The sequence below is a fragment of the Lathyrus oleraceus genome, chromosome 4, assembly GCF_024323335.1.
Source record: "Lathyrus oleraceus cultivar Zhongwan6 chromosome 4, CAAS_Psat_ZW6_1.0, whole genome shotgun sequence".
In the NCBI taxonomy this organism is placed as follows: Eukaryota; Viridiplantae; Streptophyta; class Magnoliopsida; order Fabales; family Fabaceae; genus Lathyrus; species Lathyrus oleraceus.
Genome location: NC_066582.1, coordinates 55,190,214 through 55,262,302, shown reverse-complemented (window position 1 = coordinate 55,262,302; position 72,089 = coordinate 55,190,214). Strand labels below are relative to the sequence as shown.

General features: G+C 39.6%; 1 protein-coding gene and 1 long non-coding RNA gene across 6 annotated transcripts; one reads left to right on the top strand and one right to left on the bottom strand.

The window, feature by feature from the left end:
• Window positions 1–40,486: 40,486 nt before the first annotated feature.
• Window positions 40,487–59,203, bottom strand: LOC127073277 (uncharacterized). 3 transcript variants are annotated; one of them, XM_051014425.1, is made up of 3 exons: window positions 58,423–59,203; window positions 44,745–44,810; window positions 40,487–42,329 (listed from the first exon to the last, which is right to left on the bottom strand). In XM_051014425.1, the coding sequence occupies exon 3, from the start codon at window positions 42,282–42,284 to the stop codon at window positions 40,584–40,586; it is 1,701 nt and encodes a 566-aa protein (XP_050870382.1). In that variant the 5' UTR covers window positions 42,285–42,329; window positions 44,745–44,810; window positions 58,423–59,203; the 3' UTR covers window positions 40,487–40,583. The 3 variants fall into 3 exon arrangements, 2 of the variants coding, with proteins under 2 accessions (XP_050870382.1, XP_050870383.1); XM_051014426.1 differs by lacking the exon at window positions 44,745–44,810; XR_007785705.1 differs by lacking the exons at window positions 40,487–42,329; window positions 44,745–44,810 and adding an exon at window positions 53,526–54,109.
• Window positions 57,702–60,579, top strand: LOC127073278 (uncharacterized). 3 transcript variants are annotated; one of them, XR_007785709.1, is made up of 4 exons: window positions 57,702–58,470; window positions 59,461–59,550; window positions 59,666–59,947; window positions 60,046–60,579. It is a non-coding gene; the product is annotated as an uncharacterized LOC127073278 (long non-coding RNA). The 3 variants fall into 3 exon arrangements; XR_007785708.1 differs by having other exon boundaries at window positions 59,666–60,107; window positions 60,200–60,579; XR_007785707.1 differs by having other exon boundaries at window positions 59,666–60,579.
• Window positions 60,580–72,089: the final 11,510 nt, after the last annotated feature.

The window sequence follows — 72,089 nt, the reverse complement described above, 5'->3', positions numbered from 1 at the left end:
AAAATATCATTGTTTTAAACGATCAAATTTTTTATAATTTGTTTTTAAACAAAGTGAACATTCACAATGACGAAAGGATACTTAGGAGATCCCCAGTGCTCTCCCAAGGGTGGTATAACTGGGTAAGATTTTTGTCCATATTCCTGGCATGACTGTATCTCCTCCCTCCGGAACCTTTTTTGGTTTATCCTACCAAGTGGATTGCTTGTTGAGAGTCACCTCTCTTCCCTTCAGCAGAGTAGCAATCTTTCTTCCTCAGCAGCTTGGATCTCTTTGGGCAAGAGAGGTATTTGGTGGTTGATCCCGATAAATCCTTTATCTCTTCGGATAGATTCCCCAGTAGAGTTGTTGGTGTGATGGACCTTGTCTGTGATAACTCTCATCCCTAACTAGAATGATTAATGATTCATCCCCTGCAGAGTTCTTTGCTTCCTGGTATCTCTGATCCTCAGCAGATTGGATACTCCCCAGTGAACTTGGCTTTCTCTCTTGAGATGTAGTACCGGGTGGTTGATTCCTGGACCTGGTTGTGTTAGATATGTCTGTCTGTCAGCATACATCATACATAAACCACGCATATTCATGCATAATTATAACATTCAGATATTCATGTTGCATTCTTTGCCATATATCGTTGTTTGCTGTCTCCTGTTATTTGGTGATATATTTCCCTAAGCAGATGTGTGTGTCTGATCTCTCCATATAGAGTCAGCTCCATAGGCAGAAAGCGTCTATCCTTTCTTCCATATTCCCCACCGGGTTATATCCTCGTGGATGTTGATTGTTTTTGTTCCTTCCCAACATATATACTGGGATGGTTTTCCCTATTGAGTTATATCCTCACAGGGACAAGTCTTGATTTGGTGTGCCTATCTAGTTTGATCCTAAATCGGTCTCTTGAGACTCTTTTCCTGTTTCCCCGTGGTAAATGAATAATTGCTCAATAATTAGTAATTATTATCTCCGGCGGATTCTGTGTTTGTCTACCCTCATACCGGTAGTTGTAAACCCTATTTCTTCCCTTTTTGCAGAGTAACTATTTTTGCTCATCTTTAATTGGTGACAGTTATCTTCATCCAATATTCGGTGATGATATCCCCTCATCTTCTTGGATAATTGCCCTGATTACGCAATTTATCCCCAGCGGGTCATCTCTCGTCTACCTTGTTGTTGTTGGTAACGATTGTTTCTCCCCTGAATTGGTCATCATTATATACCTAGTTTCGGTATCCCGATGCCTTTTCTTTTCGGTCGATTTATCCTTTATTAACCCAGTAACCGGTTATGGATAATCGTCCATGCGAGTATATTATCTATGTTCTGACGATAATAGATAGTATATCTCATGCACTCTCGGGTCTGAAGCCTTTTGTTCTTCCCCAGTCGAGTAAGATATGTATCCCCTTTGTGGAGTCGAATATCCATCCTGTAATCGAGTTCGCTTTTAGCCCTCTTTTGGATGATGAGTGTTTTGGGAATATTCCCCAATTCACGCCTTGGTTGGTCACCTATTATATGCCCAGTAACCGGTATCCCTGGTGTTCATTCCTCTCTGCTCTCTATTACGACTTTTTGTCCCCTGTGGAGTCAGAGTTCCTGAGTTGAAGTATACCGTTTTGGTTTTCCTCAGACGTTTTGAAGTTTTGATATCTCTCACCCTTATACCGGTCTTAGATATTCATCTCTTCCTGAGCATGTTGTATCTCTCACCCTCATACATGGTGTCATACGGTGAACTGACTTTATGTTTTTTAATCGCAATGTCGCGGTTAGCAAGAGTCGCCACCGACTTTTCTTTTATCCCATAAGGAAAGGTGGAAAAGAACAGGAAAGACCTTAATTTAGATTCTTAGGTTCGGGAGGTACGTTATACAAAGGGAAGGTGTTAGCACCCTTTGTATCCATGGTTATCCATGGGCTCTTAATTGCTCAATCATTTATGTTTTCTAGTTTGAAAAGTGTTTGTGAAATGTGTGAAAGACGTTTTGAAAAGGAGAATTTAACTTTGTAATGATTCTTGCATGAATGTATACAAAGTGGTTATCTCATTTAGATTTGAAAGTTATTTAGAAAAATATAACTCAGCAATGCTCCTAGTACGGATGTATGGTAGGTGGTGATTTTCCAAAAAAGAATGTTTGAAAGGTGTAAGGTGGGAAAAATATTTTAGGTTATGAATGAGCAATTAAGGATTGTACCTGTCCGAGGTCTTTCCGGGCATTTCCTATCCTTATGAGGGTAAAACTGTCCTTACTATTGAGAAGTAAGTAGTTTTATCCTTGGGATGTAGGAGGGTCGTCGAAGGGTCATCGATTGGTCATTGAAGGCAACAGTTGTGAGGATACCTTAGCATCGAAGGGACTATCATCATTTAACCGTAGGCTACACCGAAGGGTCATCGAGGGACGAGATCGTAATTTCGAAGGCAACATCCGAGGGACCATGATTTATTTTATGATGATTTAACCGAAGGGTCTTTGCTAAGTGCATCCCCACATTCGCGAGACATGACCGTAATACCGTAATCGCGGGGTAACAAAGAGAGGTCCGATATCATTTATTTAAAGTCCATATTTTAACGTTCATTAGGTAATTATGATGAACCTCCACATTAAAATCAACGCATTAAAATCAATACATTAAAAATTAATACATTAAAATTAATTAGGCAATCAATATGAATCTTCACATTAAAGTGAAGTAATTTGGAATCCATCTCCACGAAGGTCTCCCACACATAAAGTGGAGTACCTAGCCGGCCACTTCCTCGAGAATATGCAAGCTTTAACACAATTTAAACACACGGGTGAGAATACCAAGTTAAAGTGCAATTGAAAATTGCACTACAGAATGAACACAATAGTCATAAGGCCAAATAATGCATGATTACAATAAGACAAACATAAAACGAAACATAAGAACAGCTACTGGTACGTTCACCTCTGCTTCGCCTAGCGAAGGCTTAGCGAATATTCGCTACAGGCTCGCTTAGCGATGTGCTAGCGAGCGACCACGGATTTTGAATTTGGCAACCGTACCGTCTCCGGAACCTTGAATTTTATGACATTGAATTACAGGCACAGCATGGATGGCATTCATGCTGTTCAGGCATACTTAACTTTGCATGTGAAATCAGATTACATATCAAAATTTAATCATGATGCATTATGTATGTAATGATTATCAATTGGAAGCATATAACAGTGATAATACGCAAACCTGTTTGCAATTGCTATGTTGAACGGGACTGATCACTCTAGGTATCGGATTGAGCTGGGCGGTGGTAGCTTCGAGGCGGGTGAGCGGCCTTCAGGGTTTCCGTCTTCCGAATTCTCTGGATCAGCAGGGTTTCTGTGTCAGGGTTTCCGTCCTTTTTCATCCGTCTTGGTCTGTCTCCGTGTCCTTTTTTCGTGGCTGAGGAGCTGGTATTTATAGTAGTAGTGGTGGTGACCTAATGGGCTTAAACTGAGGTCCAAAACTTCAGATTTTCGCAAGCTTCGCTAGGCGAAGGAATTGCTTGCCTAGCGAGCAAGCCATTCTGGGCTTTTTCTGGATCTGATGCTTCGCTGGGCGAGTTTCATGATGAAGTATTCGCTAGGCGAAGGAATTGCTCGCCTAGCGAGCAAGCTATTTTGGGTCCCTTTTGGATTGGGCCTGTTGTGAGCTGGGCTTTTGTTCACTTGATGTCAGTGCCTTGCAGAATAAGTCGGAATGCCTTGAAAGATGCCTTGTAATATCAACGGGCAAATTTTGGGGTATGACAGCTGCCCCTGTTCAATATTCTTGAACCGAGAGAGTAGAATGGTAGGTGTCGTTCGTGGTCTGGAGGTGAAAGATTATTGAACACTAGAATGCCCCAAAATTTGTGCTTGTCAATCAGGAGCTAGTCCTGATGGAGATGGGCTTAGAGATGCCATCCAGGAAGTTTGATGACGAGCTTCCGATTGTGTCGTACGTTAGACGATACCTGGAGACATGGGTGTCATACCGGGTCATACGCTAGACCGTATAATGAATCATCCATCCTGCTGTTGACTTTGCTGGGGAGTCAGAGTATGCTATATACCGCTGGGGATAAGGGATCAGAATGGATCATACGCTAGATCATATCTGAATACCAGAGTGAGTTGTTCGTTAGGCGGATGACTTTGATGGGGATGAAAGATCAGAATGGATCGTACGCCAGATCGTCTCTGAGTTGCAGAATAAGCCGTCCGTTAGGCTGAATCTGATGATGAAAGGGAGGTAGTCGTACGCTAGACTACAATTCAGAAATGTACCTGTCACTAGGTAGCATCTGAGGAGATGAAGGTCTAACTTGGTCGTACATTAAACCATATCTGAGCAGAATGAGCCGTCCGTTAGGCTGAATCTGCTTAAAAGGGAGTAGTCGTATACTAGACTACCATTCAGAAATGTACCTGTCCTAAGGTAGCATCTGAGTAACAGAATGAGCCATCCGTTAGGCTGAATCTGCTTTAAAGGGAGTAGTCGTATACTAGACCACCATTCAGAAATGTACCTGTCCGAAGGTAGCATCTGAGGAGATGAAGGTTTAACTTGGTCGTACATTAAACCATATCTGAGCAGAATGAGCCGTCCGTTAGGCTGAATCTGCTGAAAAGGGAGTAGTCGTATACTAGACTACCATTCAGAAATGTACCTGTCCGAGGGTAGCATCTGAGGAGATGAAGGTTTAACTTGGTCGTACATTAAACCATACTTGAGTTGTTGAAGATCAGAATGGATCGTACGTTAGATCGTATCTAAGCTGAAGATCCAAATGGGTCGTACGTTAGATCGTATTGGAGTTGCAGAATGAGCCGTACGTTAGGCTGTATCTGAGGATTTGAGTATCCAAACGGGTCGTACGTTAGACCGTATTGGAGTTGCAGAATGAACCGTACGTTAGGTTGTATCTGAAGAAGAAAGTAGTCGTACGCTAGACTACACCCCGGAATATACCGTACGCTAGGCAGCATCTGAGGATTTGAAGGTCCAAATGGGTTGTACGTTAGACCGTATTGGAGTTGTTGAGAGTCAGAATGGATCGTACGTTAGACCGTATCTGAGCTGAAAGAGTCATATGTCGGGCTGAATCAGAATGAACCGTACGTTAGGCTGTATCTAATAATATTTGTTGTATTTGCAGCGAATATCTGAGGTGGGCTTAGAGATGCCACCATTGGGAGAATGTCGGAACGTTCGTCAGATGAATTATATCTGAGAGCTGTATTCGAACCTTGAATGTGATCAGGAGGATAATTAGCCTGAAAAATAAAGTTAGTTTCATGCAATGTCATGATGCATGAGATGCTTTATGCTTGCGAACCTGGTATGCATGTGTATGCATGTATATGTTATGAAATGATGTAATGTATATGATGCGAAATGAAGTAAATGTGAGCATTGTATGCAGGTATGTAATATGAAATGATGTAATGAATGCACTATGCGTCTGAACATTCCTCCAGGGAACTCTATTGGGGAAATAAATCTCAGTCTGCTGGTCGGAGACATTGGTATTGATGACCCTGTCTCGGCTGGGGGATACTTGATTTCTGTCTGATGGTGGAAACACTCAATAGAGCCTGGCTGGGGATGGAAGAGATGACCTTTCGGTATGGTGGTGCCGGCCTCTTCTGGGGAATAATTGGCGTTGCCGGGGAATCGAATTAGCAACGGACTCATTGGAAAGCGTGGTTAGACCTTCTCCTTGATCCTGAAGTCTCGTAGTAATTGCTATTTCTATTTTAGACATGTATTTTTGATAAACATTGATCATATTCAACCACATATATCAATTCAAATCAAATCATTGGACGTTTATGCGAACAAAACAGAAAAGTAAAAATGAAATAAAATTGCATTGATTTTTTGAAAGAGGGCCTATGAACAGGCAATTTGTGTGCAGGGAGACAGAAATCCTAGTAAGAGGAAATTGTCAAGACAACAAAGAGGAAGCTATGCAGAGAAAGTCCTATTGATTTTAATTCCACTACTGTCGTCATGTCTTCAAGCGTCTCATCTCCTGCTGTCGGATAGAAGTGATTGGCTTATTCAGTCCCTTGAACTTGGTTGAAGCTGACAGAGAACAGGACATAGTCATACGCTTTAATCCCTAGTTTTTGCCTGGACCGCCTTTTCAGGTTTTCAGTCCACCGGGATACCCTTTTTTGCCCAAGCCGCCTTTTCAGGTTTTCGACTTGCCGGGTATACGTCTTTATATGTTTATCCCTAATTTTTGCCCGAACCCTTTTGGTTCGCCGGGATGCCCTTACTTTTGCCTAGGCACGTCGACCTAGCGGGTCTCTTTTATGCGTAGTATTTTTTAACTATGTCCGTGTTCACAGGATGCGGGAAGTCTTCGCCATCCATTGTAGCAAGTATCATGGCTCCACCGGAGAATACCTTCTTAACCACAAATGGCCCTTCGTATGTGGGAGTCCACTTGCCTCTGGGGTCCCCTTGTGATAGAATGATACGCTTGATCACCAAGTCGCCAATTTGATACACCTGTCTCTTGACTCTTTTGTTAAATGCCTGGGTCATGCGCTTCTGATATATCTGCCCGTGACAAACAGCCGCAAGTCTCTTCTCATCAATCAAATTTATCTGATCGAGCCGAGTCTGAATCCATTCATCCTCGTTTAAGCCCGCCTCTTTCATGATTCTTAGAGAGGGAATCTGAACTTCCACCGGTAAGACGGCTTCCATTCCGTAGACTAAAGAGAAAGGAGTTGCCCCCGTCGAAGTGCGCACTGAAGTGCGATAACCATGGAGAGCAAATGGTAACATCTCATGCCAGTCTTTGTACGTTACTGTCATCTTTTGTATGATCTTCTTGATATTCTTATTAGCAGCCTCCACGGCGCCGTTCATCTTTGGCCGGTACAGAGAAGAGTTATGGTGTTTTATTTTGAACTGCGTGCAGAGTTCAGTAATCATCTTGTTGTTCAAATTAGTACCATTGTCAGTGATAATTCTTTCAGGGATGCCGTATCGACAAATAAGACTACTCTTGATGAACCGGGCCACCACATTCTTGGTGACAGAAGCGAATGAGGCTGCCTCTACCCACTTTGTAAAGTAATCAATAGCGACGAGAATGAAGCGATGTCCATTAGAAGCCGTAGGTTTAATCTCTCCAATCATATCGATGCCCCACATTGCAAAGGGCCAAGGTGCTGTCAACGCGTTCAATGGAGCAGGAGGCACATGTACTTTATCCGCATAGATCTGACACTTGTGACAGGTTCTGGAGTGATGGTGGCAATCAGCTTCCATGGTAGACCAATAATACCCTGATCTCAGAATCTTCTTGGCCATTGTATGTCCACTAGAATGAGTCCCAAAAATACCGTCATGCATGTCTTCCATAATCCTTTCTGCTTCCTTTCTATCCACACAGCGAAGCAGAGTCGAATCATGATTACGTTTGTATAATACTCCATTACTCAGAAAGAATTTAGCGGAGAACTTCCTCAGGAATTTTTTGTCATTGATGGATGCCCCTTCAGGGTATTCCTGAGCCTCTAAATATCTTTTTACGTCGTGGAACCAAGGTTTCTCCTGTACCCTCTCAGCGTTAAGTTCATAACAGTGTGCTGGTTCATCTAATCGTTCAATAGTGATCCTAGGGGCCTCACCGTCCCATCTGACTCTGAACATAGATGACATGGTAGCTAATGCGTCTGCCAACTGATTCTCTTCCTGTGGAATATGTTCAAATGTAATCTCTTCAAAGTATGGGATTAATGTCATCACCCGCTCTCGATAAGGGATGAGATTTGGATGTTTAGTATCCCATTCTCCTTTGATCTGACTGATTACCAAGGCTGAATCTCCGTACACACTCAAAAACTTGATTCGCCGATCTATAGCAGCTTTGAGTCCCAAAATACATGCTTCATACTCGGCCATATTATTGGTACAATGAAAACATAGTCTAGCAGTGAAAGGTGTATGGTAACCTCCGGGCGAAATGATTACAACGCCAACACCATGGCCTAACGCATTAGAAGATCCGTCAAAAACCATAGTCCATCGGGATCCCAGTTCGGGTCCTTCATCCGGTTCAAGTTTTTCATCATCAGTAACAAGCATGACATCCTCATCCGGAAACTCAAAGTTCATAGATTGATAATCGTCCACCGCTTGATGAGCCAAATAATCAGCGAGCACGCTTCCTTTGATTGCTTTCTGGGTAGTATACTGGATATCATACTCTGTTAAGATCATCTGCCATCTCGCTATTCTTCCGGAGAGGGCAGGCTTCTCGAACATGTATTTGATGGGATCCATCCTAGAAATCAACAAAGTGGTATGATTCAACATATACTGTCTTAGTCGGCGAGCAGCCCAGGCCAAAGCACAGCAAGTTCTCTCGAGCAGTGAGTATCTTGTTTCACAGTCGGTAAACTTTTTGCTCAGGTAGTATATGGCATGCTCTTTTCGACCAGACTCGTCATGTTGCCCCAATACGCACCCCATTGAATTTTCTAACACGGTCAAATACATGATTAGAGGTCTTCCTTCAACTGGTGGTATCAGAATCGGAGGTTCCTGGAGATAGTTCTTGATTTTGTCAAAAGCTTCTTGGCATTCGTCATTCCATATCATCTCTTGATTTTTCCTCAGTAATTTGAAGATGGGTTTGCAGGTAGCGGTCAAGTGGGAGATAAATCGGGCAATGTAGTTCAAGCGTCCCAAGAAACCTCTGACCTCTTTCTCCGTATGGGGAAATGGCATTTCTTGAATAGCTCTCACTTTAGCCGGGTCAACCTCAATTCCTTTACCGCTGACAATAAAGCCCAGGAGTTTACCGGATCTTACTCCAAAAGTGCATTTGTTCGGGTTCAATCTCAACTTGTATTTCTTCAACCTCTCGAACAGTTTGTATAAATGATCGAGATGTTCTTCTTCAGTATGAGATCTAGCTATCATGTCATCCACATATACTTCTATCTCATGATGGATCATATCATGAAACAAAACCACCATAGCGCGCTGGTATGTTGCCCCAGCGTTCTTTAGACCGAATGGCATTACTTTGTAACAGAAAGTGCCCCATTGCGTCACAAACGTAGTTTTCTCCATGTCTTCAGGTGCCATCTTAATCTGATTATAACCCGAGAATCCATCCATGAAGGAGAATACTTTGTGTTGAGCGGTGTTATCTACCAGAACATCGATGTGCGGGAGTGGAAGTCATCTTTGGGACTCGCTTTATTCAAATCTCTGTAATCTACGCACATTCGCACCTTACCATCTTTCTTCAGTACCGGTACCACATTAGCAACCCATTGAGGATAAGAAGTAACGGCTAGAAAACCGGCATTGAACTGTTTCATAACCTCGGCTTTGATTTTCTCAGACATTTCAGGACGCATGCGGCGAACCTTCTGCTTAACAGGACGACAATCTTCTTTCATTGGCAGACGATGTACTACTATGTCAGTATCCAATCCTGGCATGTCTTCATAAGACCAAGCGAAAACCTCTACATAATCACGTAACATCCGAATCAATCTTTCTTTGACACTGTTTTCCAAGCCTGCTCCTATTTTGACTTCTTTTCTGTCCACTTCAGTACCTAGATTTACGATTTCGAGTGACTCTTCATGCGGCTGTATAGTCCTTTCCTCTTGCAGTAATAGTCTAGCAAGCTCTCCAGGGACTTCACAATCTTCCTCACTTCCATCTTTGGCTTGGTAGATTGGATTTTCAAAGTCATAATGAACAGTAGCGGATTTATTATCAATAGGATCCAGAGTGGATACGAATCTGCAATTTGTTACGTGAGTGTGTGTAAGAAAGCATAGCTTGTTTGAAAGACGACAGGAAAAATAAAGAGCGCAATATTTGAATGCAAAAGAGTCCATTGATTTATTGAATATGAATATGCTTATGAAATGACAAAACCCTTAACAAATTAGCTATTGTGCCCCGGGTATAGACACAATGCTTTAAGAAGTTTAATTGAAAAATTAAAGATTTGCAATACTAAATGGACAATAACAATTACTCCTGACTAAAGGAGATCGGGATAGTGTCTTCAGCCTTCCAATTATTGAGTCCGTCGCCAATTGTTGGGTAGATCCAGCTATCCAGGTCGTAATCACTGTCACCATCTTCTACAGCATTGATTTGATCTTTGACCATCTTTTCAGAGTTGAATCCCAGACCAGATTTATCAGACTTGTAGGGTATGTTGATCAGTTGACCCCAGCCAGTACAGCCACCATCTTCAACTACAGCTTGAGCATCTTTCAGAGAAATCATAGCAGGAGGAGCGTGAACAACCTTGGGCACACGGGAAGTTGGCTTAAGAACAGGATCGGGCGGAGAAACCACTTCGAATGACTGAGACGGAGTTTCGAAGAATTCACCATCCATCTCAACGTATCTGAAGGTATGCACACTACTGACAATGTATTCTTCTTCCCCACACACAGTGACGATCTTACCCTCTATTGGATACCTCAGCTTTTGATGGAGAGACGAAGCTACAGCACCTGCCTCATGAATCCAAGGGCGTCCCAGTAAGCAGGAGTAGGCAGGACGAATGTTCATTACATAAAAGGTAGTGTTGAAGACTTGAGGTCCTATCTTGATAGGGAGAACAACTTCACCGTGGACAACACTCTTTGCACCATCGTAAGCACGCACCACAATGTCACTAGGCTTCAGTTCAATGCTCTTGCAGTCAAGTTTATCGAGCACGGCTTTCGGTAACACATTCAAAGAAGAGCCATTATCGATCAACACGTGAGACAGGGTGATCCCTTTACACTCAATGGAGATATGCAGGGCTTTATTGTGGTTCTTTCCCGCTGGTGTCAGGTCAGCATTGGAAAAACCTAGGCCACCGTCGACAGTCAGGTTAGCAACATAGTTTTCGAATTGATCGACGGATGTTTCCTGAGGTACATGAGCAGTCTTCAAGAATTTTATCAAGGCATGGGCATGAGATTCAGAAGATAACAACAAGGATAACATCGAGATTTTGGAAGGAGTATGCCCTAACTGTTCTACCACATCGAAATCACTCTTGCGGATGATTTTCAGCACTTCTTCCATTTCTCGTTTGGCAACGTCTTCAGTAGTAGCTTCAATTGGTATATCTGACTGAGAAGGGTTGACTGGTTCCTTTCCTTAGTTTTCGGGAACTGGAGGTGAGATTTCTGGAGAGAAGATCCTTCCGCTTCGAGTAACTTTACTAGTCCCAACAATGTCATTAGGATTAGCAGAATTACCAACTTGCTTTACGCCATGGATATAAACATCACCTCCATAATTCCACGGAATGGCTTTGCTTGAAGAATACGGTACTGGGCCAGGTGCAGTAATGATCAGGGGGGCTACCTTGGGCTCAGCAGTAATCTTCACAGGTACTCTGGGAGCAGTAATCTTCACTGGAACTTTGGACCTTGCAATCACAGATACTTCTTCAATAGGGTTTTCCGCCTTAGAAACCCTTTCAAAGAGAATTGTACGATCGTCCATCAGCCGTTGAATACCATTCTTCAATTTCAAACAGTCCTCGGGCCAGAGTATACAGAGATTGCAATCTTCAGTACAACCTGGAAATAAACCAGCTTGCAATAAATTCCTCTTTATGATCGGGAGAGGAGATGTTAAGTCCGCTACAGTAGTGATGAGAGAATCGTCATCGAGAGCGTTAACAGCCCTGTCATGATTAGGCATAGGAGCAGTGATGACATTAGGAGTCTCCGGAGGCTCGAACTCAATTTCCCCAGCGTCGATCATGTCCTGAATTTTATTCTTTAACAGCCAACAATCGTTTGTATCGTGCCCGGGGCTATCGGAGTGATATGCACACCTGGCGTTGGGATTATAACGAGGCGAAGCAGTGTTGACATTTGCAGGAGGACCTCTGAGAGTGATTAAGTTTACCTTTAGCATACTTTGCAGCGCTTGTGCTAAAGTCATATTGAGCTTGGTAAACTGCCTTCTTGGTCTGTCTTGTCTTTGCTGGAAGTTTTGAGCTGGCGGGGCTGCGATCGTCACTGCTCCAATGGCATGGTCACCATTTTTCTTATTATGATTCTTTTGACCATACACAGCATTCGATTCATTCTTCCCATGGTAGGACTTTTTGCTGCTTGTAGAGGTAGCTGCCGGTATCTTTCCACTTCGAAGGCCGCTCTCCACCCGTTCACCTGTCAGTATAAGTTCAGTGAAACCTGATGAAGAACTCCCCAGTAGGTGGCTGTAGAATGGGCCAGTCAGGGTACCCATGAACAGGTCTACTAATTCTCGGTCAGTCATAGGGGGTTTGACCCTGCCGGCCAAATCTCTCCATTTCTGAGCATACTCTTTGAAGCTTTCTTTAGATCCCATAGCCATATTCTGCAACTGTAGCCGAGTAGGCGCTAGCTCAGAATTATACTGGTACTGTTTATAAAAAGTTGTTGCCAAATCAGTCCAGGTGCGGATGTCAGAGCTCTCGAGCTGATAATACCATTCCAACTGAGTGCCAGACAGACTTTCTTGGAAGAAATGGATCCACAGTTTCTTATCAGTGGTATGCGGCTGAATCTTTCTCACATAATCCCTTAAATGCATCTGAGGACAGGACGCACCATCGTACTTAGTGAAAGTGGGGATTTTGAATTTGCGGGGAATGGTCACATCGGAGACCAGACCTAAACTTTCGAAATCTAGACCAGGCGCCTTCTGACCCTCCATGGCTAGCATACGTTCTTCCAGCAATTTGTACTTATCATCTCTTGGAGAGTACTGTTCATTTTCATAGTTCTCATCGTCATCCTCAGGGTTGGAGAAATCGGCATTCTCTTCCTCTGAGTCATTCTCCGCCCCCTCTTCTGGACCATTCGGGATTCCAAATTTGATTCCCGTAGCCTGTCCTTTACGCCTTCTTCCCGGGTTAATGAAACTCACAGCTTTCTTGTCTTTCTTCTTTTCAACCAAAAGAGCCTTCAGTTCCTCCTGCCCCTTGGATAAGCTTAGCATCATCTCCTTGAACTGAGCATTCTGAGTCTGGAGATCTTTGACAGTTTGTTCGAGATCCATTTTTCTGTTTAAGAGGCAGACCGTGAGAATATGGTCCTTTAGAATACCTGTTATGCAATGTTATGTTATGCGATGCAATGTATGAAATGTTTTCAAGGACTTTTGGAATTTAACTTTGCGTAAATCACCAACAAGGGAGAAATATTTATTGCTAAATTTTTCTTGATCAATGTTCATTACAAAAGGAATAATACAATGAAAGCTCAAGTCTCCCAGGGGCGACTTCTTTTTGGGCGAAGATATGCATTGAGTCTTCGTTCCTCATTAAGTTGGCTGGTGAGCTCTAGCACTTTCTTCCTTTCTGCATTGAACTGAGCTTCAAAAGTATCTCTCTCCTCTCTCAACTGGGTCCAGGATCTTTTCAATTCCTCAACATCAGTAGGCATATCTGGATAAGGAATGATCTGGGAAATACTTCCTTCGACCTCTGATTCAACAATCAATGGTCCGACTGCAAGATATGGCATGACAAGTTCACGAGCTCTGGCGCGTACCCATCTGAGATAAGGCTCCATAGGAATAGAATTTTTCTTTCCTAAAGTGCTTCTCTTCACCATGCCCCAAGCTCATACAAACCTTTGGCGGAGACTTTGAGAATCATCGTCATAGTCAAACACTGTACCTTGAATAATTATTTCATGTGGACTATCTCTTCGAGCATACCCAAACTGACGTAGGGCTAAGGCAGGATTATAAGTAATACCTCCTCTTATTCCCATGAGTGGTACATTAGGGAACTCTCCACATCGGTCGATGATGATAACATTTTCTCTGAGGTTAGAACACCACCGGATGTCTGAATGAGAGAGTGCCATTATCCTTTGAGACCATTTCAGATTTTGATCATTCTTCAAGACTGGTGGAGGGAGGTGCGAAATAAACCACCTAGCCAACAAAGGTACGCAGCACATGAGAGTCCCTTGCCTCTTCATAGTACGAGTGTGAAGGGAATGCAAGACATCTCCAAGCAAGGTAGGCACAGGGTTATGAGTGAGGAATATCTTAATAGCATTCACGTCTATGAACTGGTCTGGATTAGGGAATAGCACCAAACCGTAGATCAGTAATGCTAGGACATCTTCAAAAGCATGGACATTCATAACTTTTAGGCATTCTTGGGCCTTACCTATCAGAAATTTGGCAAGTAAGCCCTTCACTCCACTCCTTGTTACCCAATTAGTTTCAATGTCAGACTTTGTCATGTGTAAAGCTGCGGCAACTTCTTCAGACTTCGGAATCTTTTCCAGACCACTGAAAGGTATTTGATTAAGGATAGGTATCCCAAGCAGCTGGGAGAATTCTTCTAATGTGGGTACCAACTGATAATCTGGGAAGGTGAAGCAATGATGTTTAGGATCGAAGAACTGGAATAGGACTCTCATCATATCTTCTTTGAAACCAGTGGTAACTAAGTTGAGAAGATGACCATGTTTCTTGTTGAACTGAGCATGATCGGGGAGTTCTGACACCAAATCCTTGAGTTGAGGAGAGATTGCTACAAGATTGATCCGGATAGTCTTCCTGGAAGCCATAACCTGTTTAACAGAGCAAAGCTAAATTCCTAAGTCCTTGAAATGGTTAGTACAATGATGTTATGATGTTATGATGTTATGATGTTATGCAAATCACACAACAATCATTCCTAGGTTTTAAGGCTTGCATGAGTTCCATAGGTAAATACCCTCCCCACTGAAGTTTGGTTGGTTCAACCTGTCCTAGAATAGTAACCGGGTTCTAGAAGGATCTCAGATCATCGACCTTTCCTTAAGTCCACTTCAGTGCAACACCAAGTGGTTGACCGAAGCTTCCCTAAAGTCCAATCTCAAAGAGTGTAGCATCGAGTATCAACCAACCTCAGTCGGAACCGAAGCCAGTTATCTCACTACTTTCTAATGGCTAGGATGAGTCAATTAGGGTTCTAAAGGTCTGGTTAATGCTTTGATGACACCACGCGAATGCCAAATTTTTCCTCAAGTGAACATGAGGAACATCAGGACATCCAAAGTGTCACATTAACCGTAGCTATCATTTTAACCATTCCAGTATACGCCGGATAGTCGCGACGATCTATTGCTACTTACCTAAGGTACACTAGATCCGGGTGTAGGATCTTTCACTCAACAATACCCTTAAAAGAAGGAATAATTAGGAAAACATAAATGATTTTTTTTTTTTTTAAGATGGACCTCTCTTTGTTAGTCCCCAGCAGAGTCGCCAGTTCTGTCATACGGTGAACTGACTTTATGTTTTTTAATCGCAATGTCGCGGTTAGCAAGAGTCGCCACCGACTTTTCTTTTATCCCATAAGGAAAGGTGGAAAAGAACAGGAAAGACCTTAATTTAGATTCTTAGGTTCGGGAGGTACGTTATACAAAGGGAAGGTGTTAGCACCCTTTGTATCCATGGTTATCCATGGGCTCTTAATTGCTCAATCATTTATGTTTTCTAGTTTGAAAAGTGTTTGTGAAATGTGTGAAAGACGTTTTGAAAAGGAGAATTTAACTTTGTAATGATTCTTGCATGAATGTATACAAAGTGGTTATCTCATTTAGATTTGAAAGTTATTTAGAAAAATATAACTCAGCAATGCTCCTAGTACGGATGTATGCTAGGTGGTGATTTTCCAAAAAAAGAATGTTTGAAAGGTGTAAGGTGGGAAAAATATTTTAGGTTATGAATGAGCAATTAAGGATTGTACCTGTCCGAGGTCTTTCCGGGCATTTCCTATCCTTATGAGGGTAAAACTGTCCTTACTATTGAGAAGTAAGTAGTTTTATCCTTGGGATGTAGGAGGGTCGTCGAAGGGTCATCGATTGGTCATTGAAGGCAACAGTTGTGAGGATACCTTAGCATCGAAGGGACTATCATCATTTAACCGTAGGCTACACCGAAGGGTCATCGAGGGACGAGATCGTAATTTCGAAGGCAACATCCGAGGGACCATGATTTATTTTATGATGATTTAACCGAAGGGTCTTTGCTAAGTGCATCCCCACATTCGCGGGACATGACCGTAATACCGTAATCGCGGGGTAACAAAGAGAGGTCCGATATCATTTATTTAAAGTCCATATTTTAACGTTCATTAGGTAATTATGATGAACCTCCACATTAAAATCAACGCATTAAAATCAATACATTAAAAATTAATACATTAAAATTAATTAGGCAATCAATATGAATCTTCACATTAAAGTGAAGTAATTTGGAATCCATCTCCACGAAGGTCTCCCACACATAAAGTGGAGTACCTAGCCGGCCACTTCCTCGAGAATATGCAAGCTTTAACACAATTTAAACACACGGGTGAGAATACCAAGTTAAAGTGCAATTGAAAATTGCACTACAGAATGAACACAATAGTCATAAGGCCAAATAATGCATGATTACAATAAGACAAACATAAAACGAAACATAAGAACAGCTACTGGTACGTTCGCCTCTGCTTCGCCTAGCGAAGGCTTAGCGAATATTCGCTACAGGCTCGCTTAGCGATGTGCTAGCGAGCGGCCACGGATTTTGAATTTGGCAACCGTACCGTCTCCGGAACCTTGAATTTTATGACATTGAATTACAGGCACAGCATGGATGGCATTCATGCTGTTCAGGCATACTTAACTTTGCATGTGAAATCAGATTACATATCAAAATTTAATCATGATGCATTATGTATGTAACGATTATCAATTGGAAGCATATAACAGTGATAATACACAAACCTGTTTGCAATTGCTATGTTGAACGGGACTGATCACTCTAGGTATCGGATTGAGCTGGGCGGTGGTAGCTTCGAGGCGGGTGAGCGGCCTTCAGGGTTTCCGTCTTCCGAATTCTCTGGATCAGCAGGGTTTCTGTGTCAGGGTTTCCGTCCTTTTCCGTCCGTCTTGGTCTGTCTCCGTGTCCTTTTTTCGTGGCTGAGGAGCTGGTATTTATAGTAGTAGTGGTGGTGACCTAATGGGCTTAAACTGAGGTCCAAAACTTCAGATTTTCGCAAGCTTCGCTAGGCGAAGGAATTGCTTGCCTAGCGAGCAAGCCATTCTGGGCTTTTTCTGGATCTGATGCTTCGCTGGGCGAGTGTCATAATGAAGTATTCGCTAGGCGAAGGAATTGCTCGCCTAGCGAGCAAGCTATTTTGGGCCCCTTTTGGATTGGGCCTGTTGTGAGCTGGGCTTTTGTTCACTTGATGTCAGTGCCTTGCAGAACAAGTCGGAATGCCTTGAAAGATGCCTTGTAATATCAACGGGCAAATTTTGGGGTATGACACATGGCGTTCAGATCACATGTCTCTTTGAGCTTATTACCCAGTAACCAGTAATACCCCATCTCGCTGCTTCCCCAGGAAATCTTTTTAGACATCCCCAGCGAAGTCCCTTAGTGGATTGTTTTCATCCGGATTTTATCCGAAGTATCCGTTGTGGATAGTTTTTGCTGTATTGGCATATTCCCCAATACATGCATCTTCGAGTCAGCTCGAGTCTTTCCGTTGGATTTATTCCCTTTGGAATTCTGTTCCCCAAGCTTCGAGTCGTGACCTGCTCGTGCATTTTTATCCCTTTTCTATCCCCAGGAGAGTCCCCAGGGTCTTGGTCCCATGGAGTGAATTGCTCATATGGATTATCAGTGGCTTCTGATTTCTTTTCTTTTGTGGACACATATCTCCACAGAGTGCTACCATTTTTCATACCTACATTTGCATTATGAGGTCTCTTAGGGACCAAAATTCGTCTCTTTGTTATTATTTAATCCCATTCTACCTCGTCGAGACGAAGATTTTAACCTTCACTTCTCCGGCTAGAATGACCTTAAATAGGGGCATCTGAAAGACCCCAATTTTGACCCTAAGATCCCTCATGGCATCATAACATTGCATTTGCATTGCCTCAAGGATCTTTAGCATCTTGGTTCCCTTTGCCTTTGGGTGGGACTCCTTGTGATTGGTTTGAGATCACCAAGCATGCTTGAATTATACATCATTGTTTCTCTTACTTTTGTTTACTAACCAAAAGCACAAAAATGTGTCACTAACATCTTTTGTTTGAAGCTTGAGTATCATCCAAGACACTTTGTGGATTCTATTTAGATGATCAGTCAACACAAGGGAATGACTTGAGATACTTCCAACAGGTTCAAATGGGGTCTATTCGTCAGTCAAAACGTTAATCTTGAAGGAGCAAAAGTTTGTTCATGAGCTGTCATGCTCGCTAGGCGAGCAGAATGGGTCGCCTAGCGAGTCCCAAGAAAAGCCACCAGAATCACCTACGCTTAGAGGAATTTCTTGAACTGTCATGCTCATTAGGCGAAGCCCACATGTTTAAAAAAAAAGAACAAAAAAAAAGTAAATAAATAAATAAAATATAACAGAAATTTTTTGGACTTGGGCCTCTCTCATTTGAGCCCACAGGTCCACAAAAATCAGGTTATAAATTCAGAGTTTCAGTGAAACAAAAGGGAATTCTATTCCTATTACCCTGGCAAGGAAAAAGATAGTGAGAGAAGAGCTAACAGAGTTCAGAGCAACCTCCAGAGACTGAAGGGAACTCATCGGCAAAGAGCCAATTCCATCTCATATAAACCCTAAGAGTGCTTTGCAAACCCAACCGGGAAATTCAATTTCATTCGATCTCTCCAGTCAGGGATAGCTTGCTTGGTGTTCCACTTTATTTGTGGGGTATCACCTGGAGGTCTATTCCAATTACCTGTACTGACTCGCTTTCTTTGACGGTGTTTAGCTTGGAAGAGTCTTTGGGTTTCTTATCTCTTTAATTGCTGTTACTTCGGATCTTTATCTATACGGTAGATCTCTCGATCCCTTTACTTTTCCCGCATGTTACCGATTTCTTAGGTTTCGTATAGCCTCTCGTGGCATGTCATTTAAGGTAGCGTGGTTCCTTCATCTAGGACTACCTTTTTGCATGAGCATCCCTAAACACCCCAAACTCATTGATTTTTCTTCTCCTAAGAACACGTTATCTCCTTCTACTACAGGCGAGTAAGTCTCCAAAGGTCGAGCATCCGGTAGATTGCGTAGTAACGTCGTTCACCCCAAAACACAACCCTTACCCCGTAGTTGGTCGAACTACGTTTTGCCCTGATTTTCATCCCAGATGAGATACGTAGGCATAAAACACGATGTCTTAGCGAGCACACTCCTCTTTAACCCATAGGTAGCCGAGCTACGAAGACTCTGATTCTCAGATTCAGATGAGATACGTATGCAGTGGATGCGACGTCCGTGCGAGTCATTTTCTTTTGACCCTTCTTTTAGTAAGTAGTACATTAGATAAACATACACGCTTTTCTCATCCCTTCAATCATGTTTGCACAAATAAATTTTCAAAAAAAAAAAACAACAACCTTTGCAACAAATGTGAAAAGGGCTCCCTAGGAGTACCTAGGATGCTTTGGGTGCCTAACACCTTCCCATTGCATAACCAACCCCCTTACCCAGATCTCTGACATTTTTACTAGTTTTTGATTCGATAAAACTTTTAGGTTTTTGTTCGCTTTCTAACCATTCCTTTGGATAAATAGAAGTGCGGTGGCGACTCAACTTGTATGATTTACCTTGGATTTAGTCAATATCTCTAATGGTAACGAATACCCCACTACAGTGATAACGCCTAAGTATGTGTTTGGATCGTTGGTGAGATCTAGGCTCCTTAGCTTGTGCGATAGCACCATTGTTATCATAATAGAGACCAATGGGATCCACAATGCTAAGAACTATGCCAAGTTCACTAATGAACTTTTTGATCCAAACAACTTCCTTTGCTGCACTTGAGGCAGCAATATACTCGGCCTCGGTTGTAAAATCAACAATTGTATCTTGCTTTGAACTTTTCCAGCTCACAGTGCTTCCGTTTAAGCAAAACATATAACCAGATTGCGATCTAAAGTCATCCTTATCTGTCTGGAAGCTAGCATCGGTGTATCCAATTACAGCAAACTCTTCCTGATCTCCATATATCAAGAATGAGTCCTTAGTCCTTCTCAAATACTTAAGGATATTCTTGACAGCTACCCAATGAGCATCACCAGGATCAGATTGGTACCTACTCATTGCACTTAAAGCATACGAGACATCTGGTCGAGTACATAACATGGCATACATGATAGATCCTATTGCAGATGCATATGGAATCTTATTCATGCGATCCCTTTCTTCTTTAGTTGAAGGGGATTGTGTTTTTGATAGACACGGGCCATGTTGCATAGGTATGAATCCTTTCTTGGAATCATGCATATTAAAGCGTCTCAGCACTTTATCTATGTACGTACTCTGACTTAGGCCATGCAGTTTTTGTGATCTATCTCTATAGATTTTGATTCCTAATATATAGGCTGCTTCACCTAGGTCCTTCATAGAAAAGAATTTCCCCAACCAAGACTTTACTTGTTGCAGGGTAGGGACATCGTTTCTAATGAGTAATATGTCATATACATATAATACCAGGAAAATGATTATGCTCCCACTAACCTTCTTGTAGACATAAGGCTCATCTTCGTTCTTGATGAATCCATAATGTTTTACCGTTTCATCAAAACAAAGATTCCAGCTTCTGGAAGCTTGCTTCAATCCATAGATTGATCTTTGTAACTTACATATCTTTTGGGCTTCTTCTGGTATGTCAAATCCTTCAGGCTGTGTTATGTACACATCCTCAAGAAGATTCCCATTAAGGAAAGCAGTTTTGACATCCATCTGCCATATTTCTTAATCATGATATGCAGCGATAGCAAGTAAAATCTGAACAGATTTAAGCATTGCAACTGGTGAAAAGGTTTCATCATAGTCAACCCCATGAATTTATTTATATCCTTTTGTAACCAGTATTTCCTTATAGGTATGTACCTTACCATCCATGTCAGTTTTATTTTTGAAGACCCACTTGCATCCTATAGGGTTAACTCCTACAGGAGGCTCTACCAAGGTCCAAACTTGGTTTGTGTACATGGAATCCATTTCAGATTTCATGGCTTCTAGCCACTTCTCAGACTCGGGACCAGTTATGGCCTCTTGGTATGTCAGAGGCTCATCTTGATCCATGAGTAATACATCACCTTGATCAGTTATGAGATATCCATATCTCTCAGGTTGGTGACGTATCCTACTTGACCTACGCTGGTCTTGTTCTACTTGAGCAGGTTGCTCTTCCACAACTACTTGTGTTTCCTGCTCTAATTCCTCCATAGGTGTGTCGATGCTTTGTGATTCTTGAATTTCTTCAAGCTCTACTTTCCTCCCACTGATTCCTTTGGAAATAAAATCCTTTTCTAGGAAAACTCCACTTCGAGCGACAAACACTTTGCCCTCAGAAGGATTGTAGAAGTAATACCCTATTGTTTCTTTAGGATACCCCACAAATAAGCATTTGTCAGATTTGGGCTCAAGTTTAGTTGAAATTTGTCGTTTCACATAAGCTTCGCAACCCCAAATCTTCATGTAAGACATATGTGGTTTCTTACCACTCCATATCTCATATGGTGTCTTCTCAACCTTTTTGGATGGAACACGGTTAAGTGTGTAAGCTGTTGTCAATAGTGCATGTCCCCAAAAGGAGTTTGGAAGATCGGCGTGACTCATCATGGATCGGACCATGTCTAACAGGGTTCGATTTCTTCTCTCAGATACACCATTCCATTGGGGTGTTCCAGGAGGAGTAAGTTGGGATAGGATCCCACACTCTTTCAGATGGTCATCAAACTCTAGGCTTAAATACTCACCACCTCGATCTGATCGAAGAGTTTTAATATTCTTTCCTAGTTGGTTTTGTACTTCATTCTTGAATTCCTTGAACTTTTCAAAGGACTCTGATTTGTGTTTCATTAAATACACATAACCATATCTACTGAAATCATCAGTAAAGGTGATGAAGTATTGAAAACCTCCTCTGGCTGGTATGTTCAGTGGTCCACATACATCAGTATGTATGAGGGTCAAAAGATCATTAGCTCTTTCACCTTTTCCTGTGAATGAAGACTTTGTCATCTTTCCAATTAAACAAGATCTGCATGTCTCATATGATTCATAATCAAAAGAGTCCAAGAGTCCATCTTTATGGAGTTTAGAAATGTGTTTCTCATTTATGTGGCATAATCAACAATGCCAAAGGTATGTTGGATTTAACTCATTAGGTTTCATCCTTTTAGTATTAATGTTATAAATAGGCATTTCAAGATCAACGACATATAGTCCATTGTTCATTTGTGCAGTAGCATAAAATATATCATTCAAATAAATTGAGCAACAATTGTTCTTTATTATAAATGAAAAACCAAACTTGTCCAAACAAGAAACAGAAATAATATTCCTGCTAATTGCAGGTACATAATAACAGTTCTCTAACTGAATTATTAAACCACTAGGTAAAGTCAATACATAAGTTCCTACGGCTAAAGCAGCAACCTTTGCTCCATTGCCAACTCGTAGGTCAACCTTACCTTTTGCCAAATCTCTACTCCTTTTAGTCCCTGCACATTGGTACAAATGTGAGAACCGCATCCAGTATCTAATACCCATGATGCAGAAGTAGATAAATTAATTTCAATAACAAAAACACCTGAAGTTGAAGTCTCTACTCCATTCTTCTTATCTTCCAGGTACTTTGGGCAGTTTCTCTTCCAGTGTCCGGTCTTACCGCAATGGAAACAAGTGCCTTATTTTGCTATGCCTCCACTAGGCTTCAAAGCAGCAACAATGGATTTGGGTTTGGCAACTTCCTTGCCTTTCCCTTTATCACCCTGCTTGGTGGGCCTTTTGTTCTGTCTCTTTCCATTTTCGATCATTAGAATGGACTTCCCTTTTGACTTCAGATTCTGCTTAACAGTTCTTAACATGGCTAGCAGTTCAGGAAGAGATTTGTCCATATCATTCATATTGAAATTTAGGACAAATTGACTGAATCTATCTGGCAACGATTGCAAGATCAAATCAGTCGCAAGTTCCTTTCCGAGGGGAAAACCCAACCTCTCAAGGTTTTCCACATACCCAATCATCTTGAGCACATGGGGAACTACAGGGGCTCCCTTAGCTAACTTGCCTTGAAAAAGGGCTTTTGAATCTTCAAACCTTTCATGCCTTGCTTGCTCTTGATAGAGCATCTTCAGGTGTTCGATCATATCGAACACTGCCATGTTCTCATGTTGCTTTTGCAACTCTGAGTTCATGGTAGCTAGCATGAGACAAGCAGTTTCATTGGCATCATCGACATGCTTCTTATAAGCATCTATTTCTGCCTTAGGTGCAGAACTAGGAGGTTCCTCTTCAGGAACAGGTTTCTCCAAGACATACAACTTTCTATCATGTTTGAGGATAATCCACAGATTTCGATGCCAATCCAGAAAATTTGTCCCAAACAATTTTTCCTTGTCAAGGATTGATCGCAAAAGGTTGTTAGAGCTGTTTGTTGTCATGGTAATCTACATGAAAATAATGAAAATATAAGTATCAATAACATATTTAATTAGGCCTTTAATTAAATATGCTCCCACTATTTTACTCAAAACAAATGACCCTCACCATTTGATTCGGAAAATCCCGTTGGAAGATTTTCTAGTGGGTCGAGATCCATATTTCACTTTGTTTTAAGTCCGCGTAGGCGGATTACACAAAACTAGGTTATTTAGGTAGGAACTCCTTCCAATTGTATCTAATACAACTCTTGAATATTTTAGTTGGGTGAATAACTCCTTATTCCAATCAATCACGTGGATCATTTCCAACTCTTGCTTCTAAACATATATAATCTTATTATAATTTGTTTAGTTAAGTTTGACCCATTGTTTTAACAATTGGATATTACAATTATCCCATCGCACCTTACTAATATAGAACATGCACCTCGCGTAGGCGAAACCTACATTATCCGATACTAGTCTTGATGAGTGTTAAAACTTGGAAAGCATAAACTTAATATTTAATTTAAGGGAATTTGCAATTATTCTGATCTCACCGGCTTATTTATCATATAAATCATCTCTCACATGCATCAACATATATTCACATCCATCAACATACATACATAATGAAACAGTTATGGCCCCTATCGCAATTGTTCTCCCAAGCCAATGAGAGAACCTAACCTAACCTAATAACGATCTAAGCTTCTCTAAGCAAGATCTTCAAGGTTGTCCTCCTTTGATATTGAATTCTTCTCTTTCTTCATAACATTACATTACATAAAAGAAACTCGTTTTACACACGAGGGAGTGAGATGAGAAAAGAAGTTACATTAAGAGATTAAAAGAGAGGCACGACACGCAGGTCGTATTTTAAAACCCAAAACAAAATAAAGGAAAACTAAGGCCATAACCGATCACCACAAGACAATAATAATAAACACATTATTATTATTAATTTTAATTCTTTTAATTAATTAAAACCAAATTAAATTTCGGCGACCGATCACACTACGCAGAGTTAGCCGGGGGTCCGCTGCCCGGTCAGCGGACGGTGGTTCCGCTGACCGTTCAGCGGACGGGGGTCAAGGGGGCAGCGCCCTTTGCGGGGTTGTAGGGGCAGCGTCCCTGGCCGAAATTTTTAATGAACAATTCATTTGAAATCGACGTCGTTTTTCGCATCAACACTTGATACTTTAAAGCACAACTCTTGCGCAGTCATAACCCTAATCTCATAACTCTTTGACAACACAACCCTTGTGTCGTCATTAACCCTAATGCATAACTCTTTGACAACACAACCCTTGTGCCGTCATTAACCCTAATGCACCAATTTCAGACCGTCAAACACATCTCGATTGTTGATTCAATATGATTGATCAATACGTCATTGCTTCACCATACTAATGTCGGATCAAGAAGCAAACGACCATTGATCGCTCAAAGGAAAACAATCATTAAGTGTTTGAATGAACGAAACAGAAACAGTATATCATATATACCGTATTTTACATCAGGATTACTTATATCATATATATAACTTGATCGATCTCAATTTAATTACTCGTTTATTCTTTGATTCGTTCTGTCTTTTAATCGTATTAATACAGAAAATACACAAAATAAACAGCTATCAGATGCATGATTTCGTAACTGGCTCTGATACCATTGAAGGAGAAGGGCGATCCAAAACGCAGCGAAATTTAAAATTTCTCCTTTAATGATCCTTACGAATGGGCATGATCAGTGATAGAATCGTTACCTCTTGTGGCAATTGTAACCTTTGATGCAGATCTACGGAGCGATCACAAACGTTGAACGATGACAACGCCTCTACTCAGTCCACACGAACGGATTCCTTCAATCTCAGTGCTAGCTGTCGCATCCGCGAAAAACAACCGGCGGGCTAAAACAAAACAACACAGAGCCGCCACCGTGCGTTATTTATCCCAAAAGAGGGAAAGGAAACGCTCAGAGTAAACCTGGAAAAAGCATGGTCTCGCGACCAAAGAGAAAGGGTACGGGAGTCGGTTATGCGAAGGGAAGGTATTAGCACCCCTACGCATCTGTCGTACTCGACGGGATCCACGCTCTAAAAGAAAGAAAAGGTTGCTAAAACAAACACCACACACACACACCGAAAACAACACAGGTGGGGGATAAGAGGAATGGGCTCGCTAGGATATCGCATCCTATGCCTACGTATCTCGTCTGGAACGAGAATCAGAGCTGCCGTAGTTCGGCTCACGCACGCCAAACAAGACACAACGCACACAGGAAACCGACTGCCAATCGCTGGACTTATGTCAGACTCCACACAAAAATGGCAAACATGGAACCCGAACGCCAATCGCTGGACTTACATCAGCTTCCGAACCAAACAAACCCACACTGGAACCCGAATGCCAATCACTGGACTTATATCAGCTTCCAAGCACACAACAACCAAACAAGTTAATAGGGAGTCGGGAACTCGAACCTATAACTGTCAAGCACACACACAAAAAGAAAACAAAGTGCCCGGAGAGACCTCGCACGGTCTCCTGCCTACGTACCTCATCTGGTATGAGGATCAGGGCGACGTAGTTCCCCTCAACAGGGAAAGAAATTCTAACCAGATACAAAGGGAGACATACTACTAGGGAGTTGTACTCGAGCCTAGATGTTATCATGCATCATTGCCCTATGTTATGGTTTCTATCTACTTGCACAACAGCAAGCTAATCCTAACCAGGAAAAAGCAAAGCACGCCAGCATAAACAAAACAAATCAAACATTCACAATTAGCACACACTATATACAGACAGATGTGGCTCAATCAAGGGTTAGACTGCCAAAGCAAGTCAACTGTATCAGGGTGGTGTTAGCTCTTAACCCTGACATTAAGAGTCAAGGTGAAGCTGATGAAAGGTGAGTGAAGATTAGACTTCACATCTCTTATCCCTGGCCAGGGAGAGCTTCAGACAAAGGAGCGTGGGTTCAGAAAGGAGGAACCCTTCTACACTCATGACTCTGACTCAACTGTACAACTGTACAAGATCTTGGGTTAATGTCCCAATGCATCTACACAGTGGTGTGAGCAGAGGGACGACTCAACAAGAATAGCAGGGGATGGATTGCACATCCCTTGGGTTCTGCCAATTGCCTTAATCAAGGTCTTTTCCTGCTTGAGGACAAAGCTAAACAATCACAAACATCGCCTCTTAAGGAGGACTTCAAACAGTTGCCTGGCCAAGTAACAGGCCAGGTCTTCCAGACTACATGGAGTTAGAGTGTTCTACCTCTATTGGTTAAACAACCAAGCAACAGTAAGCAAGTTCTCAAGGAACTATTAGCAACTAATGTACCTGAAATCAATCAAGTACAATCAGTATACCAATCACAAAATCAAAACAGACATTATAAGAACCAACAGTCAATGTACAATCAACAATGCAATGTGCAAAGCACAATCAACTCAAGTGAGCCAAGCATCCTACAAAACACACAAGTTAGTTCACAACAATTAACCAAATCAAACTCAATTAACTTGCATTATTCTCCTTTAAAGCATTTGCGTCTCAACCTGAAAAGCCAAACTCAAATATGAGAAACAAGACCACTAGGACAAGCCTAGGGTCAAAAGGAGATGAAAAATCCAAAACAGCAAGTGAAAATTATCCAAAATCACAATCAATCAATTTAGAAACAAATCCAATTGGTCCCATGCTCATATCATTCACCATTATCATTTCATGAAAGAAAAGGCACAAAACATGCAATTTGCAACCTCAAAGGACCAAACAGAATGATCACCATCAAAACATTATCAAAACATTTCAATAAATTCCACAAAAATTCAAGTCTAAACAGAACACATATCATGTCAAGCATACCAAATTTCAGCTCACTTGGATCAAGGGAAGTAGGTCAATGAAAATCAAAAAGTCCAGACAAATTCAAGCAAGCCAACACAAGGCATCAAAACAAGCATCAACTTCCATCAATCATAAAACAGTTACAAAACATGATAAATGAATGGGATCAAAACCACAAGGACCTATAATGTGTCTAGAATTCACATGTCAAACTTCACATCCATCCAATTAATGACCAGAATTTCACAAAGCAAATACAAACATGTGTCACAAAAAATCACCAAATGACCAAGCAGGGGGGAAAATTCCAATCAAATAGGAAATGCCATCAATAAATCCAGAAATATTCACATGTGTTCTCAACATCCATATGCTCAAACATGCAAAAATTCAACTCAATCCAATGTCCCTAAGCACATCAAATAAAATCATGAAATTCACCAAGCATGGTGTGACACAAATTGTCACACCTCTAATCAAAAATTCATATCTCATCAACCAGGGATCCAAAAATTGCAAGCTATACATCAAAATCACCAGCAAAGAGTCCAGAATAGGCATGTAAAATTTCAAGCATTTCTATGGAAGCACCATCATTTTATGAGTGAAATGGCATGGTACACACAAATTGGACACATTCAACCAAACCCTAGGCAATTTATTTTTCCACACGTGCACAAAAATAATAAAAATCACCATTAAAAACTACACATCACAAGGAGAATAATGCAAAAAGTCTCATCAAATTTGGACAAAAAATGAATCACTTATGAATTTTTAAAGATCATGAATCAAAATGAAATGAAAAATTGAAAAAAGAAAATGAAATAATGTGAATTAATGCTGATAATGGCATAGTTGTAATTATCCTACAGCGAAACCAAAACGCGGCATTCCATTTTAAACGCTGGCGCTATGTGATTGGCTACTGGTGGCGCGGGAAACAGGTTTCAAACACAAGGCGAGGCAAGCGCGGATCAAACACATCTCCAATCGTGTTCTTCATCAAGAACAACAACAGCAATTCCAGAAAATGCATATGAACCAAATCTCAACCAAAAAGATCATTCCATACATCAATGTGTTCGTCTTTCAACCTAGATCATGGATATGGCAAGCATTTGACCTAACTCTAAACATATCAACCAGATCGAGCAAAAGAACAATTGAGCATCAAACTTAAATTCAAGATTTCTTCCTTAATACTCAACCAAATTCAACGATTCAAGTTTCATTCTACTCTACGTTGAAAGATCTATCAAAGCCATGTCATGATTTGAGCAATTAAGGAGATCGAAAATTTACCTTGTGATGATGGCAGATGTTGAATCGTGCTCTTCAAGGTCCAAAATGTGAAAACAGATGAAGCTCAATGATGTGGAAGTTGATTGGAATACGTGCCTCAGCTCAATTGTGCTCCAGATGCAAGAACCTTCGATTTGCCATGAATGAGCTTGCTTTCAACAGTCCAAATTCTCCACTCTTTTGCCACGATTCTGTTGAAACAGTTCTTCACAAGCATTGGTAGGTGATGGATCCAACAAGAACTAGTGCAAAAGATGATGAATCTTGATGAAAATGATGAAAAAAGTTGGAAGAAGATTGAAGAAAAATGAGAGAATTTGGAGAGAAAGTTGGTTAGATCTGAAAATGTGTAGTGTGATTATTATTTTCTGTTACAATTAACACTTTATACCAAGCCTTAATCCATTTACTAATCACAATTAGCAAAATCAAAATGAATTAGCAAAATGAGTTTTCAAGTGAAATGGCCAATATGTCCTTTTGCAAATTAGGCAATGTAACAGTGGAAAATCAGTTCAAGCAAGTCTAAAATGATGCTTATGATGTGTTGGAATAGGCTTTGTATGGAAATGCCATGTATTTTTCAAATTGCCTATTTTTCCCACCAATTTTCAAATAGTCCACTTGAAAAGTGACATTTTGCCATGATGATTTTTGGTGAAATGTGATAATGCATCATGAAAGTACATGTAAAATGTGGTTTGCTCAAAGAAAGATCACCCAATTTGGCCATTCCATGTGAAAGTTATGCCACTTTGAATTTAGGCATTTTCTGAAAATGATTGGACCATAACTTGCCAAATACACATGAGAAATTCATGTTCTTGGACTTTTTGGAAAGGTGAGAGCAAGATCTGCAACTTTCATGTTGAACAAAATTTCATTTGAAGCATTTTTGGACATGTAATTTTGAGATGAAAAACTTTCCATTTTTGGAAACTTTCAATTATAGGTCACTTTCTATTTTTGGAAAGTTTTCACCTGACTTTATTTTCTTCATTCTTGATGTTTGAAATGTCAAATGAAACTTGTCTAGACATGAATGAAGTGTATCCAACTCTCTCCCACCTCCAAATCCATCATTCCTGGCACAGTTGACCATAGTTGACTTTTTCAATTGATAGATGAATTTGGCTATGCACTGATCAAGTTGAGCCTCAAACTCCTGATAAAATGGCTCAAAAATGAAACCCTAGCTTCCATGAGCTCAATATAATCACATGATGATCCCCATATTCATTGTAGACCCCATCTCCTTGCCAAGCCCTGATTGGCCCAATGCAGATGATTAGGGTTGACCAGTGGTCAAAACCCTAATCTCAAGGTACCTGATCAATCTCTTGAATCTCTTGGATGATAACAAGACCATGATGATGATGATGCATCATTTCAACCAAGATGAAGACCAATCTCCTTGAGAACCATGAAACCCTAATTTGAACCACCACATCCTTAGATGGCTAATGATCAGTCCATTCAATGAAACCCTCAGCTTGAATATCTCAAACCTCTTCATCTTCTGACCAAGACCTATGAGGATGACTTGCATAATGTTTCCACATGATATGCAAATATGTAATGCCTAATGACCTACAAAATGATATGCAATATGTTAAGCCAGTCCCAAGAGAGGAGGGCAAATTTTGAGGTGTTACAGCTGCCCCTATTCAATCCACTGTGAACCTGTCGATATGAATAGCCTCGGCTTTCAGATGATCAGGGTGAAGAGTGATTGAATACCAAGAACAGACGAACAATTTGCACTCTGATGGGAAATAATTAACAATGCCTGTCAGAATCGGCAAAGAAACAACCTTGAAAGAAAAATCCGTCTGGAACGGAGAAAGTCGGCCTGATCACCGAAACAACAACGTCGACCTGGATACCAAAATAAATGGCAACACAGGGATAACCATGGCCTGAACACCACATATCCGCTGGGGATTATTATCATTTTTTGCTTTTTCTTGAACCCCAAAATTTTCTTTCGCGCCAATGATCCCGGATCATTGCATCTGAACCCCGATATCTTGTTTGTCAAAATATTGAACCCCATTCTCCGTCTGAACCCCAGTCGCCTGACGATAACTTGTGATCGCCATTGTAAACCCCGTTCTCCAGAAAATGCCGCAACATTTCCCTTTTTCCATTTGAACCCCGCTCTCCAGAAAATGCCTCAACATTTCCTTCTCTCCGTTTGAACCCCGTTCTCCAATTTCTCGTGATAATTCCGTTGGCAACATCGGAAATAACACCAAACACCACTCTGATGGCGACATATCAGAGGGTACACCTTCACAAAAGGAAGGTAACATGTGCATCTCTTCCTCAGAAGACACCCATAACGACCTCCATTGGCCTCAGCCAAAGTCTAAGGTAACACATGAACAGAAGATAATCCTAAGGACCTCATCCCGGATATGATCTTCAACTCCAATCTCCGTATGAACCCCGATCTCCAGAAAATTCCTCAACATTTCCTTTTCTCCATTTGAACCCCGATCTCCAGAAAATGCCTCAACATTTCCCTTTCTCCATTTAAACCCCGATAGTCGCGCTGATCGCGTAACGTCCCTTGATTTCATTTCCGTCTCCGCTCGACGGAAAAAGTTTCCTCCAGTATCGCACCACTTGAGAACATTGTTGATCTGACATCACGATGCCAAACTCCTCAGAGTAACATCTCCCAATTTCTGTTGAAACCAAACCTCAAGCGGTAACCACGGCTCGAGTCGCGCTGATCGCGTAACATTTCCATCTCCGTCCGACGGAAAAGTTTCCTCCAGTATCGCACTACTGGGGAACATTGCTGATCTGACAGATGCTAGACTCCTCGGAGTAACACCTTCACCCTTGAGCAAAACCACTTCTCAAACAGTAACCACGGTCTGAGACTAGCTCATGCTTGCAATAATGATGCATGATTGATTTTTTCAGCGTAATGCTCCCTAATTATGGAAATGCTACGCGATTTATTGTGCAATATGCCATGCTTATTTTTTTCATGATGAATGCATAAAAAGGCATCCCCCTCAAGGGACTCTTCTGGGGAGCTCGAGACACTCTGCTGAGGAACTCGTCAACACTCCGATCTCCACCCTGATGGGGGAATAGCACTGCTGCTGGGAAAAGGCAACCCTTGCTGGGGAAAGCCTCCTTTGTACCCGGTCCGCCTGGGGACTTCGCTGGGGAAGCGCCACCAATGCACTCTGTGGGGATACAACTGTCTTTGACTTGCTGGGGATATCAATCCCGACTCCGCTTGGGAAACAACCGCACACAGATACTTCCGCTGGGGAAATTGCCACCTTCAGGCCTGGCGACTGGGGAATATTGATCCAAGACCTGCTGGGGATAACCATCCTGACCCTCCTAGGGAACCACAGACCTTGAATCTGCTAGGGATTTAGTCCTCACGACTCTCCTTGGGGATATACATCCCGACTTGTCTGGACCTTTTCTGCTCCATCATCTTGTATTTCCAATCGCTCCGTACTCGACGGAGAACAAACTCCTGGGACTTATACAGACTTTTCAATTTTCCGACTTTAAAGAGTCTTCTTGATTAATTCCAAGGATCGTCGTACGTCTCGCTGTCTTTTTCACCGTTCTTCTGTTCATTCGTCCCTGATTGGACTCCCTGGGGATTTCTCTTGTCAACAGCTTCCACATCACGACCTGCAAGTGAGTGAAAATACCTAACAGTTCCTGCAAAACAGATCGTTAGATAAAACCGTGCCCCAGGCGTGTCAAGATTTCAACACTTGGGTCACTCAACCTTCCGAATAAGATTTCAAGCTTTCAATCTTATAAACATGCATTGGAAGGGACCTGTATGTCTTAAAATGCAAAATTCTTTATCACAATAATCGTATGTTTTTGCAATCAAAGCGGTAATGAAAAACAAAAACAAAATTATTTGACTGAATATGCACTTTATTGATTGAAAAGTGTGTGGCTCCAATTGAGCGATACAAAGGAAGCAATTCCTGAAAAGAGGTAATTGCGCACAAAAGGAAAAATCTATCCTAACGGCAATGTGAAACCCGTGATCTCATCGAGTTCCAACTCGGTTACACCCCATATGTCCTCAGACTCTCCATGCTTTCTGCCTTCTGAACAAGACGTTTCCGACTGATCCCTACCGGGTATTATCCATGATGCTTTAACCAAAGCGCAAACGATCATGCTAGACGCAGTTGTTCGTTTCAATCCCTCTTTTGCCTGGACCGCCCTTTCGGGTTTTCAGTCCACCGGGATACCCTTTTTTGCCCAAGTCGCCTTTTCAGGTTTTCGACTTGCCGGGTTTACATTTTTTCATTTTATCCCTAATTTTTGCCCGAACCTTTCCTTCTGTTTTTTTGGTTCGCCGGGATGCCCATTTTTGCCTGGACTATTTTATTCTTTTCTTCCATCGGGTCTCTTTATACGAAGTATTTTTTAACTGCGTCCGCATTCACAGGGGACGGAAAATCCTCGCCATCCATGGTCGTTAACAACAAGGCTCCACCAGAGAAAACCTTCTTGACCACGAATGGACCTTCATAATTGGGTGTCCATTTGCCCCTACGATCGTTTTGAGGAGGAAGGATCCTTTTCAGCACCATATCACCTACGTGATATACCCGAGGTCGTACTTTTCTGTCAAAAGCACGCTTCATCCTTTGCTGGTACAACTGCCCATGACAGATGGCTGCTAGCCTCTTTTCCTCAATCAGGCTCAACTCTTCATACCGGGTCCTTACCCATTCAGCCTCTTGCAATTTTACGTCCATCAAGACTCTTAAAGAGGGAATTTGAACCTCAACCGGTAACACCGCTTCCATTCCATATACCAAGGAGAAAGGCGTTGCCCTAGTAGATGTACGCACCGGCGTTCGATACCCATGCAATGCAAACGGCAGCATCTCATGCCAATCTTTATAGGTTACCACCATTTTCTGCACAATCTTCTTTATATTCTTATTGGCTGCCTCAACCGCCCCATTCATCTTCGGACGATAGGGAGAAGAATTGTGATGTTCAATCTTGAATTCCCGGCATAGCTCTGCCATCATCTTATTGTTCAAATTAGAACCATTATCAGTAATGATTCTTTCGGGAACCCCATATCGGCAAATGATGTCTCTCTTGAGAAACCTGGCAACGACCTGCTTCGTCACATTCGTATAAGAGGCTGCTTCCACCCACTTGGTGAAGTAATCAATAGCCACTAATATGAATTTGTGCCCATTCGAAGCTGTAGGCTCAATCTTTCCGATCATATCAATGCCCCACATAGCAAACGGCCATGGAGACGACATTAAACTCAACGGATTTGGAGGCACGTGCACCTTATCAGCATAAATCTGGCATTTATGACACTTCCGCACGAAATTGAAACATTGGGCCTCCATTGTCATCCAATAATAACCTGCCCTCAGCAGCTTCTTCACCATTGTATTCCCACTGGCATGGGTACCGAACGATCCCTCGTGAACCTCTTTCATCAATTGGCTTGCTTCTTTATCATCAACACATCTGAGCAAGACCCAATCAAAATTCCTCTTGTACAAAACCCCATCCTTATTCAGGTAGAACACCATGGCCAACCTCCGCAGAGTCTTTCGGTCCTTCTTAGATGCTCCCTCAGGATACTCTTGAGTCTCTAGATAGCGCTTGATATCGTGATACCACGGCTTCTCATTATCAGGCGCTGTATCAACAGCAAACACATAAGCCGGTCTATCCAGACGACCTACTTCAACACTGGGGAACTGATTCCACCACTGCACCTTAATCAAGGCAGCCAAAGTAGCCAAAGCATCTGCCAATGGATTCTCTTCTCTGGGCACATGATGCAACTTCACCTTGGTGAAAAACGTCAACAATCTCCTCGTATAATCCCGGTATGGAACTAAATGAGATTGATGCGTATACCATTTTCCGTTAACCTGATTTACAACCAGAGCTGAATCTCCGTATATGACAAGGTTCTTGATTCTCAAATCAATCACCTCTTCAATCCCCAATATGCAAGCTTCATATTCAGCCACGTTGTTGGTGCACTCAAATGTTAGTCGGGCAGCAAAAGGAATGTGGGATCCTTTCGGCGTAACCAAAACAGCACCAACACCGCTTCCATTCATGTTAATGGCCCCATCAAACATCAGAATCCATTCGGATTCAGGGTCAGGCCCCTCCTCCGGGATTGGTTCCTCGCAATCTTTCGATTTGAGAAACATGATGTCCTCATCAGGGAATTCGAACTTCATTGGTTGATAATCATCAATGGGTTGCTGGGCGAGGTAATCAGACAATACACTCCCCTTGATCGCTTTTTGAGAGGTATACTGTATATCATATTCAGTCAAAATCATTTGCCACCTCGCAACCCGACCGGTCAATGCTGGCTTCTCAAAAATGTACTTGATTGGATCCATCTTGGAAATCAATAAAGTGGTATGAACCAGCATATACTGCCTTAGTCGGCGAGCAGCCCAGACCAAAGCACAACAAGTTTTCTCGAGCAGTGAATATCTTGTTTCACAGTCGGTAAACTTTTTGCTAAGGTAGTATATGGCATGCTCTTTTCGACCAGACTCGTCATGCTGCCCCAATACACACCCCATAGACCCCTCGAGGACCGTCAAGTACAAAATTAACGGTCTTCCCTCCACAGAAGGCATCAGAATCGGAGGCTCCTGCAAATATTCTTTTATCTTTTCAAATGCCGCTTGGCAATCATTATTCCACCTGACCGTTTGATCTTTTCTCAACAACTTAAAAATCGGTTCACACGTGGCTGTTAGGTGAGATATGAACCGTGAAATGTAGTTCAATCTTCCTAAGAAACCACGAACCTCCTTCTCTGTTCTCGGTTCAGGCATTTCTTTTATTGCTTTTACTTTAGCAGGATCAACCTCGATTCCTTTCTCGCTTACAATGAACCCCAGCAATTTACCGGACCGCACTCCGAACGTGCACTTGTTCGGATTCAACCTCAGTCTGAACTGTCTCAGCCGGTCGAACAACTTGGCCAAATCTACCAAATGCCCCTCTTCTGTTTGGGACTTTGCTATCATGTCATCAACATAACATTCAATTTCATGATGAATCATATCATGAAACAGAGTCACCATGGCCCTCTGATAAGTAGCACCGGCGTTCTTGAGACCGAATGGCATCACCCTGTAACAAAAGGTGCCCCATGGTGTGATGAACGTTGTTTTCTCCATATCATCTGGCGACATTTTGATTTGATTATAGCCAGAAAAGCCATCCATGAAGGAAAACACCGAGAACTGAGTTGTATTATCTACCAACACATCAATGTGAGGTAATGGAAAATCATCCTTCGGACTAGCTCTGTTCAAATCTCGGTAGTCCACACACATTCTTACTTTCCCATCTTTCTTCGGGACTGGCACGATATTTGCGACCCACGGCGGATAATTAGTGACAGCAAGGAAACCAGCATCCCACTGCTTCTGCACCTCTTCTTTAATTTTCATCGCCATGTCAGGTCGAGTTCTGCGCAACTTCTGCTTTACTGGAGGACAATCTACTCTCAACGGTAGCTTGTGCACAACGATATCGGTATCCAACCCTGGCATATCTTGATAAGACCAGGCAAAGATGTCGACATATTCTTTCAACAAGGCTACCATTCTACTCTTGACACTCGCCTCCAAAGCAGCCCCGATTTTCACCTCTTTCTTGACCTCGTCGGTACCCAAATTCACCACCTCAATCTGCTCTTCATGCGGCTGAATCACCTTCTCCTCTTGTTTCAACAACCTGGCTAATTCCCCTGGCAGTTCACAATCTTCTTCGTCTTCTTCTTCAGCATGATAGATTGGATTGTCGAAGTCATATGAGGGTGTAACAAGATTGTTATCAATGAGATCCGGAGAATGATCGCATCTGCATGAATGCGGATTCATGCATTGCTTAGAACCGGTGTAGGACAAATTGAAAAGAAAAAAATGAAAACATTGCCATTTTTCATTTGTTTTTATTTTTAAACTGCAAAAATAAATGAAAAACAGGGAACACCGCTTTTAACTGAAAAACATCCTTTTATTAATGATGCGAATTTGCAAATTTAGACATGAGGTGGCCCTTACAATGAACCATTACGTGTCGGGCAACACGTATGGCTTTCATGCATATAAAATCAAAACAGGAAAAATATTACTCTTCCAGCAGAGTGACCCGGATGATCTTTTCAGCCTTCCAGTTCTGGACTCCCATCCCTGGTGCGCACGGCTTTATCCACCGGTCAATGTCGCAGTCACTGTCATCTTCCTCACTCATCATGCAGATGTGATCCGGATCCAGCATTCCGGCACTAGTGAACGTGACTGACGTACGACGCCCTCTGCCTTGTCCTGAGCCTCTGCCTGGCTGGTACCCCACTCCGAAGCGGTCCTTCTTTGCAGAGATATCCATCATCCTGCCCCAACCAGGAGCCTCTCCATTCTTCACCACCTCGGCGGCCTGTTTGTATGAAGATATGGACGGTTTTTCCTCTTCCTTTGCAAAAAGAGCATTCTCCACCTTAACGGTTTCGAATGCTTGACTCGGCGTCTCCCAGATTTCGCCGTCCATCTCCACATATTTGAATGAGGACAGGTGGCTGACAAAGATGTCCTCTTCTCCGCACACAGTGACAACCTGTCCCTCCCAGATATATTTCAGCTTTTGGTGCAAAGTCGAGGTCACTGCCCCAGCAGCATGAATCCACGGCCTACCCAACAAGCAACTGTATGCCGGCTGAATATCCATGACGTAGAAAGTCGACTTGAACACCTCTGGGCCTATCTTCACAGGAAGCTCAACCTCTCCAAACACGGCCCGCTTTGACCCATCAAACGCCCTCACTATCAAATCAGTGGGTGTCAGAATTAGCCCGTCACAATTCAACTTCGCCAGAGCCTTCTTTGGCAACACATTCAATGAGGAGCCGGTATCAACCAGCACATGCGATAGCACGGCTCCTTTACACTCCATTGCGATGTGTAGTGCCCGATTATGATTCCTCTCATCCACCGTCAGATCCATGTCTGTAAAACCCAGCCCGTGGCTGGCATGCACGTTAGACACGACCGTTTCCAACTGGTTAATGGTAATCTCCTGAGGAACATAGGCTTTCTTCAAAATTTTCAACAAAGCCTCCCTGTGCCCCTCAGAGCTTAACAGCAAAGATAAAATGGAGATTTTGGAGGGAGTCTGCTGCAGATGGTCCACCAACTTGTACTCAGACTTCTTGATGATCCTCAAGAATTCCTCTGCATCATCATCAAGCTTCTCTTCCGACCCTACCGGCGCCGGTGTCACCACTGGAGTACTATCACCAACCACTGCTTTCCCTTTTGCCCTGGCTAAAGCCTCGGCCTTTTCTTTTTTCTCTTTTTCTCCTTCTTCTCTCCTCAACGCATCCGGTGCAAACAATCTTCCACTACGAGTGAAACCGCTGGTACCGGCATTATCCACCTTTGAAACGGTGGTTTCACTTGCAGTCTGATCTTCCACCTTCTCTCCATTACAATACACCTCTCCACCATAATGCCAAGGCACGGCATCATCTTTGTCATACGGAATTGGTCCAGGTACCGTGATGGTAACTGGAGCCGCCTCAGTAAGTGTTGACAAATCCACCGGATCAAAATAAATTGTTATGGTGGAGACTTCATCCTTTCCCACATCAACCTTCTCAATCAAAATACTCCCCTCGTCCATCAGGCCCTGGACAGTCCCTCTCAACAATTCACACCCGTTCTGAACAACAGTGCACTCAGCACAATCAACACCGCAGCCTGGATGAACCCCATTCAACAACAACTGCCTCTTGACTTCAGCCAACGGAGTCTTCAACTGATCAACAGTGGACAGCCCAACCCTACTCTCCTCAGAAATAGAATTCACCCCCCTTTGACCATGCGCGGGCATGGGATTAGCATTGACATTGGGAGATGGTGCGAAGTTGATAGCTTTTGAATCCACCAGGTCTTGAACTACGTGCTTAAAAGCTTTGCAGTTCTCTATGTTATGTCCGGTAGCACCCGAATGGAATTCGCATTTTGCATTTTCATCATAATTGGTTGGCCTCTGATCAGGTCTCAAAGGTGCCAAAGTTCTGAGTTGTACCAATCCCAAATCCATCAACTTCTTCAGCAAAAAGGAATAGGTTACAGGAGGCCTGTCAAACTGACAGTCGTTCATCCGTCCCCTTACTTGATAACCAGCCCTCTGAGGCCTCTGCTGAAAGGGTTGTCTTTGCTGTTGAGGTTGTTGTTGTTGCTGCTGTTGCTGATGCTGATTATCAGCAGGAATGGTTACCGCAGCAGTGTGCTGGAAGTAACGATCCCTACTGGGTCCTCTTTGAGCATAGACCGCACTAGTATCACCCTCCTTCTTCCTCTGGCCATTACTGAAGGGCTTCTTCGACCCTGACGACGAAGCATTACCCTGTATCTTCCCGAGCTTCAGCCAGCTCTCGATTCTCTCACCAGCCACCACTATATCTGAAAAGTTGGTCACCGGACAACCAACCATCCTCTCGGCGAATGTCCCCTACAGGGTCCCCATGAAGAGATCAGACATCTCTCTGTCAACTAGTGGAGGTTGCACTCTGGCAGCCAATTCTCTCCATCTTTGGGCATATTCTTTAAACCCTTCGCTATTCTTTTGAGACATACCCTGCAGCTGGGTACGACTCGGGGCCACAACAGCATTGAATTGATACTGTTTAAAGAATGCGTCCCCAAGATCTTGCCAATTCTTGACATCTGAGGACTTGAGCTTGGTGTACCACTCCAGTGAGCCTCCAGACAGGCTGTCCTGGAAGAAGTACATCCACAGCTTTTGGTCCATAGTGTAAGCTGAGATCTTACGGACAAAGGCTTGAAGATGAGTCTCGGGGCAGGAACTCCCATTATACCGATCAAACGCGGGCGCTTTAAATTTCTGCGGGATCACAATCCCCTCCACTAGCCCCATGTTTGACATATTAACCACCCCGGGAGTGGCATAACTTTCCAAAGCTCTGATTTTCTCAGCCAGCAGCTGAATCTCTTTATTCTGCGGTTGGGCACCGTACTGACCGAATGGTTCATTATGCATCGAGAACTGATCGGCCTCTCTGTCTTCCTCTCTGTCGTCATCAACACCGAAGAAAGGCGGGAACAAACTGTCTTTCATGTTCTGACCCGGTTGACCACCCGCAGCACCGAAACTAGCAGCGTTATTCACTATACCCACTGTTGTTCTTTTACCGCCGTCTCTGGAACTACCCAGCCCCTGGTTGGAGACACCATCCAGGTTCACACCACTGTTTGCCGCTGAAGCCCGCTCGAGCTTCTCAACTTTATCAGCTAGAGCCTTCTGACCAACTGCAAAACCTTGCATGATGTTGATCAGCTCATTCATCTTGTCCTTCAGCTCAAGGATATCTATGTTCGGGAGATCCATCAGTCTGGGAGTATTGCGCCGTGTGAAATATCTGTGAGGACGGGTTGAGTGCAAAGGTACAGCTCTGCGAGCACGAGCAATGATTCCTGAAACAATCAAGCACGTTAGCAACAGATACCTGCAAAATAAAACACAAGTTATTATGATCATGCATGAATGCAGTGTTTATCCACATGAGGAACACTTTGTCTCTTGATCCTGGCTTCATCGAGACAAATAATAATCCGGTATCAATATTCTGACATTCAGCACTTGATTTCATCATACAGATCAGAGATACATGATTTAGCAAAATACCCCCAACCATGTGTGTGCTGTGTGAGTGCATACGGTACAGCAAATAAAGCTTGAAGATCAATCACTGAATGAAAATAACCATCACATAGCAAAATGCACAATAAGTGCCACAGTCATACATCAAATCAGATACAAATCTCCAGAATCAGGAAAGAAATACAAGCAAATGAATTCCGTCAACAAGCCTGACGGTAATCCTCACAAATGATAAAGCTAGTCTGATGAGGGTCCCACAGAAGGCCCTATCTCATCAACCATCTTCGCGAACTCTGCGGCGAACCTGAGCTCGGTGTTCTCCTGGTGTAATCTCCCCACCTCCTTCTGGTGAATCTTCATTTGCCTGAAGCAATGATCTCTCTCAGCCATATAGTGATCTCTTTCGGCGATGATCTTTGCTTTCTCCGCTTCCCATTCTGCAGCCAGTACTCTGGCTCTGTCATCCCTCTGATCCCTCACGAGAATTTGCCTTCTCTTCTGATCTTCAATGACCTTTGAAGCTCTAGCCAGTCTCTCTTTGGTGATGTCGTGCTCCTTAGTTGAAGATGCCAAAGCCTGACTGACCTTCCCATAGTAGGCAGTATCCGTCTCAAAGCGCTTTGCTTCTAAGGCATGTCGCTTATCTTGATCTTCCATCCTCACCCTAATCTCCTGATTAGCCGTCTGAATCCGAACAACACTCATCTCCAATTCATCTTTCTCCGCAAGCAACTGATCTCTGACTCTCTTCATCTCGAGGAATTCTTCCATACTGACAGAAGAACGCGGACCCTCAATCATAGGACACCAAGGATCACCTCCCGGAAATGGTAGATGTGTGATCTCAATCCTCTTCCGAAGCCAATCATCGAATAGAGGAAAATACCGGCTATTGACCTTGCCAAAAGGAACCTTGCCCTTTCTCTGGATGTTACGCCATGACCCAGACACCTGCATCAGCTTGGCCTGATTGCCCTCAACCGGGAAGTAAAAGGACTCCTGAGTCTCACACTCAAGGGGAGGAACTTCCATAGCAAATCCCATCTGTCTCCTAAGAAGCGTTGGGTTATAATTAATGCAACCCTGAACTCCTATGAGAGGCACATTGGGAAAATCCCCGCAGCTATATATAAAATTCCGTCCAGCCAAACCATTATGAGTCCAAGCTATATCATCAGCCCGCAAACCCATCAATCTGACCGACCACTTGACCGAAGGATCAAGAGAAGCAAAAACACCTCGGGCAGGCAAATACCCCATAAACCATCTGAATAGCATCTGAGCACAACACCTGATCAAACCACCACGTCTCTTCTCGTTCCTATTATGAACCGAGTAATAAACATCTCCGACCAGAGTAGGAATTGGGTTCCTCTGCACAAACAATCTGATAGCATTATGGTCCACGAAGCTCTTCTGATTAGGAAACAAAATAATCCCATAAATGCTTACAGCAATCAAAGCACAAACCGTCTTCCAGTTATTGGCAGCAGCATATTCCTTGGCTTTAGCTTCCAAGAAACTCAAATGAAAACCAGGTAATTTTCCTTTCTCCTCCAAACCCTCCTTGGTCACTTCCGGACTCAAATAAAGAGCACGGAAGATCCTAAGGATGTCAGGCTCCACCCTAATAGCACAGAAAGGAATCTGATCTCGGATCTGAATACCCAGAATGCTAGCATAATCCTCCATCAGAGGTCCCAACAAATAATCTGGAAACACAAAACATCTCAAACCCGGGTCATAGAACTGGAGAAGAGTATGAATGGCGCTCCTGTCGCTGTCTATGAGTCTGAAAACCATCTTCAGAATACTACCGTATGACTCTCTGAACATCCCCACATGGTCGGGTGTAATCAGTGCTATCATATCTCTCAACTCATCAATCTCTGGGTTGAAGAAGCTGTAGACAACATCGTCCTTCAAACCGGTCCTCATATCTGAGCAGAAAGTCTCTCAACCAGGATCTCGATAAAAATGTCCCTGCATATGGATAAACATGTGTTAGATGCAGGTAAATGCAAAATGGGATGATGCTGATGAATGAATGCAATGCATTGTGCCATCCTCCCAGTCATCTGATCATCTGTTGCTCTGAATCACAACCCTGATCTCTGAACCGATCACAACCATCTAAGGGAATATGTAACCACAAATCCGACTCAAGGGTTCCGAAATAAACGGAACTGAAAGATACACCAACATCACCGTCACCAAACAATCTCTGAGCAGATAACCCCAATAATCTCCGAATCGGCCCGGGGAACCCTGAAATAAACGGATCCCCACTGATAAATAACACGGACAGCACTTCGGCGTCTCAGAAAGAAATGACCATAAATCCGTCTTATAAATATGACTCTGATCAACGGAACCAAAAGTCACCATCAAAGTCACCATCTGAAAATACATCTGAAAGAATCACCCTCCCCTCACAGGTAAATTCTAATCAGGTTATCCTAAGGCGGATAATAGTCTCGACAATCGGGCGGAGATACTCAATGGGTTTGCCCTTTCGGGTGTGCCATTGTAGCTCCCTTAAGATCATCTAAACCAAAGACCCGGGAAATGATCGGTCACCAGAGTCAATAGTTCAGATGAAGTCGCTCAACCAAAGTGGATACTCCACAGAGGAAAAGTTCCCTCAAAAGAACCTCGTCCGGCTTGTGGTATGTCACGTTGCAACAATATGCTGATAAAGCAAATGAGGAACGTGAGACCACACTAATCCTAGGTGTATACTCGGGCCTGGGTTTTAGCCCCACTCAGAACACCCACCCCAAACAGAGGAACCACCTGCACAGAGGACGACAACATGATAACATGATGCATGCAAATATTTATGCAAATATATACACAGTCAGAATAATAAATGCAATAAATAAAGCGGCACAAGCAACCTAAACTATCCTAGAACGCTAGGAGAGACTCGCTTAGGGAAGATGGACCAGCACAGGTCAACATCTATAAAATGTCCCCAGCAGAGTCGCCAGCTGTCGCATCCGCGAAAAACAACCGGCGGGCTAAAACAAAACAACACAGAGCCGCCACCGTGCGTTATTTATCCCAAAAGAGGGAAAGGAAACGCTCAGAGTAAACCTGGAAAAAGCATGGTCTCGCGACCAAAGAGAAAGGGTACGGGAGTCGGTTATGCGAAGGGAAGGTATTAGCACCCCTACGCATCCGTCGTACTCGACGGGATCCACGCTCTAAAAGAAAGAAAAGGTTGCTAAAACAAACACCACACACACACACCGAAAACAACACAGGTGGGGGATAAGAGGAACGGGCTCGCTAGGATATCGCATCATATGCCTACGTATCTCGTCTGGAACGAGAATCAGAGCTGCCGTAGTTCAGCTCACGCACGCCAAACAAGACACAACGCACACAGGAAACCGACTGCCAATCGCTGGACTTATGTCAGACTCCACACAAAAATGGCAAACATGGAACCCGAACGCCAATCGTTGGACTTACATCAGCTTCCGAACCAAACAAACCCACACTGGAACCCGAATGCCAATCACTGGACTTATATCAGCTTCCAAGCACACAACAACCAAACAAGTTAATAGGGAGTCGGGAACTCGAACCTATAACTGTCAAGCACACACACAAAAAGAAAACAAAGTGCCCGGAGAGACCTCGCACGGTCTCCTGCCTACGTACCTCATCTGGTATGAGGATCAGGGCGACGTAGTTCCCCTCAACAGGGAAAGAAATTCTAACCAGATACAAAGGGAGACACACTACTAGGGAGCTGTACTCGAGCCTAGATGATATCATGCATCATTGCCCTATGTTATGGTTTCTATCTACTTGCACAACAACAAGCTAATCCTAACCAGGAAAAAGCAAAGCACGCCAGCATAAACAAAACAAATCAAACATTCACAGTTAGCACACACTATATACAGACAGATGTGGCTCAATCAAGGGTTAGACTGCCAAAGCAAGTCAACTGTATCAGGGTGGTGTTAGCTCTTAACCCTGACATTGAGAGTCAGGGTGAAGCTGATGAAAGGTGAGTGAAGATTAGACTTCACAGCTCTTATCCCTGGCCAGGGAGAGCTTCAGACAAAGGAGCGTGGCTTCAGAAAGGAGGAACCCTTCTACTCTCATGACTCTGACTCAACTGTACAACTGTACAAGATCTTGGGTTAATGTCCCAATGCATCTACACAGTGGTGTGAGCAGAGGGACGACTCAACAAGAATAGCAGGGGATGGATTGCACATCCCTTGGGTTCTGCCAATTGCCTTAATCAAGGTCTTTTCCTGCTTGAGGACAAAGCTAAACAATCACAAACATCGCCTCTTAAGGAGGACTTCAGACAGTTGCCTAGCCAAGTAACAGGCCAGGTCTTCCAGACTACATGGAGTTAGAGTGTTCTACCTCTATTGGTTAAACAACCAAGCAACAGCAAGCAAGTTCTCAAGGAACTATTAGCAACTAATGTACCTGAAATCAATCAAGTACAATCAGTATACCAATCACAAAATCAAAACAGACATTATAAGAACCAACAGTCAATGTACAATCAACAATGCAATGTGCAAAGCACAATCAACTCAAGTGAGCCAAGCATCCTACAAAACACACAAGTTAGTTCACAACAATTAACCAAATCAAACTCAATTAACTTGCATTATTCTCCTTTAAAGCATTTGCATCTCAACCTGAAAAGCCAAACTCAAATATGAGAAACAAGACCACTAGGACAAGCCTAGGGTCAAAAGGAGATGAAAAATCCAAAACAGCAAGTGAAAATTATCCAAAATCACAATCAATCAATTTAGAAACAAATCCAATTGGTCCCATGCTCATATCATTCACCATTATCATTTCATGAAAGAAAAGGCACAAAACATGCAATTTGCAACCTCAAAGGACCAAACAGAATGATCACCATCAAAACATTATCAAAACATTTCAATAAATTCCACAAAAATTCAAGTCTAAACAGAACACATATCATGTCAAGCATACCAAATTTCAGCTCACTTGGATCAAGGGAAGTAGGTCAATGAAAATCAAAAAGTCCAGACAAATTCAAGCAAGCCAACACAAGGCATCAAAACAAGCATCAACTTCCATCAATCATAAAACAGTGACAAAACATGATAAATGAATGGGATCAAAACCACAAGGACCTATAATGTGTCTAGAATTCACATGTCAAATTTCACATCCATCCAATTAATGACCAGAATTTCACAAAGCAAATACAAACATGTGTCACAAAAAATCACCAAATGATCAAGCAGGGGGGAAAATTCCAATCAAATAGGAAATGCCATCAATAAATCCAGAAAAATTCACATGTGTTCTCAACATCCATATGCTCAAACATGCAAGAATTCAACTCAATCCAATGTCCCTAAGCACATCAAATAAAATCATGAAATTCACCAAGCATGGTGTGACACAAATTGTCACACCTCTAATCAAAAATTCATATCTCATCAACCAGGGATCCAAAAATTGCAAGCTATACATCAAAATCACCAGCAAAGAGTCCAGAATAGGCATGTAAAATTTCAAGCATTTCTATAGAAGCACTATCATTTTATGAGTGAAATGGCATGGTATACACAAATTGGACACATTCAACCAAACCCTAGGCAATTTATTTTTCCACACGTGCACAAAAATAATAAAAATCACCATAAAAAACTACACATCACAAGGAGAATAATGCAAAAAGTCTCATCAAATTTGGACAAAAAATGAATCACTTATGAATTTTTAAAGATCATGAATCAAAATGAAATGAAAAATTGAAAAAAGAAAATGAAATAATGTGAATTAATGTTGATAATGGCATAGTTGTAATTATCCTACAGCGAAACCAAAACGCGGCATTCCATTTTAAACGCTGGCGCTATGTGATTGGCTACTGGTGGCGCGGGAAATAGGTTTCAAACACAAGGCAAGGCAAGCGCGGATCAAACACATCTCCAATCGTGTTCTTCATCAAGAACAACAACAGCAATTCCAGAAAATGCATATGAACCAAATCTCAACCAAAAAGATCATTCCATACATCAATGTGTTCGTCTTTCAACCTAGATCATGGATATGGCAAGCATTTGACCTAACTCTAAACATATCAACCAGATCGAGCAAAAGAACAATTGAGCATCAAACTTAAATTCAAGATTTCTTCCTTAATACTCAACCAAATTCAACGATTCAAGTTTCATTCTACTCTACGTTGAAAGATCTATCAAAGCCATGTCATGATTTGAGCAATTAAGGAGGTCAAAAATTTACCTTGTGATGATGGTAGATGTTGAATCGTGCTCTTCAAGGTCCAAAATGTGAAAACAGATGAAGCTCAATGATGTGGAAGTTGATTGGAATACGTGCCTCAGCTCAATTGTGCTCCAGATGCAAGAACCTTCGATTTGCCATGAATGAGCTTGCTTTCAACAGTCCAAATTCTCCACTCTTTTGCCACGATTCTGTTGAAACAGTTCTTCACAAGCATTGGTAGGTGATGGATCCAACAAGAACTAGTGCAAAAGATGATGAATCTTGATGAAAATGATGAAAAAAGTTGGAAGAAGATTGAAGAAAAATGAGAGAATTTGGAGGGAAAGTTGGTTAGATCTGAAAATATGTAGTGTGATTATTATTTTTTGTTACAATTAACACTTTATACCAAGCCTTAATCCATTTACTAATCACAATTAGCAAAATCAAAATGAATTAGCAAAATGAGTTTTCAAGTGAAATGGCCAATATGTCCTTTTGCAAATTAGGCAATGTAACAGTGGAAAATCAGTTCAAGCAAGTCTAAAATGATGCTTATGATGTGTTGGAATAGGCTTTGTATGGAAATGCCATGTATTTTTCAAATTGCCTATTTTTCCCACCAATTTTCAAATAGTCCACTTGAAAAGTGACATTTTGCCATGATGATTTTTGATGAAATGTCATAATGCATCATGAAAGTACATGTAAAATGTGGTTTGCTCAAAGAAAGATGACCCAATTTGGCCATTCCATGTGAAAGTTATGCCACTTTGAATTTAGGCATTTTCTGAAAATGATTGGACCATAACTTGCCAACCACACATGAGAAATTCATGTTCTTGGACTTTTTGGAAAGGTGAGAGCAAGATCTACAACTTTCATGTTGAACAAAATTTCATTTGAAGCATTTTTGGATATGTAATTTTGAGATGAAAAACTTTCCATTTTTGGAAACTTTCAATTATAGGTCACTTTCTATTTTTGGAAAGTTTTCACCTGACTTTATTTTCTTCATTCTTGATGTTTGAAATGTCAAATGAAACTTGTCTAGACATGAATGAAGTGTATCCAACTCTCTCCCACCTCCAAATCCATCATTCCTGGCACAGTTGACCACAGTTGACTTTTTCAATTGATAGATGAATTTGGCTATGCACTGATCAAGTTGAGCCTCAAACTCCTGATGAAATGGCTCAAAAATGAAACCCTAGCTTCCATGAGCTCAATATAATCACATGATGATCCCCATATTCATTGTAGACCCCATCTCCTTGCCAAGCCCTGATTGGCCCACTGCAGATGATTAGGGTTGACCAGTGGTCAAAACCCTAATCTCAAGGTACCTGATCAATCTCTTGAATCTCTTGGATGATAACAAGACCATGATGATGATGATGCATCATTTCAACCAAGATGAAGACCAATCTCCTTGAGAACCATGAAACCCTAATTTGAACCACCACATCCTCAGATGGCTAATGATCAGTCCATTCAATGAAACCCTTAGCTTGAATATCTCAAACCTCTTCATCTTCTGACCAAGACCTATGAGGATGACTTGCATAATGTTTCCACATGATATGCAAATATGTAATGCCTAATGACCTACAAAATGATATGCAATATGTTAAGCCAGTCCCAAGAGAGGATGGCAAATTTTGAGGTGTTACACTAGCTACTACGAATGAAGGCTTTGAGTGTGAGAGAGAGAGAGAGAAACGAAATTGCAACTGCTGAATGCTTCTACACAAGGGTTCTATTTATAGAACCACTTGTGTGGGCTTCAAGCTAAAAAGCCCACTTAAGTGTATTTTGGCCCATATCTCATAATATGCCAAAATCACTTAAGTATTTGGTACCTTACCAAATTTCGTATTCTACTTAAGTACACCGTACCTTACGATGTTCCTTAGTTAATCTATCTCTCATCAATCCGTCCTTTGTGTGTGACCCTGTAGGTTTTCGCGACGTTGGCAATTATATTAAATCACGTATTTAACATAATAAACAGTGAGCGGTATCTAGCAACACATCACTGCTACCCAAGACACGAAAATGTCATGTGATCTGACAATCCTTCTGTGATAATACTAATGTGCACAATTACCCTTTTGCCCTTATGTCTATATTGAACACAAGGCATAAACCGTATCATCCTTGTCCAATTCAATATTGGATCCATAGACATTTATCCTGTTACGTAGGATGGGCAAATTCCATCTAGGTCACTCATGTCCCTTAGCATGCTTCGTGGAGTACCCATCAACTGTCTTTATGGTCATTCAATTACGGACAACGTTTGATCAGAAATAAGGCACTCGACTCTACATCTAGGGTCCATAGTGGTTTCAGGTCGAAGGGTGGTATACACCATTATCACCATGAGAATAACTTATGACACTTTGCATAACATTCTATATAGTATTCTCATAGCGGGTCAATCCAGTATAAATATTACTCTTAATATTCATACCTATGTTTAAGACTTGATAACTCCTTATCCATGATCCATGAGATGTGATCATCAGTCTATAAACATAATAGTCTTCATGCTTTAATGTTATCCCACTTCACAATAAAGCTCGACTACGGAAACTTTAAGAATAGTGTCCTTGTGTTTAATGTGATCTCATGATTAAGTCATACTTGATACATTAAACGGACTAGCTATTCTAGGGACTTTATTAAACAAACATAATAAAGAAAAAGTCTTTTATTATTAATAAATAATTCAATACAAGTACCAAAAGTATTGGCCTCTGGGGCTTACACCAACACCACGTAATTTAGCATTTTCTGATTTTTCATTTAATCTCATTTTCTTCAATAATTCATAATAAATTTAATATTGATCCAAAAAATATGGGACTTTCACTGAAAATTTTCAAATATTTTTCTCTTTCATATTCTGAATTAAAATTATTTTTTGGATCATTATTAATGTTTTTCATGAATTAATTGATTTTTCATTTATTTTTAATTGTTTAAAAATATTTTTAAATGTCCAAAAATTATGAATTTTTTTATCCAAGGTCCTTTGACCTTGTTTGACCTATGATAAATCACATGGCCATTTATTTGGTGTTTTGATGTGATTTTAGGATTTGGACAAAACATATTTGAATTTAATGTATTATTTTAATATTTTTAATTGAATAAATGCCATTTAAATTATGTTGACCATTTGTATTGACTTATTTGAGTTTCTCATTTGTTGTTGGATCTTGGTCAAGGTTGATTTGACTTTGTCAAGTTAATATTATTGGATTTAGGGGATTGATGGAATGTACATTCCATCTCCCAAAATGAATGAATAATATTAATTTGGTAAAAGTCCTCCTTTGACCAATTTGTGATCTCATTCATCCCTTTCCCTCTTCATCTAATTTCCCATCTTCATCCATTCATTTCAATTGGTCAATGACATCTCAAAATCCTAATGTTAGTTGATTGAAAGATTAACATGAGTATGGATGAGATTAGGCCACTCCTTTTGCATATTTTTGTGTGTGGTATGTTTAATGAGCATAGTTCTTAATACTATGTCTCTAACATGCATTAACATCAAAAGTTTATTGCTCGACCTCAAATAGTTGTGACTTCTACATAAGTCCAATTACGATTACTTAACATAGCACTAAATTTGTGACATAAAAGGCATAAGCCTTCTAGTTAGTGAGATTGTAAGTCTTCCCTCTTCCATGGTATTGTGTGGAAACTTGACCTTCTTTCCTTCCTTTGGAAGATGTTTTGGTTCAAGGATCCATGTTTGTGGCAAGTGGGTTGAGTGTTCTCCAAAGAATGCCTTAAAATCAAAAAAGACAAAACAAAACTAACTATTAACTTACTAACTATTAACTTTTACTTTCAAGCTTTTACTTTTAATGCAATTTACTTTTATTGTTCTATTATCATTTTTCATTGTACATATCATTCTAATTGTTTATGTTTATGCAATTTTCACTTTGTCCACTTGGACCATATTGTGTGATATACTTTTTTGCTTTGTTTGTTTGATTGGTCTTTGACCATTAATGCACATAATAATAACAAAAACCCTAAAAGACATTTGAGTGGACTGTTGTTTTGATCTCCCCCAATTGGACTTAGACTTTAGGCAACATTCCTTTGCTAATGGACTTGGCCAATGTCAATTTGTTGAAGAACCAAGAACTTGCAAGTTTGAATTCATATGATACATCATTCTAGACCTCTCCAGATTCATCTGCAACATTGATCATTGATAAGCTGTTATGTTGAACCTGTGAATTGTGGAATTCATCTGTTTCATGAGCTATCTTGAAGAAGATCATGAAGTGGATAAGCTTAGATGAGGCCATCTTTATTTGACGCCTTTGCTCTTCAAGATTGATATAATTGTGCATTTGCGTGTTGCTTGAATCTAAAAAGTCCAAAGGAATTCTGGGTTTCTATTGACATATTTGTTTATTGGATTGCTACCCATTTGGTCAGATCTTTTCAACTTTAAACTTTTAAAAATTTTGTGCATAGGATAGTCTCTTCATCTTCTCCCCATTTCTTTAATTTCAAAATCTCTCCCTCCTTTTTTAAAATCTTCTTTGTATGAACTATTTTGTTCTAAACTTTGACCATTTTTGCAAAAGGTAGAAACTTTGGCCTTATGCCATTGCATTTTCAAACTTCTTTCCTTAAATCAAACTTGTAAATAAACTTAACTATGCTTGACTTAAACTTTCAAAAAAAGCCAAAAAGAATTAACTCATTCAAATCACTTAGACCCTTGTGGCTTTCAAACTTAAATTTTTGTTAAAACCAACATACTCACTTTGAAATTTATAACACGAACTACGAGGTTTTGATCCCTCATTTTTATGTTGGTACGTAGGCACAAGACCGAAGGTCTTGTCAAACACAAAAATATAATTAATCAATTCTTTTCTCATCTCTCCATTCTATTTGTTTGTAAACATCACTTTATACCAAGTACATATGCACACAAAAAGGGCTCCCTAGGAGTACCTAGGACACTTTGGGTGCTAACACCTTCCCTCTCTGTAACCAACCCCCTTACCTGTGATCTTTGACTTTTATTAGTTTTTATTTGAAAACTTCTTACTATTTGGGTTTTGTTCGTACTTTTTCCATTTTCCCTTGGAAACAATAAAAGCGCGGTGGCGACTCTTGTTAATTGATCTCTAGCTTGTTAATAGCTTGATGATCATGAATTTCCCGCTACACTTAGAGCATCCAAACAAGGATCAAAATCAGCTAACGTCAAAACACTTCTAGGATATGAATATAACTATTCCCTAAAAATAACCAACAAATCTATATTTTCTACCATGAACTACGGAGCTCTGATTTTCTCATTGCACTATAAGAATACGTAGGCACGAGGGTTCGAATTCATGGCAAACACACTAATTTAAAACTTTCCCCCCTTTTCACAAGTAACCTTTAGATAGTAACACACATCCATGCAAAGAACAATTAAAATGGTTCTCGTTGAGTACAACGGATGTGAGGGATGCTAATATTTTCCCCTTGCATAGCTGACTTCCTTACCCGTTTCTCTTCCCCTTGAATTTTATCGATATTTTTCCTTTCCTTCAGGAATAAATAAAGTTTGGTGACAACTCTGTTGTATCTTTAAGCGAGCGATGCACTCAGGTATTTTTCGCGGTGCGACATGGTTCAATCATTTTTGGTGCACTGCTATTGTATGATGAGATAATTGAGTCATCTAAGTGGTTGTTTGATACATTCTTACAAGTACACAGTAACAAAAAACCAAATACTGTCTTCACTGACCAATAAGTAATGGCCTGGGCATTTACTGAAGTGATGCCTGAGACTCACCATGTTTTATGCATTTGACACTTGTCACAAAATGGGATTAAACACCTTGGAAACTTGATGAAAGGAGGAAGTTATTGTTTAAGAGATTTCAAAAAGTTCATGTATGATTATGACATTGAAAAAGATTTTGAAACAACTTGGATCGACTTGATCAATGAGTGTAATGTTCGTGATAATAACTAGATCAAATCAGTTTATGCTATTAAAAAAAGGGTTTCATGTTATATGAAGGAAGCATTAACATTTGGTATGCGAAGTACCCAAGTCAGTAAAAGTCTGAATGCTCACTTCAAATCTTGTATAAAATCAGATGTGGATATCATATAATTTTTAAAGAATTTTAAAAAGTTGTTGAGGAGAAGAGAGGAAGTGAATGGAGTTGTGAGTATGAATCCTCACATAAGCTTCCAAGATTACTCTATGAATTGTCACTAATACTAATACATATGGGAAAAAATATACACGCATACTTTATCTAAGTTATTTTAAAATGAGTCTCACTCTTTGTGTGAATATATCATGATTAAGGACAAATTTAAAATTATTTGGAGAGTTTTATTTAATCGTGCTTGAATGTAAATTAGTAGGAGTTGTAGAAAGTTTGAGACATTTGGAACATTTTATTCGCATGCATTGAAAGTGCTTAAAGGCATTCCTGAAAAGTATATTTTAAGAAGGTGGACAATAGAAGGCCGTTATGGAATTGTACATGACTTTAGGGGAAAGAAGATTGTAGGAGATCCAAAATTGTATAGAACACGTCAATTTAGACAATTTATCTCTAAATTTATAAAGATGGCGGTCGATGCATCACCTTCTGAAGAGGTCATATGCACAAAGTCTTATTACAAGTATATCTAATGGGCCATTTATCTACGAGGCTTATATTCAACAGTAACTATGGTGTTATGTTATATGTTGTAGTGGAATTTGTTATATGTTGTTACTGTTATGCTGCACAAGACCAAAACAAAGATATGATAAATCGTATAGAATACAAATGCATTGTTATTACAAAGCTAAAAACATACTATCATTTTTAACACCATACCAAAGAATTTCCAAAAATAAAAGTTAGATCAGAAAATTATGATACTATATTTCTTTAACATAGATTAATTACACTGTCAAAATACAAAGTATATTCTTTCAAAAAAAAGTAAATAATTGATAATTGTTGATAATAACATGTGTGAGTAGCGTGGAAAAGATTCATATTGATTAGAAATGTGGAGACTTGAACATTTATAAGTGGGAGAATCGACACACTAATAAATTTAAGATTTTAAATGAATATGTGACGTATCTTTCACAGAGTTGTATTATTCATAAAAAGAAAGTCCCAAAGTAAAAAATCTCTCATATTGACCTATAAATTGACCCCAATATTGATATCTGAGTCTAGTTCGAATGAAGGGACCGACCAACTTAACTATATCGAATTTCTCGTAGGAGATGTCCCACTGAAAAATGTCAATGATGATGATACAAGAGTATGTGGTGTATCTCTAAAAAAAAATATGTTCTTCATAAAATGAAAGTCCGCAAGAAAAAATGGCGGATTTATAAAATCTGTAAGCTTTCTTATTGATCCAAATAACTGAAACTACACTCTTGATATGCAATTTAATTGGGGCTTCTTCTTCCTTTTCTCTTCTCTGCATGAGAAATTAAATTCATTGGAACAACACAATCACAGACAAGAAACTTTGTCGGTGTTTGAATGACATAACTTATGCAAAAATCAAAATGAAATTGGATTCCACGATGATAGTTGAAGAATCCAAAAACAAAAAACGGATTGCTTGAGCATAATGACCGAAAACGAAATCGATGACAATCTCATTGATCGAAAATAAGATTATGTGATAATTTTGGGATGAAACAACCCTAACTCTCTACTCATGTTTTTGTTACTGACTCAATTCAGTAAACAAGTTATAAAGTTTTGTATTCAAAATAATATAATAAATATATGATATAACATGAACTCTTAAATTGATCTAATGGACAGGATTAAAAGAAAGGTATGATATTCTCCCGCCCTAAAATTATGTAATCCTTTCCCCAGTCCATGCTATGCTACACGCCACTGCTTTTTTGTTGCTTGGCTTTATGGCAGTTAAGTAGTTAACCATCAATGAACTATTCTTATTGCACGAGAAGAGAAAGAGTAGGCAGAATAAACTCCTTTGCTTAATGCTTTTGCTTTAATTGCTTCCTTGTGATGATTGACTTAACTCCTTATCAAAGCATAATTGATATTCCTAGCGTGTTGCTTTTGCATTTGTGGCATTTGGAAATTTCTTGATCTGCCTTGTTATGTCGGCCATATACACCAAATCATCCTTGTGATGTAGATGTATGTAACTTTTGAAAGATTGAATAGCCATGCCACCTAATATTTGTTTAAACTTATCCTCCGTTTTGTTTACATGTTTTTTATTTTAACTTTTTAGATAGTATCAATAATTTTTATAGAAATATTATTATTGTTTTTATAATATTAGTAATTATTTTCTGCAATAAGTAATAAAACATATTATTAATAAATTTTAATTGATATTTTATTAATTTTAGAAATAATTAATAAATAAAAACAAAATACTAAAAAAAACTTACAAATAAAGAGTGATGGAGTATATGTTTGTGAACTACTTTATGTATAAAAAAATTAATCTGAGCATTAAAATTTTTGCTTCGACAAAAATTATGTAATTTTTATGAATTAAAGAATTAAAGAATTACGTGATTAAAGAATTAAAAATATTTAGTAGCTTTTGCTTCGACAAAAGTTATGTAATTTTTATAATTTGACTTATAATTTATAATAATTAAAGAATTTTTAGGTAAAAATTTATTTTATAATTTGACTTATAATTTTTATTATAAAGTTTTGTTTTATAATTTTTTTCTCAATATCCTTATGTATTCACTAACATGCTCTAAAAAGAATTAAAATGACAAGGATATAAATACCTTTTTTAGACATTTATGCAATATTATTAATCATATAAATTTACATTAAAAATTAATTAACGTGAGTTGATTATTAATCATATAAATTTAATGTAAATTGAAATAATTATATGTTCAATTTAGTTATCATTTTATACATAATTATGTCAATGTCTGTAAAAAGATATATACAATATTTTTATTTTAAAGATAGCTTTATACAAAAAAAAAATTAATGTTTTTAAGCCACAAGCTAGCCATACTCTTAATTTAATTGTTTATTTATTAAAATTAAAGTTTAAAATTGTTCTCGCAGACTAAAGGCCCAACAAAGTTCACTCATCTCATTTGCTTTATTGAGTCTACCGTATAAATACAGTTACAAAAGAATTTCATATATATCATCTCTAATCTTCATTTTCATTACGATTATCTTGAACTCTGAACTGACTTAGGCGTTAGAGTGTTAGCTGAAGCTAACGGAAATATACTCGAACGCATCGTATGTTCGAACACACAATAAAGTCGCCATCGAACTTTATTTATTTCCGAAGAAAAAAGAAAACATCGATAAAATTCGGGGAAAGAGAAATTTGGGTAAGGAAGTCGGTTATGCAATGGGAAAGTATTAGAACCCCTCACATCCGTTGTACTCAACGGAAATCGCTTTAGTTGTTCTTACTCGAATGGGTGTTATATCCGAAAATTACTCGCGAAAGAATAAAGGGAAAAGAAAAGAAATATATCAAGTGCTTGATGAGGATTAGGGCCCTCATGTCTACGTATCCTTATAGTGCAATAAGGAATTCAGAGCTCTGTAGTTCATATAACTAGTGATGGGAGGTGAAAGAAGTTTTGATCAAGGTATGGTTTAAGCCAAAAATAAAGGGATATTGGTTCAGAAGATGGACACTGGATGGAGCTCAAAGAAATAGTATATTTGGATCAAATAAAGAGTATATCACATGGAGTGAATGAAGGTAGAATATGAATGCATCATGAAGATGTGAATGGTGCCCTAAGACGGAAGAAGGAATAATTAGGATTATGCTCTCCATGGATTCGCATCCTCATGCCTACGTATTCTTATCGTGCAATGAGAAAGTCAGAGCATTCGTAGTTCGTGGAACCACGAAAATAAAGGAGAGATAAGGAAGTGTTTGCCTAAGCAACTAGAACTAACAAGACAAACAACATCAAGGATATGATTGCAGTGATGAATAGTATAACTTGTACCAATAGAATGGTAGCATGGAAAACCATAAAGGCAAAATGACTTTGAACCAAAGAGGAAAAAGGTACAGAGTAAGATATGGAGGAAACTAGGCATACCCACTCTATTGTCATAATCACAAAACAAGGAATTAGGTGTTTGGAATCAAGGCAAACATCTCTTGGTTCAAAGGAAGGAAATGGTTATGGAATCCAAAGGAAAAATGTATTTGATCTCAAAAAGATGGTATTGATTGGTGAATGAATTACAAATAGGGTAGAAATAAATAAGGTAGCTCACGGAGAATCTGAATCCTCGTGCCTACGTATTCTCACTATGCAATAAGAAAGTCAGAGCTTTCGTAGTTCAGCCCACTACGATTGGCAGCAAGAGACTGAGGCAAGAGAAATGGTATATGATAATGGAAGATGAAGAAGACTTGACAGTCATTTGATAAGAATCACACTAAAGTCTACGAACGAAGGCAAATGCTTTGAATATCTAGGGCCTACGCCCCGTACGCAAAGTCACTCTAGACAAGGGTATGAGAAACTCCATCTCATCATTCCCCATTACTTAAGGCTCGTGGAATACAATTTGAACCATAGCTTCCAAGTGTTGACCTTTGTTATATCTTGTATAATCCACTACTTGATTTTTCAGGGATGCCTTGCATGAAAGTCTAGACTTGAGGCCTTGAGATCCACAACTTACATAAATAGTCTTATCAAGTGATCAATGGACTTTTGATCACTTGAGTAGATTGTGGGTTTATACATGAATCAAAAGATTTAGTTAATCAAAATTCTTTTTGAAAAAATTAAACCAAAGGGTTTGAATCAAATTGAAATCTATGGTAAACCTAATCTAAAGGTTAATAATTTGTACAAGTTCTACCTAAGGGATCATGCAAAGATTAAGGTCAAATTAATCATCCATTGCCAAATATCACATGAAAATTAACTTGACTAAAATGGTTAATTAATCTAAATCTCAAACCCTAATCTAAGGGAACATGAATTTTACTACTAAAACCCTAAGGTTAAAATGGTCAAACAATTACGAAATTAATCATATAATTAAAACTAATTAAAAATAATTATTCTAACTATTTAAAACAATTAACTCTAATATTCCAAATCCTAATCTACTTCCTAATTAAATTCTAACATGTTAACCAAGATAATCTTAATTGTTAATTCCTAATTACCTTAATTAACAAGAGTTAATATGGCAAAAAACAATTAATAAAAAAATGAGATGATGGAGAGGAATTCGTCCAAGGCCCACTTCCATAAGCCCAATTCACTAGTCCATACACAACTTGGGGTGTATCAGCATAACAAGGATGATAGTGAGTAAAATGGTGAAGCTCATTCCCATGGAGGCCCAACATCAACGCAACAAGGGTCCAATGTCATTCAGCACGTGGAGATTAACATTTGAAAAGAACTGAAAATGCGTCAGTCAACAAAGTCAGCTCATGTCCTGTTCAGGTGAACCACCATGGGCCACCGTGCCAGAAATCGCCTACGGAGGCGGTGGCCATCAGAAATGGAAAATGGAACCACCAAAACAACTGTCTCCTCATGCTCAATCCTAATTTACCCTCAATTTCACTAGATTTCTGGCCTAAAGCCCTAACCGAATCGAATAACCTCAAGAACCCTAAATGCTAAAACGCGAATTAAACGATGCTCAGGAGCCAAACAAAGATCAAACCATTGGGTTTTCGCTCCCCAAACGAGGCACTACATTGTGATGTCCTTAGATTGGAGAAAAAGAGTGGAAAAGAAATACCTATCGGAGCAACTCCGGTGGTTCTTTGTCGGTAAAACGAAGGTTTAGGTAACACGATCTTCCTTGTTCAATATCGACTTTAGGACTTCTTCTTCTCCTTCTTCACTCAATTTCTCTTCCGTTGTTATGGCGGTTGCTTGCACGCATGAGTAGCTAGCATAGGCTTTGTGAGATTGGGAGGAACGAGTTGTTGTAGAGAGAATGGAGGTCAGAGTGATGAGGCTTAGCTCGAGCACGTTGAAGCTTCAAGGTGAAGCTTCAATGACTGTGGAGAGTGAGCTTTTAGGTGAGGGGTAATGAGAGAGGGATTGCAAAGAGAGAGAAGATGAAAGTACTGGTTTTAGTGACCAAAGAAAGAATTCCCTAAATGAGTATGGAAGTTCCATTATATAGGACATAGGTTTTGATTGAATGGAGGGTAAGAGTGAGGTTTGGAGTTAATTAATGGACTCCTACTCAGTTGGTTGAGCACTTGAGTCAGATTCTATTGGTGATAGGGGAATTCGAGGAAGTTTGTTAGGAGTTGGTGATTTCTATTAGTGAGTTATTTCAGTTGGAGAGTGGTTAATAAGGTTTAGGTTGGTAAGAGTTTTCTGTTACTATCTGGTTTGTAAAAAACAATTAGGGGATTTTTGAAGGGTTTGTTACAAATCGGTTTTGGTGAGCAGTTAGTTATTGAAATGAGATTAGTTAGTTGGAGTGAAATGAGATGAAATGTGAAATTAAATTCAAGTGAAATGTTGATGAAATTCAATTTCTATTTTACCGAATGCGCTACTGCTATGTTAGTTAAGTATTAGTGTGGAAATTTTGTTATGTTTCAGTTACAAAAAAAATGTTTAGAAACAATTATGAATTGTGGTTAGATACTATCAGTTGAAATGCCATGTTAGTGTGAATATGCTTCTATGGTGATGCTCGATTTTCATGACCAGTTAATTGAAATGTTGATAGTTTGTGTTATTGATTGTTGGATATGGTCTGCTCAATGTTTGTTGCATGGTTCTGCCTTGACTGATGTGAAATTGTTGCTTGCAGGATCGTATACATTTGTTCATGTGATGAATGTGAATGCTTTCACTTCTATCAGTTCACATTGCCAGTGTTGTGTGTTGTTGTTGTGATAAGGTGCATATGCATAGGCTGCTTCCCTTTGAATGTTTATTGTATTGCTGCTTGAATGAACTGGTGCGGTTGCTTGGTTAATTGATGTTTGTAACTGGACTGTTGTATGATATTGCAGATGGAATGCAACATAAATGAGAAGCCATCTACTGTAGCATCAAATGAAAAGCCAATGGAATGCACCATGTAATGAAAAGCCAGCTAATGAACCCTTTAAAATCCATCAACCATGACATGTGATTGTAATGTAATATGACCGTTTTGTGCATTGCTCATAATATTGGTAAGCATGTTGTTATTGAGGGACCGAGCTGCTATGAACTTGTGGTTGTTGACTTGTATGATTTTGGTTATTTTGTCTTGAGCTTTGTCATGTCCCCTTAGAATGTGCCATACCATGGTAACCATTGGATGCCCTAAGTGCTTGGATTGTCATGAAACTAGATGAAAATTTAGGGCTTCTAATATATGCTATGTATTGGTGTGAATTGAATGCAGGTACTATGCTTCGGAACTTGGTTTGCAACAAGTTTTTGCTAGTTATGCAACTTGACCATGGTGTAAGGCAGTAGATACTTTCATTAGCTTGTGTTGCTTGATGTTTCATGGTGATCTTATAGGGTACACTCACAATTCTGACTTTGGTTTGCAGCATTGTTTATGCAGTAGGTTTTTATGTGGTCTACATCATTCTTGGTTTTGACTTGGCTCAATGTTGTGCACATGGAATGGACAAAGGTGGTTGAGAAAAAGGCTTGCAACACAAATGACCAAGTTTGAATCTTGGAGCCTTCATGACAAATGTCAAGGATTCAAAGGTCAAGGATTACATGGAGTTTAGGAATGGAAATAGGATTAGAGTTAGGGTTTTGGAAACTTTGGTTGACTTTGGTCAAAGTTGACCAAAAAGTCAATTGTTGACTAAAGTCAACATTTGGTCAAAGTTCCCAATTTTTGTACTTTCTCATGTATGGACATTTTTATGCTTTGTAATGGACATTTGAATGAAATTTGAATGGTTTTGAAGTTGAATCTTGTACTTGAATATGCTTGGATTTGGATTGAAATGAAATAAATGAACATGACTTGTAATGGATTGGAATATGACTTAAAATGAATTGAATTAAATATGATCATGACTTAAACATGAATTGAAATGAATTGGAATGGGGGAGGATGCAAGGTATTAAAATGGATGAACACCTTAACATGACCATGACTTGAATTAGAATAATGAACATAATAATATGAATCGATCAATGAACATTGATTATGACTGAACTAAAACCCCATAAATGAAACATGAAAGGATGGAACATGAACATTTGCATGAGACATGAAAGATTGGCACAAAATGGGCTATGACCAAACACCAAGCAATGACAATGGAATGAAGTTACATTCATCAAATGAAATGGGCCCTCAGACAAAGAAAGATCTTGGGTTAGTCATGAGGATAACCAGATGAAATGGGCCTAGGCAATCCATGAACTAGGCACTAGGAGATGATTATATGAAATTATGGAATGGAAGCAAATGAAAGTGGGGGATCAAAGACTTGAGCTAGGACCCATGGGCTTAAGAACAAGTGAATAGAAATAAAACCAAGTAATAAACATGAATGAACTATGGACAAAAGGTTATTGGGGGACTTTGATAAAGCAAGAGAATAAAACAAACAAAAGGGTGAAAAATAAGATAAAACTAGGGTTTGAAGACCATTAAGATGAAAAGTCAAGTTATAAGGTACCTTAGGACCATATCCTCCCTGATTAGGGTTTTATGAGGTATACCCTTCAACCAAGGTCTTCAAACCAACCAAGATGTTCCACAAGCAAACCTCCAATGCATGAGCCTTCAATTAGGGTTTGGGTAGCCAAGGTAAGTCTCAGAGAACAAACATAAGGTTCCATAACCAAATCACCAAGAAAATGGGGTTTGCATGCTCTGAGGGGTGTCATGATGAAGTTTTGTTGAATCCATGCTTCAATAGACCATTCAATTAGGGTTTTACATCCCCTATGCTCAGATGAATAGTCAATGTCATGCCTTTGAAGGCTTGATCCACACACGAACCCTAGCTTGCAAGCCAAGAGCTTTGAATCTAGAGTGATTAACCTGTTGGATGAATGATGCATATGAATGAGGCATGAATGCATACAGATGATTCCTAAGTCAAGGATTGAAAGAAAAGATGAAAAGGGGAGGGCAAACTTTGGGGTATGACATCTGCCCCATATTTAATCAGCTTAAACCTGTGAATTGCGAGAGTTTTTTGGGTATTCGAGGTAGAGGTGGATTAAATACCGAAGTATCCGAAAATTTGCCCGTTGAGAACGGTCATATGAGATATAGGGATTGCAGTTTGACTTTTATAGGTTCATCTGCTGGAATTTATTGATATTCTATGGGGATGTTAATTGCAAATGAGGAACATGATGTATATGTTGCATGTGATGTATGCTTTATTTTCATGATGCATGAATGTTTCATATGGTCATATGGATGTTATTCACAAGTTGGGATTTTGTCATAGGGTAGACTTTGACTCATCACTAATTATACCAAAGAAACTGTTATCATGAGAACACTGTGTACTAACACCGCTGTTGGAGATCTCACACGGTCCTGCTAAAGAGCACAAAGACATATGATCTAACAGGGTAGTCATCAAGACATTTCCAGATGTTTAGCAAAAACTTTCAAACTACCGATCATCTTTTAGGATTCTTCAGGAGGTTAAAGCAAGGCATATGGTTTTCTTTTAATGTAGATTTTATTATTCCCCAAATTTTAAAACATTATGTGATAAAAATAAATCAGTTATTTCACAAACAAAATGAATGAGAAATGAAAAGCAATTGATAAAAGAACTGAATTTTATTGATTGTAAATAAATTTGTACATATGATGCTATAAGAATGCAAAAATTGAAAAATAAAAGAAATGGCAATGGGAGATATTTTTTTTTGTATTTTTCCATTGATTACAACATTGGTTGTTATCCACTCTAGGATCTGAATCCCAATACTTCGCTTTGATTGACGATGATTGGGTCGATCTTCGGCCGTCTGAGGTCTAGCTTGTGGCAAGGTAGACTTTTTTTACCGCGAAAATTGGTAAACAATCGCTGGTCTTCCAAATTACAGAAACTTTGGTTACTCACAGGATCAACCAGATTGATCCTATGACATATGTCATTGTTCTAAAATATTTTATTAAAAAAAGATGGACACTTCGACAATATCCTTGAATAAGGAATGTTTGATTAAAGCGTTCTTAAGAAGATAAATGGTAGAAATACAAGTAAATTGTAAAACAATGCTTGATAAATGACTGGTAATAAAGAATAATTTTTGAACAAGAAGATGTAAATAAACTTTGATTGATATAAATATAATGGTGTTATCAAACGTACATTCTCAATTGTACTCTTTTCTCTACACACTGGATACTTTGAGTAAATATGATTGATTGTACAGCAATTTGAACACACCCTAATCCTAATATTAGGACGCCTATTTATACTAAATTGAAATAACTGTCCCCAACGAATCTTCTCATAGGCACTGACACGTTACACTCGGCATGTCTGCGTTTCAGGAAAACATTCCATGCGTCCTTTCTATAAAAAGCGGATAAGAATGAAATAAGGTTACTCTTCTGTCATTCAAATTCAAATATATGTTGAATAATGCTTCTGTCGAAGTGATATTTTGAACTTGGGATTATTCCTAAGTTTCACATTCTTCTTCCCTTACAGAAGGTAGACTTCGACACCTCCTCATTATTAATAATACTTTGTGTCGAAATCCTAGATAACTCCAAAGGGCATTCTATTTCCTGAGTTTATCACCTCCGACCTGATGTCGAAATTCCCACCTAACAAATTTCCCCCCAAACAATGCCTTTTTCGATATACCAACTTTATAAAGTAATCAATAACAACTAGGATGAATTGATGATCGTTGGAAGCTTTCGACTCTATCATCCCAATCATATCAATCCCCCACATAGTGAATAACCATGGAGATGTCAAAACGTTCAACGAAGTTGGTGGCACAAAGATCTTGTCACCATATACTTGACACTTGTGGCATCTTTTAACAAAGTTGTAACAATCAACCTCCATCATTATCCAGTAATACCTATCCTGGATGATCTTCTTGGCCATAGTAGGACCTATCGCATGTACACCCTTGCAGCCTTCATGTATGGATTTTATGATCATGCTTCCTTCGTGTCTATCCACGCATCTGAGCAGCACAGAATCATAATTCCTCTTGTATAACACATCACTGTTTAAGAAAAACTTGGAGGAAAGTCTTCTCAAAGCTTTCTTATCGGTAATAGATATACCCTCAATATATTGTTGTTTCTCCAGAAACATCTTTATATCATAGAACCAGAGCTTATCACGAGAATCTACCTTAGTTGTTAGATAATACGTTGGTTCATCTAGGTGGTCAATATGGATAACGGGTGCTTCATTCTTGCATTTAACCTTAAACATGGACGCCAATATAGCTAGAGCGTCTGCCAACTGATTATCTTCTCTAGGGATATGATCAAAAGATATTTCATCAAAGTAGGGTATCAGTTTTATGATGTGATCTTTATAAGGAATCAACTTGCTATCCCGAGTCTCCCAATCACTTTTTACCTGACTGATTACTAGAGTCGAATCTCCATATACTTCAAAAAATTTAATCCTTAAGTCAATGGTTGCCTAAATACCATATAATACATGCTTCATATTTTTCCATATTTTTGGTGCAGTCAAAGCATAATCTAGCGGTAAATGGAAGGTGGAAGCCAGTTGGAGAAGTGATAGTTGCGCCTATTTAATGACCACGAGCATTAGATGCACCATCGAACACGAGCGACTTCATTGAGGAGAGGAGCCATTATGACATTCGCTATTTCAAAGGCTTGGAAAAGAGTTTCATGAATTTCCCCTCCCACTTCAATGTATCTAAACGATGACGACTGCCTCACAAGTATATATTCTTCACTATCTATGATGATCATTTTTCCATTGACAATCAACTAGAGTTTCTGATGAAGAGTTGAAGTGATTGCCCCAACTGAATGAATCCAAGGTCTCCCCAAGAGACAGCTATATGCAGGGTATATATCCATGACATAAAAGGTGATGAAGAATGTATGGTGGCCAATTTTATAGGGAGGTCCACCTCTCTAATAACTAATCTTCTAGAGCCATTAAAGGCTATCACCACCAGAGTGATAGTATTCATCCACAGTCCTTATATTTCTAACTTTGTCAGGGAATTCTTAGGCATGCTATTCAAAGAAGACCCGATATCAACCATAACCTTGGATAAAAAAGTATCTAAACACTCGATCGAAATGTGTAATGCCTTGTTATGAGCTTTCCCTTCAAGAGGCAATTCATCGTCACTGAAACCCGGACAACTACCTGCTGCTATGTTGGCCTCAACCCTTTTAAATTGATTTGCTATTATCTTTTGTAGAACATGGGTTGCGCTTAGAAATTTTATCAGGGCATCCCGATGTGCTTCAGAACACAATAGTAGAGATATAATGAAATATCTTTGAGGCTGTCTAGTTGAGTTGTTCAACCACCTTGTAATCACTTTTTCATATGATTCGGAGAAATTCTTTGACTTCTTTGAAGGAGATGTATTCAAAGGAGGATTTTGCCTTTGATCGGCGCTGATAGTCTATTTTCTTTTACCCTTAGCCAAGCCTTCAACATTATTCTTTTTTGGAGGTGGTGCGGTTGCAAACATTCAACCACTTCTGGTCATTACTCTTGTTCCAGCAATATTAACAACTGTCTCCTTGATCACCAAAGGCTTCTCTTCTAGCTTCTGCCCATGAATGTAGACCACAAAATCGTAATTCCAGCAAAAAATCTTTGTACTCTCGAAGCGGAGCGGAGATGGTACAATGATTATCAAGGGACATACTAGATTTGTCGGTACTGGTATCTAAGCTTGATAGTGACGAATTTCCATAGTAGTCAAATCTTCACCGGTAAGAACTTGCTCTACTAGAATGGTCCCTTGATTCATTAGTTGTTGGGCACCAAACCTCAACTTTTCACATGTTTGGGAATTTGAAAGACAATGCTCACACTCAGACTGACAACCAGGGAATACATCATTCTTTAACAATTATTCTTTAACCACTTCTAGAGAGGTATTCATTCTATCTACCCCTGACATAAGATTTCGTCCTTCAGATTCTTCTATGACACTCACAGAAGGGCCAACATGAGGGGGCATATGATTTTTATTCACATTGGGTCCATTAGGCGTGAAAGAGATAGCTTCAGAATCAATTAAGTCTTGTTCCTTGTATTTAAGGGCCTTGTAATTCTCAAGTGTATGTCCAGACGCTCCGTAGTGGAACTCACACCAAGCGTTTGCATCATAGCCTGGAGGATGAGGCGTCAGGGGCGCTTCAAATCTCTCAACTGTACCAATAAGCCTTGGAGAAAGTGAGAGAGTAGTTGACTGTACGACATGGGAATCAGGTCAAACTTCCTCTAGGCCCTTCTTTTCCTCTGTTGGCCTAACTGATAATGGTTTTGTTGTTGCTGAGCATAAGGTTATTGATATTGCACTGACGATTGATATTGTATTGACTGTTGCCCAGTATGGATTGTGTAAGCTTGTTGCTGGTACTCGATAATATCCAACCTTCCCTTTTTCCATTGTGGCAACATTTTCTTCCCCTTCCTTCTTTTTGTAAATTCGGAATAAGGATTTTTCACTCCATTGGAAACAACAACTAATTCTTGGATATTCCTATTCTTTAGACAACTCTCAATTCATTCTGCCGCAATGACCAAATCTGAGAAACCAGAAGAAGCACTTCTAACCATCCTGTCCAAGTAAGGACCTTGGAGAGTACTCATAAACATATCCACGAGCTCACGCTTCAGCAAGGGAGGTTGAACTCTGGTAACTAACCCTCTCCACCTTTGTGCATATTATTTGAAGGACTCATCAGTCTTTTGAGTTAGGCTTTGAAATTGGGTCCTATTATGAGCCATATCAATTTTATATTGAGCCAAAGCAACTAAAGCCCCCACATCTACACTTATGGTCAATAACTTCAGTATTGCCCATATCTTCCTGTGAAGTTGTTCTTCTAGCATGGCGTTATTTTGCCACTCAAGGCTATCCGATTGTCTGTCTTAGGTGGCTTGAACTTGAGAGGAAGTGTGTTTCTTCTATTTGAACCCATCTTTCAAATGCTCACTGCATAATATAAATCTTTCAGGATTCCCTGAGAATAAGGCCCAAATACAAATGCATGCAATGTAATGTTATGCATATTTTAGGTTCAGAGGTTCGGCGTATTCTAGACAATCTGCATATGATTCTCAAGGAAGGTTAAGTTTTAAGTTTCCTACAAAAAAAACGCAAATCCCCTCACAAGTGGGTTCTAAAGCTTTATAAAAGTTCTTAGAGTCATGGATCCTTGAATGAGAATATTGTTATCGTCGCAAAATAACTTACGGGGCAATGATACCCTCAAGAGGATCTAATCTAAGTGGGGTCACCCTCGACTTCAAAATCCATAGGTTTACTAAAGGTCCCTAGAGTCACAAATCCCTCCTTGAAAGTATTGTCTTCATTTCAAAATAACTTACGAGCTAACAACACTTTATGAGGAATCAACTCTAGACGGGGTCTTCCCACTAACCCATTAAGACAACTACGTCCAATAAATCAGTACTACGGAAACCACCATTCTACCTTAAGTGTTCTCTTCAAGTCTGGGTAGTGGGCTTATTACTCAATAGTATCAGAAACCCATCCTACAGTAGATATATCCAAAATATATGATAAGCAATAGATACAATAAAAGAAAGCATGTAAGATAAATATAAACACCCAAAGCAAATAAAGAAATCAAATAAAATTGGACTTGACTCGCTTAGCCTCTCCCCAACAGAGCCTCCAACTATTGCACTACAAAAAGTCAGAGTCACCATCAAACTTTGTTTATTCTAGAGGAAAAGGAAAATATCGATAAAACCTTAAAATAGAAGAAGATGGCCGTCGTAACCAAATTCGGGTTTGAGAGTCAACTATACAAGGGGAAGGTAGTAGCATCCCTCCCATCCGTTGTACTTAATGGGAACAGTTTTGAATGTTCTTTGCACAAATGAGTGTTATTATCTGAAGGTTACTTACGGTTGCTTTAAGGGTAAAAATTAAGTTTATTAATTAATGTGATCCCCAAGGATTCGGTCCCTCGTGCCTATGTATTCTCATAGTGCAATGAGAAAATCAGAGCTCTGTAGTTCGTGGGATTTATTGGTTGTTTTTAGTGAATAGTGTTAACGTTCGCATTCTAGTAGTTAAATGTTGCTTATATGCTCGCGCATGTGAGACTTAAGCATTTGTTTGTATTGCAATAGACAAGAAATAACATATCCTTTGTGAAAAGGTTTTGAATGCCCTAAGGAGGAAAATTGGATTTGATGGGTTGTGGATGATTTTAAGTGACAGACAAGTATTGTACCACAAGCTAACATCTCCCTATTACAAAACCATCTATTTTAGTCCTTTAATTTTGATGGCCTTTTTTAATTTATTTTTTTTAGAAATTAATTTAATTAAGTTTTTCAGAAATTAGTTAATTAAAATTTAATTAAGCTTATCTCATTTTAGCACTAGTCCAATACTCAAATTTATAAATAATGGTATTAATGAGATATATAAATTTCGATGTGGGACTTAAATGAGAAACAAAACTCACATTACACCTGCAATCTTATGTCTTTTCAATCTAATTGTAGTATCTCCATCTTCCGATAGTAAATTCTATCAAGTTGTTTCCAATGAACTTGACATGAAGTTTTCAATCTAATTGCATTATCTCCATCTTCCGATGGTAAATTCTATCAAGTTGTTTCCAATGGACTTGACATGAAGTTGAGAGATGATTTAGACAGACTCAAGAAAATCAAGTTTGTATTCAAATCAATTCCTCTCATCAAACACTGTTTCATTATTGATTTCATTTGAGTTTAGCCAGGTTATGAAGTGTGAGGGAAAATGTGATTTCTTTCCTTTATTTTCTAGGACAATTTTTTATAAATTAGTGTTATTATTTATCTTAATTTTCAGGGCATGTTTAAGATAGCAATTTAACAACAATTTCTAAAATTAATGAAGTTGGAGTTGTATAAGCAAATTGTTTCTTTAAGCAAACTTGGCCATAAAATTGTTTGTTGGTTCCTATTGAATGACTTCTAGTATATAGTTTTGTCTTGGATAAAGAGTCTCAAGGTGGTAGTGTAAGTACTGAATATATAGTTGTTTTACAGTGTTCTACACTATTTATTATATGCACCTGTTTGGTAAATCGTCACGTTGGAGAAAATTGTGATCAAAAGTCACGTTAACACAAAAGCCTCAATGTATAGCTTCTAAAATTTCACATGGAAAATGCCTCTGGATGTTAAAATGTAATTCCAAACGCAATACAAAACATGTGCTATATTCATTTTGAGGCTGGGACAAGATGTGTCATGCGATGATGTATCTCATGCATAATAGTATGCATAAGAGTTCTGCGTTCTTTCTAGTCAAATTTTGTAGAAATAGGATATTGGTTGGTTAGTTAAATTTTGGCTCTAAGACTTACATCCTTTTTAATATGCAGAAACTATCGTGGTTTGAAGCATTACTGGGGCCTTCGTGTTTATGGTCAACATACCAAGACTACTGGACACGGGAAAGATCGTTGGTGTATGAAAATCTATGGAGATATTGCAATTAAATTGGAAAAAAACAAGGTTGCAGGTGTAGTGTGATTTTTGTTTTTCATTAAAGTCATATATTGAATTTTTAACAAATATAATTAGTATTTATATATCTCATTTATATTACTACTTACAAACTTAAATATTGGACTAGTATTGAAATGAGATAGACTTAAAGATGAAAGTACCCCTTAAAAGCAGAGGGGGCCACAAAAATATTCAACTGCTGGATATTTTTTAATTAGATTGAATGATTAAATTTAAAAAAAAAATAATAGGATGAAAACTCAATAAATTTGCTCCACCTTAAACATTTACATTTAAAAATTGATGGAATAAACTAACTTGACTAACAAAATTTTATAAGAGTTTGGATTTGTTGGATGTTTTATAAGTGAATGACCAACGTTTGATGAGAACGAGTCATAAGCCTCGGGACCAATCATTTGAAGTTTCATCTGAATGTTAGATTTCAAGAGTCCTTTTTCATTCAAGGTGTTTAAGAAATTTGTTTGACGGACAACGAATGCTCCATAAGAACAAGACGTAAAGCCTTGGAATCGATTGTTCAAGGGTTCCATCAGAATTCTAAACTCTAATGATCCTTTTTTGTCCAAGTTTATTAAGTGTTTTAGGAGCAAAAGAATGAATGAATGGATAACCCAAAACTTGTGCCTCGGGACCTATCATTCGAAGGTTCCATCAGAATGCTAGACTCCAACGGTCCTCTTCTTTCGTGTTTGTTAAGAAAAATGTTTTAATATTACGTTTGATTTAAGAAAAGTCATTCGATGTTAATCGAGGTTGATTTACATAGGAAATTGTTGAAATGAATTGAAAATGATTTTGAATCGATAGTGCAAAGTGACAAGATCTCTTGAAAGCTAACTTGATGTTGATCAACTGTTTGAATCCGATTTTTGAAAGATTGATTTTATCGCATATTCATTTTTATCTTATCTAAGAATCAAATGTCTAAGAGTAAGATTTGGTGAATCATGGACCAAATATAAGCATGCAAGCATTCACGCAATCAATAAGGATCCAACAAAACTAACCACAAATGCATCAAAATCATTTCTAAGTCTAACTCTTAAAGAACACTTTTTGAAATTTTGGGATATCATTTAACAAGAAAGGAACCCTGAGGCATGCATTTAAACAAATCTTGTCTTCATGAAATATTAATAAAATATAATTATAATAAAATCTAAACCAATTTTTTTTATGAAAGAGTTTTTTTTAAAATATTTTATATTTATTTTTACTAAAATAATAATTCATAAAGAGAGTTAAGAAAAAAGAAAATAAAAAGAAAAACAAGAGGGCTCCTAGGGGGTGTGCCCACATCAGAGAAGGTAAGGCCCAACAGACGAAATAACACAAAGGCCCAGAATACATAGACCCGTTGGATCACTCAAGAGAACCTAGACTAGTTCTGGCTTGAACCGGTCCTTAGCATAAACAGAAAAACATGGTTGGCAATATGTTGAACCCTGCTCTTCTTCTCCACATCTCTCTGCTTCCATCACCCCTTCTTTATCTTTCAAATTCAGGTCACTACAACAACTACCAACCACCTACAAACCCAATAAATCACCCAAAACCTGCATTTAAGTTTCAAAACGAGCTCCTTTTTGGCTCAAGCTAAACCAATTCGTGGGTGTATGAATCCGTTAAGGAGAAATTCTTTCTAGATCATGTGGGGTTCAAATGGATCAAAACAAGGGTAGATTAGGGATTCTGTAACCTTAGTAATAAGCTTATGTTTACTTGTGATGTAATTCAAGAATGAGTTATGTAATATTAAACTATGCAATGATATTTGAGCATGGTTTTGGATTGATGCACATTAGATTTTTTATTATGGATGTATTTTTGGGAATGTAGATATGATACTTAAGAGAAATTTATATGAAACAAATATTATTTATATGTTTGGAATGAGATTGATAAAGGTGAGATAAACAAAATGCTTAGTCTTAAACAAAATGTTTTAGACTTATAAGCTTCCCTCTTTCTATGTGTACCTTTGGTAGATTTCTTCAAACAAATGTGATGCAAATGAGAACCTCTTCAATCATTAAATAGACCAACACCCTAATAACCAAAATCTTAAACATAATCCAAAACTCTTATGACTTAATTGGTTCAAAATGGAAATGTGCAAATCATTGATCATGAATAATATAATGACATGATGTTTTAAGACTAAAAGAATGATGCATGAATGATTTTGGCCTAAGGTGAAATGGGGTGGAAATGAATTTGAAACAAATTCTAAATGAGAACCTATCTCTAAAACATAACCCTTAAATGCTTGATCTATACCTCAATCAAGGATGATGCAAATATCAACTCAAAAAAACTCTAGTGATGCATGATATTCATGGATTAGTAAAAGAATCAAACATAATCCAAATTGCTTTTAATCCTCGATTAACGGATTATGAGTTATGCATGAAGATGAAGTTTTATGATTAGATGAAATGGTCATAAGAAACGATAGAGATGAATGATTTTAAAATGGAGAAAAACTTAGGGTATGACACTAATCCCAAAAGACGAAACCAAAAGTTAAGAAAACACCACCCTAGCAGTGGTTACACCTTTAATATCATCATCTATTAATCTGGATATAGCATTTGACACCAAATCAAAAATGATGATCAACTCTGTATCAAGGACACAACCAATGTGAGCTAAATCATCTGCACATTTGTTTGATTCTTAATAAGCATGCTCCAAGGGCACAACATTATGTAAATTA

Excerpts from the sequence above, each read along its gene's own strand:
- LOC127073277 (XM_051014425.1), bottom strand. The coding sequence starts at position 42,284 with ATGAGGACCGGTTTGAAGGACGATGTTGTCTACAGCTTCTTCAACCCA.